General features: G+C 47.8%; 1 protein-coding gene and 1 long non-coding RNA gene across 2 annotated transcripts; one reads left to right on the forward strand and one right to left on the reverse strand.

Moving 5' to 3' along the window:
- Positions 1-22,104: 22,104 nt before the first annotated feature.
- Positions 22,105-22,858, forward strand: LOC109764138 (uncharacterized). The gene is made up of 2 exons (XR_002233099.4): positions 22,105-22,354; positions 22,480-22,858. It is a non-coding gene; the product is annotated as an uncharacterized lncRNA (long non-coding RNA).
- Positions 22,859-24,320: 1,462 nt separating this feature from the next.
- LOC109764137 (pentatricopeptide repeat-containing protein MRL1, chloroplastic) lies at positions 24,321-53,030 on the reverse strand. The gene is made up of 19 exons (XM_020322982.4): positions 52,554-53,030; positions 48,631-49,312; positions 48,318-48,540; positions 48,122-48,185; positions 47,904-48,048; positions 47,707-47,822; positions 31,946-32,074; positions 31,437-31,628; positions 31,176-31,340; positions 30,939-31,079; positions 30,639-30,738; positions 30,048-30,156; positions 29,882-29,973; positions 29,621-29,711; positions 28,027-28,258; positions 27,855-27,947; positions 25,744-25,792; positions 24,916-25,009; positions 24,321-24,695 (listed from the first exon to the last, which is right to left on the reverse strand). The coding sequence occupies exons 1-19, from the start codon at positions 52,869-52,871 to the stop codon at positions 24,467-24,469; spliced, it is 3,264 nt and encodes a 1,087-aa protein (XP_020178571.1). The 5' UTR covers positions 52,872-53,030; the 3' UTR covers positions 24,321-24,466.
- Positions 53,031-72,089: the final 19,059 nt, after the last annotated feature.

Below are 72,089 nucleotides of genomic sequence, written 5' to 3' on the forward strand. Positions count from 1 at the left end.
GAAGTGATACTAGTAGTAGTGGACAAATCCACCAAATATGCACATTTCCTTCCCTTATCTCATCCTTATTCGGTGCTGACAGTAGCTCAAGCAGTGGCGGACAATATAATCAAGTTACATGGTCCTCCTAAATTGATCATTTTAGACAGGGATATGATTTCTACAAGCAAGTTATGGAAAGACATATTTGCAGCTCTAAAAGTGGAGTTAAGATACAACTCAGCTTATCATCCACAAACTGATGGACAGACTGAGAGGGTTAACTGGTGTTTAGAAACCTATCTCAGGCGCATGACAACTCAAGAACCAAATAAATGGTGTCCTTGGTCACCTTTAGCTGAATACTGGTACAACTCTACTTACCACACAACTATCAAGATGTCTCCCTTCCAAGCATTGTATGGGTTTCCTGCTCCAATGATTGCTGAGCTAGCAAAACCTGGACCTGAGGAGGAAGTGGCTCAGGATTTCCTATCTACAAAGCAAAATATGTTGGAACAACTGAAAGCAAATCTATCTCAAGCCCAAAACAGGATGAAAAGATTTGCTGACATGAAAAGAGTGGAAAGAAGCTTTGAGATTGGGGATTTGGTATATCTCAAAATGGCACCCTACAGACTAGCTGCTTTTGGTTTCAGAGGAGCGCTCAAACTACACAACAAGTATTATGGACCTTTTCTGGTGATACAGAAAGTGGGAAGGGCTGCCTACAAACTACAGTTTCCTAGCCATGTTAAAATCCATCCAGTTTTTCATGTGAGCCAACTCAAGAAGCACATTTGAAGCAAAGCAATACCCAGTCCCCATCTGCCTATGGTCAATGGAGATGGCACTATCAAAACGGGACCAGCTGCAGTGTTACAGGCCAGGCAAGTGCCTCAGAGCAATCTTCCGGTTGTGCAGTGGTACATTCAATGGGAAAATCTGTCACCAACAGAAGCTACATGGGAAGATGCAGATTTTATCAAATATACATTTATGGAGTTCTTCAAGGCGACATCTCAAGCCTGGAGGGACGCAAACCAAACGCCATGAGGGCATGTCATTGCTTAGAAGGGGGCAATGTCAGGCCTGAACCTGCAAGTGTCAAGGAGATTTAGTTAACCAACGACTGGGATGCCTCCTCGCGTACCGCTTCATCGAGAGCCGTTGATCCCTTAAAGTAACGTCAGACGGTGGTTACTGTTACTTTTCACCTATTGTCGGTTACTTTTCGCCTATACAACCAGCCGGGTTTTGGCTGGCGTATTCAGCTATTCTTTCTTCCAGAATTCACCTCGATGGCTTATCAGATACTCTATAGATAAATCAATAGCAAATACATCTAGATCTGAGAGTTTCTCTGCCCCAAACTCTGTTGTTCTTGCGTATAAATCATATAGTGATAGATCGGGTCCTGACACCCGGCCACATCCCGCTCATCGCCACCGTGGCCGCAGACAAGACTAGGCAGGCCTACTGATGTAGGGTGGAACCCTAGATGGCCGATATTTCATGAAAGGAGCGGATCCCAACTAAGAACACGAAGAACACGAGGGGAAACACGAGGGGAAGACACGAGAGGATCGCTCAAACCAACAAGAACAATCACACATGTGCTAGATCCTCGAAACACAAAGAGATACACGATCCAAATCCAACAAGGGACGATACATAGGTAACCGGTTCTTCTCCGAAAGGAGGTCTTGAGGGGGGCCACCCAAGAGGGGGTCTTGAATCCAACGTGGATCGTCTCCGAAGAGGGGTCGCAGTCTCTCTCGAGGAGGAGATCCGTATGGATGAGCAATGCTCTATCTCACATATGAGCTAAACCAATGCTAACCCTAACTAGGAGGAGGTGGGGGAGTATATATAGTCTAAGGGACGAAGGGGTACATGGGCCTCGGCCCAGATGCGCTGCACACAGGCAGAGGGGGCCGGATGTCCGGGCGACGGGCCGGATGTCCAGGCCTTCCCAAGACGCCGGATGTCCGGGCGCTGGGGCCGGATGTCCGGGCTGGCAGGGTCCAGCTTCTGTGATGGGGCGCCGGATTTCCGGGAGCTGGGCCGGATGTCCGGCGGTTCGCGACGGGCCGGATGTCCGGGCCTGGGGGCCGGATGTCCGGGCTGACTTGGTTCAGCTTCGGGTGTCTTCTGTGATGGGCGCCGGATGTCCGGGCTTGCGGGAGGGGCCGGATGTCTGGGTCGGGGCCGGATGTCCGGGTCCTGTAGCCTTTCTCCGGTTCCTCTCGTCGTGCACCTTCATCCTTGTACTTGGGGACTTGTCCATCATTCTGAGCATCTCCGAGAGGGTCTCCTTGGTACCTAGGCATGTGTAGTGTCCTTGCATTAGGTAGCAACCATGTCTCACATGAATGGAAAGGAGAAGCATTTAGGAGCGGGTTCACCTTAGGTGTCGTTGTGCTTGTGGAGCATCTTCATGTTGATGGTGTCGTTGTCGCACTTGAGCTCGTAGTAGATGCCGTTCGTCGTCGTTGTGCACATGATGCTTGGAGGTGTCTTGCCCTTCATGACGATGTTGGCGATGGTCGCTATGGAGATGTGGACGTGGACGAATTGCGCTTGCATCGCGTGGGCGCTCCGAAGATGATCGACTTGCTCGCCGCCGCCTTGAGGATGATGAAGGGGAAGAAGACTTGTAGTCGGCCACCATGTCTCGTAGTTGATCCTTTAGCTCGCCCAACTTGGTGTCGATGTAGTCCCTTTTCCTTGCTTCGGAGTGGTGTATGTCGATGGCGAGGTTGTCAAGGCGCTCTCGCAAGGTAGATTGTGTGCCTTGCATTTGTCGTTGTAGATCGAAGATGGACTCATTGGTGATGTAGTTGTTCACGCCGTCATTGTTGTCGAAGACCGGAGATGAAATGCCTTGCCTATCCATCACAAGACTCGAGCAAATATGAGTGGGAGAAAGAGAAGAACTTATACCAAATGTACCTTGACCGATGTTGAAAATGGATCAATGATCACTCAATGTGTAACAAGGAAATAGCACAATTGGTACCAATTCTTGTCGGTTTCTCGCGCCTACACAAGTAAGGCTTATAGTGGAGCTCGGTGAGGATAGTGGCACAAAAATTTGATGCAAAATGTTAGCAAGAGTCAATAATGTTGAAAGAGATTCACAAATTCGCAAGTGAAACAAGTAGACCAATAGCAAAGAATGGTACACGGAAACACACACACGGATAGATAAATGGGGTCGTGCAACCAAGGAATGAGCACAAAATGTGGAGTCCACGGAAAACGCTCGTGTTGCACAACTCAAGAGAGACGCTAGCACGATTGCTCTATAGGCGGATACGACACTTGTGCACAACCTATGATATGCAAAATGGATAAACTTCTATCCCACGTATGCTATGTATGTATGGTTCCCGGTGTGTGATCCAAGATGATCGGATATGACAATCTTATATGCAATGTGGTATGATGCTATGGCACTTGCTTACAAGCTTCTTTGCTCTTCTCTTTTGCTTAAAAGCTTATTCTTCTTTTTTTATATATGTATGGCCACTTTTGTACAATGCACAAACCAAGATAGCAATTGTCTATATGCGGGAACAAACTTGAGGCACACGAGATGATATGATACCAATATGATATGGTATGTATGCAATGTATAGTGTAGATCACTAAAGTGCACAAGTACCATTGCCGGCAATACTCAAATGGCTAGTCTCGATAGGCAAGTGACGCAAAATGGGCTAGGGGTTAACAATGCAATGTGCAAGGGAATATACAATGGAGGGATACCACGATACCAACATGATGGAGACTCGTCCCTAAGTAGCCGAAACACCTTAGGAAACGGAAAAATCACAACTCAAAATCTCAAAGACAAAAGTCAAACGGTGGTAGTGTAAGCGATGGTGGTTTTGCGGAAGCTCAATGGGGTTGCGGAAATGCAATGATGGGTTTTGAGACGCAATGCGGAAGTCAAGGGTAAGGTGGATGGACTATACACGGTGACGGAGTTCGAAACACGGTCTCTAAGTAGCCGAAACACCTTAGGAGACACAACTCACAACACAAACAACCTCAAATGCTAAGGGGAACAAAATTGGTTAGGTTGCGGAAGTCGGTGGTGGTTATGCGGAAGTTATGGTGGAAGCCCTAGGCAAAGATGCCAAAGTGCCAAAACTTTGATGGAGTCAAATGGGGATGGGACCTATCTAGATGGATAGAGGATGTCAATAGCTACTCAACGAGCTAAAGAACGCGAAAATCGGACTCCGGATGTGGAAGTTATGCACAAAACGGTGAAAAGGAAAAGCTGAAATGTACAGGGGTCGGACATCCGGGGCTTTGGCCGGATTTCCGGGACCTGATGTCCAGAACCTTGCGCGAAAATGCGCTCCAGGAGCCGGATGTCCGGGCCACGGGCCGGATGTCCGGGGCTACGGGCCGGATGTCCGGGCTCCAAATCCGAGGATGAACTCGAGGAACTCGATTTTGGGGGCGGAAATTGATGATTTCGGGGGCAAAATTGGAGAGATTTCGTGGATGGAAAGTGGGGAAAATTGGGGGAAAGCTAGATCCACAAGTAACAAAGCAAATCCACGGATCAAAATCAACAAAACATCATCGAACCAACAAATCACAAAAAAAAATTGGGGCTATTTTTGGTGGGGATTTTCGAATTTTGGGACAAAATCAACAAAACTAGGCTAGAAAACACAACGGGGAGGCTTCGAAATCGTGATCAACGTGGCTCATGATACCAAGATGATATCATGAGACAAGCTGGCTCTGATCCAAGATGATGTAGGGTGGAACCCTAGATGGCCGATCTTTCACGAAAGGAGCGGATCCCAACTAAGAACACGAAGAACACGAGGGGAAACACGAGGGGAAGACACGAGAGGATCACTCAAACCAACAAGAACAATCACACATGTGCTAGATCCTCGAAACACAAAGAGATACACGATCCAAATCCAACAAGGGACGATACATAGGTAACCGGTTCTTCTCCGAAAGGAGGTCTTGAGGGGGGCCACCCAAGAGGGGGTCTTGAATCCAACGTGGATCGTCTCCGAAGAGGGGCCGCAGTCTCTCTCGAGGAGGAGATCCGTATGGATGAGCAATGCTCTATCTCACATATGAGCTAAACCAATGCTAACCCTAACTAGGAGGAGGTGGGGGAGTATATATAGTCTAAGGGACGAAGGGGTACATGGGCCTCGGCCCAGATGCGCTGCACACAGGCAGAGGGGGCCGGATGTCCGGGCGACGGGCCGGATGTCCGGGCCTTCCCGAGACGCCGGATGTCCGGGCGCTGGGGCCGGATGTCCAGGCTGGCAGGGTCCAGCTTCTGTGATGGGGCGCCGGATTTCCGGGAGCTGGGCCGGATGTCCAGCGGTTCGCGACGGGCCGGATGTCCGGGCCTGGGGGCCGGATGTCCGGGCTGACTTGGTTCAGCTTCGGGTGTCTTCTGTGATGGGCGCCGGATTTCCGGGCTGGTGCCGGATGTCCGGGCTTGCGGGAGGGGCCGGATGTCCGGGCCGGGGCCGGATGTCCGGGTCCTGTAGCCTTTCTCCGGTTCCTCTCGTCGTGCTCCTTCATCCTTGTACTTGGGGACTTATCCATCATTCCGAGCATCTCCGAGAGGGTCTCCTTGGTACCTAGGCATGTGTAGTGTCCTTGCATTAGGTAGCAACCATGTCTCACATGAATGGAAAGGAGAAGCATTTAGGAGCGGGTTCACCTTAGGTCCAATGGCGTAGGCTTGAGTGTACATGGGGATGATCGTAGGATGCTCCGCATCACCTACAACATCAACGCCGACACTGCAGCGGGGGAGATCGTGGCTGCCATTGGCGCTGAGAAGCTGTTGCTGAATACTGCCATTGGCGGCGGGATTAAGTCGGATTCTAATGGGATAATAGAGCTAGCCCACCTAATTTTCTTCTTGTCCAATGTGAGCCCATTAGAACAGTTTAAGTGGGATGGGATGGTAATCCCACTTAGACTAGCCAAAGTGGGAGTAACATAGGTAGTAACATCACACTTATCTAGACAAATATATGACATGACAAGTAATTAATGATGAAAGAGAGACATGTAGTAATATAGCTAGTTACTAGTACTATGAGGCTCGTCGTAATGAGAGTATCATAAGCGGTATCATGCATGTCAACTAGAATTTTTGGATGATGTGGTGTAACGCCCCAAGACCGACGCTCCAGATGGCTTCCATATTTTTCGTTATTGTTGTGTGTATTTATTTATTTGTTGCATTTCATCATGTCATCATGAGCATTGCATTCTCATGTTTTCATAAAACTTGCACCCGTTGATAGTTGCCGCTTCTTCCTCGTCTCTGTTGACCTTTCTCGAGACCGTCATTTGTTTGATACCCGACCGTTTGACCCTCTCTACACAATACTCAAACCCCTTCTCGCGCGCGTCCGAAACCTGTCCCAAACCCGACCCGCTCAGTCATCACCGTTGCATTCAGATCATCTCCTAACATCTATAAAACATCTCCGTTTTATTATTCGGGCTACCTAACCTATTTATTTACGACCGCCCAATTATAATCGGACGGACCGGATTAATCCCTACCCTAATCCCCTACCTATTTAAATAGACCAACCCTAAATTCTAGGGGATTTGTCCATGCCGCCGCCGTCGCACTCATCTCCCACCTCGGGATCCCCTCGCCCAATCTCCTTGGGTCCCCTCGCCCAGCCAACCACCAAGCGCCAGCCTCCTCGGATCCGAGGCCTCCCCAAGCCGCTGCCTTGCCTCCACTCTGTCAGCACGCGCCACCGGAGCCCCGAGCTGCTGCAGATCCAAGCGCCTCGCCTCTGCACCCGCCCCGATGGCCTCCTCTACCCCGGTCTCTTCTCCCATGGATCCCTCCTTCTCCTCACGTCGAGCACCAGCGCTCCAGGGCCGGCCTTCTGCTGTTCGTCCTCGTCGGTTCTCGCAACACTAGTGCCGCCGGTAGCCGCGCCGCCCGATCCTCCTCACCGACGGCAACTCCAGTAGGTCTCCGCCATGGATGCCAGGAGCGCCCGTGCGCCGCATGCCCGAACCCCTGTCTTGCTCCGCCTCGCGTGGCCGGTGACCGGCAGATGAGCACCTCCGCCCCTCTTCCTTCCCTTCCAACTCTGGTTCTTCCCCTCTCCCTCACCCCGCCTTTCTCTTTCTCGCAGGTGGAGGCCATGGCTGCCGCCGCCATTCTGACTACCCCGCAGGAGCTCCCTGCCGCCGGATCGGGTCGCCTCCGCCCGGTTCCCCTCGCGCCACGTCCGCCGCCAGCCACCGCCGTTGCCTCTGCTTCGCACCCCGTGCTGCGGCAGTCGCGCCTTGCTTCGTCTGAAGCCACAACAACAAGTCCCCTTCTCTGCATCGAGCTGCTCTGCCCCGAGCGGTCGCATTGACCCTCCTCTTGCCTCATCAAGGCCCAGCGCCAAGACACCGGCCTCTAGCGCGAGCCCTCCTCTTCCTCGGCCTTTAGGCCCAATATGAGCAGCCCCCGTGGCCTTTCCTCTGCTGGGCTGCCTGTTCCAGTTTCGGCCCGTAGTGTTTTTTTTCCTACTGCTGCGATTTTCGCATTTATCCAGAGAACTGCAGTTTTACAGAAAAACCCCTCATGTTCATGCATTAATAATTAATTAACCATGCATCATATTAAAATGGTTTATATATGAAAAATGCTTAGAATTTCATCTAGTTTCATAATATGCTACTCTCATCCATGTTTAAAATGTTTAAAATGTTGTTTAATTTTGCTCAAATGCCATTTTAAAATGATTTATTCCATAACTAAATAACCGTAGCTCCGAATTTAATAAACTTAATATGTGAATGGGGTGGAAAAATGCATAGATTAACATGTTGCACCTTATTTTCCTGTTTAACAACAATAAAATATGGTTTTAGGCAGAACAGTACCAAATCTAAAATATGGACATGAGGATTTTCCGGAATAGTTGTTTATTGTTTCCGGCCTCATTTAAATTGCCTAAAATGTGTAGTTTACTTATGCTTCACCTCTTGCCATGTTAATCAACATTTAACATTGTTGGGTACATAACCGAGAGAACTAAATAACTTGAATGTGGTGTTTCGTCAATAAATAACTCGTTGCATATTGAGCTCCACTTAATTTGTAGTATTGTTTGTGCATTTTGCCATGCCATGCCTCATTAAATCGGACATGCATCATACTTGTTTGTGCATCATGCCATGTGTATGTGGTGGTTGTTTACTATGTTGTTTGTTTCTTTCCGGTTGGCTTCTCTCGTTAGCTTCGGTTTCGTTCCGGAGTTGTGAGGATTCGTTCGACCATGTCCGTTTGTCTTCTTCATGGACTCGTTCTTGTTCCTAGCGGGATTTCAGCCAAGATGACCATACCCTCGAAACCACTTCTATCTTTGCTTGCTAGTTGTTCGCTCTATTGCTATGCTGCGCTACCTACCACTTGCTATATCATGCCTCCCATGTTACCATGTCAAGCCTCTAACCATCCTTTCCTAGCAAACCGTTGTTTGGCTAAGTTACCGCTCTTACTCAGCCCTTCTTATAGCGTTGCTAGTTGCAGGTGAAGATTCAGTTTGTTCCATGTTGGAGCATGGATATGTTGGGATATCACAATATCTCTTATATTATTAATGCATCTATATAATTGGTAAAGGGTGGAAGGCTCGGCCTTATGCCTGGTGTTTTGTTCCACTCTTGCCGCCCTAGTTTCTGTCATACCGGTGTTATGTTCCTTGATTTTGCGTTCCTTACGCGGTTGGGTGATTTATGGGACCCCCTTGACAGTTCGCTTTGAATAAAACTCCTCCAGCAAGGCCCAACCTTGGTTTTACCATTTGCCTACCTAAGCCTTTTTCCCTTGGGTTCTGCAGACTCAAGGGTCATCTTTATTTTAACCCCCGGGCCAGTGCTCCTCTGAGTGTTGGTCCAAACTAGAGCACCGTGCGGGACCATACCTTGGCAACTTGGGTTACGTCGGTACATGTACGCTTAGCTTATCCGGTGTGCCCTGAGAACGAGATATGTGCAGCTCCTATCGGGATTTGTCGGCACAGCGGGTGGTCTTGCTGGTCTTGTTTAACCATTGTCGAAATGTCTTGTAAACCGGGATTCCGAGACTGATCGGGTCTTCCCGGGAGAAGGTTTATCCTTCGTTGACCGTGAGAGCTTATAATGGGCTAAGTTGGGACACCCCTGCAGGGTATTATCTTTCGAAAGCCGTGCCCGCGGTTATGTGGCAGATGGGAATTTGTTAATGTCCGGTTGTAGAGAACTTGACACTCGACTTAACTAAAATGCATCAACCGCGTGTGTAGCCGTGATGGTTTCTTTTCGGCGGAGTCCGGGAAGTGAACACGGCTTTTGAGTTATGTTTGACGTAAGTAGGAGTTCAGGATCACTTCTTGATCATTGCTAGCTTCACGACCGTTCCGTTGCTTCTCTCCTCGCTCTTATTTGCGTATGTTAGCCACCATATATGCTTAGTGCTTGCTGCAGCTCAACCTCACTACCCTTTCCTTCCTATAAGCTTAAATAGTCTTGATCTCGCGGGTGTGAGATTGCTGAGTCCTCGTGACTCACCAGATCCTTCCAAAACAGTTGCAGGTGCCGATGATACCAGTGCAGGTGACGCAACTGAGCTCAAGTGGGAGCTCGATGAAGATCTTGTTCGTTGTGTTGTTTCGTTTCGTGTTGATGAATAGTGGAGCCCAGTTGGGACGATCAGGGATCTAGCAGTTGGGTTATCTTCTTTTCTTTTGGCTTTGACCGTAGTCGGTCTATGTGTGTACTCTGATTGATGTATGATTTATTTATGTATTGTGTGAAGTGGCGACTGTAAGCCAACTCTTTATCCCATTCTTGTTCATTACATGGGATTGTGTGAAGATGACCCTTCTTGCGACAAACCACAATGCGGTTATGCCTCTAAGTCGTGCCTCAACACGTGGGAGATATAGCCGCATCGTGGGCGTTACAAGTTGGTAATCAGAGCCATCCCCGACTTAGGAGCCCCCTGCTTGATCGAATCGCTGACGTTGTTGAGTCTAGAACAAAAATGTTTTGAGTCTTAGGATTATATATATCGAAGAGTAGGATTCTTTTTACTCCTCAGTCCCTTCGTCGCTCTGGTGAGGTCTCCTGACGTAGAAGTTTTGACTTTTCTCTCCTCAAATTTCACTAAAAAAATTTAGGATCACGCGGGTATCTTGGAATCGTTCTGATGGTTTTGTGACGAGAACACTGTTCTTGGTGCCTCCTGACATTTAGGGGTTGTGGCAGTGTCCCGGGGAGTTGAGCTCCGAGGTGTTGTCGTCACAATTTTATCGTTGCAGTTTTGGAATACCTGAGTTTCGCCGACATCGAAAATCTCTTTTATGCAGTTGTTGGTGAGATCACCTCGACGCCACCCAGTACTGGGGCGGGAGTTCGAGAGTATTGCCATAACTCGTATAACGGATGCTTTTCGAAGGTTGAGGTAAATGATTTCCGAAGGTTTCTTGGTTATGTGTTGAAGGATGGATACAGCTGGATCTAGGTGTTGTTAGTTTGGGTGAGATATATTGTGTCCCCTGTATCCCCAACACCTGATTGCATAACCAGAAAGTTTCGGGAGTTTATAAGTGGGAATTCAAGTAGCTCCTAGGATATCTTTCCGACAGATGCATGATATGAGATTGGGGTTCGACGTCTAGTGGTCCGCCTTTCCACGGTTGGTTTTACAGTGGTCTCGTAGTGTCTTAAAGAGTCCTTGGCTATGCCGACTCGGGGATGCTTCGTATGTCATGTGCACTGCCTTGTACATGATGGTGCTGTACGATCGAGCCCGTGTGGGCCCACCATGAAAACTTCGGACGAAATCTCTATCATATGTTTGTTCCGGCTTATTCTGCAAGCCAAATCCTTTGTTTTTGTTTGTTTTGTGGTATTCGAGTTGCTTCAATGCCAAGTGTTGATTCCATACCTTTTCCAAGTGGTGTTCTCATGTTTCTATGGGAGTGTTAATCCTTCTTGGTCATCAAGAGTGTCATCCCAATTCTATTTCCAACCGGTTTGTTTCTCTTCAAGTGGATCCGATCATTTTCAACATTCGCGAGATCAATTCTCAGTTCTTTGCAATGGTGTTTGCTTCATCCGTCCCAAGTTGTCTTTGTTTTCCCGCCCTCCCACCCTTTTTTTTTCAAGGACTCAGATTTCTTAATCAAGTATCCATTTTATTCATGTGAAGTCCCTTCATTCTTTTCAATCAATATTCTTACCCGGTGGTTCTCATGAAGATGTTCTTCAAGTTTATCATTCTTCATTCTCGTATTCTTTTCCGGTAGATTCAATTCAAGTTTTCAGTGTTAATCACATTCCTTTCCTTGTTTCAAATGTTTTCTCATGCCGGTGCACCTCTTAATCATCCACCTCTTGCTATTCATGTTTATCTGGAGTGTTGAAGATATCTCAAGAGATTCGTGTTTTCATTCAAGATCGGTTCAAGCTATCTTGAGGTTGTTATCTCATTCAAGCCATTTAATTCAACCAGTGCAATCTCCTTTTCAAGTAATCATTCAACGGTGTATCTTTTGAGTGGGCCCTAACCCACAGGTCTTTTCCAGGATCTTACCTGAATCTTCTAATTTTCTGGAGTTATTCTCAAATTCATTTCAAAGTTTGACGTAAGAATGAGTTTTCATCAGTCATATGTCTTTCTCCAAGATCTTTCATCGTTGGTTCAACCTTCTATTCTTCATTCCGGAGTGCCAACAATTCATGGTGGTGTTTCTCATCGTCATTCTCAACATTTGAAGACCGAAGAAGAGTTTCTCTCAAATCTTGCTCCATTCTTTTCAAGATTCATGGTTCTAGCTTGATGCCATCCTCTCATAATTGTTTTTGATTGTGAGAATTCTTTTCACCCATCCGGAGCATTTCAGGAGTCTTTTCAGTTTGATTCTCCGAAGGCCATCATTTCAGAAGATTTCTTCGTTCTAAGTTTTCAGCCTCGTTCTCCAATTATTCTAAATTGATGTCTCTTTGTTCATCTCCATATTATTCCGGTGCACCGTTCAAGTATTCTCTAGTCAGCTCGTGATCTCTTCGTTCACTTGTATCTAAATTCTCTCAAGTATCTTCGTTCATTTTCTAATTCTTCCCGATGTTTATTTATCTTATCTTCGTTGATTTTCATATTCTTACGGTGGTTCGTTCAAGAGTTCTCTTCCTTCGTTATCATATCAATTTATTCGTTGTTTCAATCCTACCGGTGGTTCGTTGAAGACTTTTCTCAAGTTTGCGCCATATCTATCTTAATCCTTTCTACGAGAATAAGTAGTATGCCAAATCCATTGCTTGTCATCAATTTAATTGGTGAAGGATGAGCATAATGTAATTCTTATTCTTGTTTCATCCAAGTGATTAATTCCTTATTCCGGAGATTCATCAAAATTCTTGATCTCATTTGTTCATCTTTCTTTTTCGGAGTTCCAAGCTTTCTGCATTATCTCGTCACGAAGCTCCACCTAAATTCATTGCAAGGCTTCACCTTGTGTTGTCAACTTCTCTTTCTTTCTATCATCCTTTTGTTTACCGGAGTTCTTCATGGAGGCTCTACATGGTGCTTCGTCAAGGATTCCTTTCATTCTTCAATTGTTCTTCAAGAATTCTCTCCAAGTTATGATCCTCCAAGCTATACTCAAAGATAAACGTGGTGTTCTACACATGTTTTGTTTTGAGGAGTTCAAGCATTCTTCATCTTGCATTCCGAAGTGCAATTATTTCTACCTTATCATTTGAGGTGGTGTTATGTCATTCTTGACAATTTGAGTTCGCGTTTCATGATTCACATGTTGTCAAGAATGAGATATTTTAAATCCACCAATCTCTTTGTTGGAGTTATCTTGGTATAGATTTCACCTAAAGCCTTCCCTAAGGAATGTTGCTATTATGGTGCTTATCAATGATCCAAGTTTTCTCCTATCCTCTTGGTGAAAGAAGTTTTTCATCGCCTTGGTGCTCTCACTCAAACCAATGGCTTCCTTTAGTGGCCATTTGTCACCTCATAATGTTGAGATGTTTCCATAACCCATTACAAGCTTATTCTTTTCGTTGTTGGTTTTCCAACAACTCCGTTCAATCCTACTTCGTAAGGATGCTCTTTAAAATTCATTTATGGTAGGAGATGTTGGTCTCATTCTTCGTTCTATTCATTCCAACTATCTTCTATTATTTCTTCCGGAGGCATTGTGATGTTGCTCGCTTCGACCCATCATCTTGTTTTGTCAAGATCATGTAATTTTTCCTTTCTTATCCGTTTAGCCGGAGTGTCGTGTTTTCATTCGAGTTCTCTTATCTTATCAAGTTTTGTCTCCTTCCTCAACCGGAGTGCTGTCTGAAGTCTTTCTTACCCCTTGTGCCATTCTTTCATTAGTTCCGGAGGCAATGTGTTGTTAATTTCATCGAGTATCCTCTCATCTTGTCAAGATCATGTTCAATTCCTTCCATTTACAGTCGGAGTGCTGTCCAAATTATATCATTCTTATTCCTTCTTTATCTTGTTTTAATCGGAGTGCTCGCATGTACTTCTCGTCCATTGTTCTCGTCATTCATAGCTTTGCAAACTCCAAGGTTCACATGGTGTTCCATGTTTCTCTTTTCTACCGGTGTGCTTTCATATTCCTTTTGATCCGTTAAGCTCTTGTTTCATATTCTTCAACCTACAAAGGTTCTCGCAATGTTACTTGTTCCTCTTTGATAACGGAGTGTTTTCAATCTCGTTCATCTCCCTTGTATTCTCTCTTTTCGTTCGTTCAATCTCTCAAGGTGTAACGCCCACGATGCGGCTATATCTCCCACGTGTCGAGGCACGACTTAGAGGCATAACCGCATAGTGGTTTTGTCGCAAGAAGGGTCATCTTCACACAATCCCATGTAATGAACAAGAATGGGATAAAGAGTTGGCTTACAATCGCCACTTCACACAATACATAAATATCATCATACATCATCCAAAATACAATCATATAGACCGACTACGGTCAAAATCCAGATGAAAATAAGACAACCCCAAATGCTAGATCCCCGATCGTCCCAACTGGGCTCCACTACTGATCATCAGGAAAAGACACATAGTAACGACCACGTTCCCCGTCGAACTCCCACTTGAGATCGACACCATCATCTGCACTGGCATCGTCGGCACCTGCAACTGTTTTGGAAGTATCTGTGAGTCACGGGGACTCAGCAATCTCACACCCGCGAGATCAAGACTATTTAAGCTTATAGGAAAAGGAGGTGCAAAGAGGTGGAGCTGCAGCGGCAAAAGCATATATGGTGGCTAACTTGCGCAAATGAGAGCGAATGGTAAAACAAGACCAGCAAAGCCGCCCGAATGTGCCGACAAATCCCGATAGGAGCTGCACATATCTCGTTCTCAGGGCACACCGGATGAGACATCCTACGAGTAAAACCAGACCTCGAGTTTCCAGGAGGGGGCCCCGCAGTCTGCTCAGTTCGGACCAACACTCGAAGGAGCACTGGCCCGGGGGGGGGGGGGGTTAAAATAAGATGAGCCTCGGGCTCGCGAAAACCCGGGGGAAAAGGCTTAGGTAGCAAATAGTAAAACCAAGGTTGGGCCTTGCTGGAGGAGTTTTATTCAAGGCGAACTGTCAAGGGGGTCCCATAAATCACCCGACTGCGTAAGGAACGCAAACTCAAGGAACATAATCCCGGTATAACAGTAATTAGGGCGGCAAGAGTGGAACAAAACACCAGGCATAAGGCTGAGCCTTCCACCCTTTACCAAAATATATAGATGCATTAATTAAATAAGAGATATTGTGATATCCCAACATATCCATGTTCCGACATGGAACAAACTTCAACTTCACCTGCAACTAGCAACGCTATAAGAAGGGCTGAGCAAAAGCGGTAACATAGCCAAACAACGGTTTGCTAGGAAAGGATGGTTAGGGCTGACATGGCTAAAATGGGAGACATGATATAGCAAAAGATAGGTAGCGAGCATGGCAATAGAGCGAACAACTAGCATAGCAAAGATAGAAGTGATTTCGAGGGGTGGTCATCTTGTCTGCAAGATTCTCAGAGTTGTCGACAGCTTGATCCTCGTAAGCGTACTCGACAGGTTCCTCGTTCACGAACTCGTCTCCCGGCTCTACCCAAGACAAGAACACAACAAACGGAACCACAATCAACAACGAGAAATGCGCAAGCAACAAGATGCAAAACATGTATGATATGCAAGATATGATATGCGATGCATATGCGTGCTTCGGAGGGAAAAAGATGAACATGGCAGTAACTTGGCAAACCAAGCATGCCACTGGAAAGATGAGATGATTTCGGTCAAAATCGATATAAAGATCACCGGAATCGGATGCACGGTTTGCAAATGGCAAGCAAAACAAGAATGACACTAAACTGCGATAAACAGCAAGATAGCACTTAAAATGCAACAAACAACAATGCTACAGCACCCCAACATAGCAACAAAGCACATGGCAGTAATCTACAGGAGATGCTTGACAAAAGATGAACAATGATCTACGGCTAGTTCACAACATATCAAGCTCAAACAAGCATGGAAAAAGTGCAAAAGATTACAGGTTCACAGACTTAGTGAAAAACTGGACATGGCAGAAATCATCATCAGGTAGCAATGTTCAGAGCACGAAATCAACATGCTACAGGAACTTAACATAGCAAAACAAGGTAGGGTAGTGTTCTACTAAATGCACATGACAAAAGTCCCTTACTGATGATAAGCCAAAAAGGACCAGAAGATATGATGGCAAGCATGTTAACATAGCAAGTTTCGTTATCAGGTTACAGACTTGGCAGAAAACAGAGCATGGCAGAAATATTAATATGTAGGCCTCTTTGTGAGCTTGATGCACTCACTACAGAGCAATTCATGACAAACTAATCATACCTACAGCAAGATGGCATGTTTATGAAGCTATCCATGGCAAGAACAAAAGCATAGCATGTATGGATCAACTACAATAAGCTTGGCAAAAATGCATATCATGTTAAGAATCTGCCAGAAATATTTTATAGCAAAAGTAGTGCAAGATTGAGTCATGCTATGGCACCCCATAATTGCAAAACATTGCAGGCATGGATCAATTATAACTATAGCTACAAAACATTCTTACTGAACATCTCCAAAATATGCATGGATCTCTCTGTAGCATCAAGTTTACATGGCAACAAAATTACAGCAGACAAAGACTTAGAGAAATCACTAAGTCCCTGAAATCAGAAATATTACGGGGCCTACTTTGCATGCTTGTGCTAGTCACCACAGAGATCACAAAAATACAAGGACTACACCAATGGAAAGATGGCATGGCATACTACAAAACACATGTAGAGCTCATGCTCAAAAGATGCACAGATTAAATGATACAAAAATGACAAATCTCCAAGTTCTGTCAAGAACCAGAGAATAACAGCAACTAGCCCTCTTCCAACGAAGATTTGGGCATCAAGATGACCTCTAATGAACAAGGTGCAATTTAACAAAATGAAGAGCATCACGAGACGAACAATTTGACATATTACACGCGCGAATCGGAGCTACATGCACAGAGTTATAGCATCGGGAACAGAAGCACATGCAGATAAAATTTCAACACTTAGAGAAATTTTTGAGGCGAGAAAAGTCAACGGGCTCATACGTTCAGATCGGATCGAGGCCGTGCTCCTGGCCGGCGACGGGGAAGGAGGCGAGGGAGATGGCCGGCGGGGGAGCGGCCGGAGGAGGGGCCGGAGCGGCGCCGGAGGTGGGGGTCGCCGGCGGGGGCGGCGAGCGCCGGCGGAGGCGCGGCGGCGGGGGCCGGCCGGCGCGGAGGCCGCGGCGGCGCGGGCCCGATGCGGCGGACGGGGCGCGGGGAGGCGGCGCGGTGGAGCGGGCCGAGGGGGCCGGGGACGGGCCTGCGGGCCGGCAGCGGCGGGAGGACCCGGCGGCGACACGTGGCGGCGGCGGGGCGGTTGGACGTGTCCGGCGGCGGAGTGGGACGAGGGCTAGGGTTAGACTGCGGTTGTATTTCGGGATGCCCACATATTTATAGGTAGAGGGAGCTAGGAGACTCCAAATGAGGTGCGGTTTTCGCCCACACGATCGTGATCGAACGACCTAGAGCATGGAAGAGAGTTTGGTGGGTTTTGGGCTGGTTTTGGAAGGGGGTTTTGCTGGACACTCAAATGGACTTTGCGGATGCCCGGTTAACCGTTGGAGTACCAAACGACCTCCGAATGGAACGAAACTTGACCGGTAGTCTCCGGGTGATATAAGAAGACCACTTGACAAGCCTCGGTCCATTCCGAAAAAGTTTGACACACGCACACGAAAGAAAACAAGAGGGGTGCACCGGAGGAGATAGGAGCGCCGGATTGGAAAACGGACAACGGGGAAAATGCTCGGATGCATGAGACGAACACGTATGCGAATGCAATGCACATGATGACATGATATGAAAATGCATGACATGACAAAATACAAAACGAAAGACAAAACCCGACAACGGAGGGAATATCATAACACATAGCCGAAAATGGCAAGAGTCGGAGTTACAAATATGGCAAGTTACATGCGGGGTGTTACACAAGGTTCGTGGTTTCACTCGTTTGTCAAAGAAGCAACTTAGCTTTACCTCTCCTCTTCCCCTTCCGTTTCTCTCCGGTGCCATCTTAGATCTCGGGACGAGATCCTCTTGTAGTGGTAGAGTGTTGTAACGCCCCGAGACCGACGCTCCAGACGGCTTCCATATTTTTCGTTATCGTTGTGTGTATTTATTTATTTGTTGCATTTCATCGTGTCATCATGAGCATTGCATTCTCATGTTTTCATAAAACTTGCACCCGTTGATAGTTGCCGCTTCTTCCTCGTCTCTGTTGACCTTTCTCGAGACCGTCATTCGTTTGATGCCCGACCGTTTGACCCTCTCTACACAATACTCAAACCCCTTCTCGCGCGCGTCCGAAACCTGTCCCGAACCCGACCCGCTCAGTCATCACCGTTGCATTCAGATCATCTCCTAACATCTATAAAACATCTCCGTTTTATTATTCGGGCTACCTAACCTATTTATTTACGACCGCCCGATTATAATCGGACGGACCGGATTAATCCCTACCCTAATCCCCTACCTATTTAAATAGACCAACCCTAAATTCTAGGGGATTTGTCCCTGCCGCCGTCGTCGCACTCATCTCCCACCTCGGGATCCCCTCGCCCAATCTCCTTGGATCCCCTCGCCCAGCCAACCACCAAGCGCCAGCCTCCTCGGATCCGAGGCCTCCCCAAGCCACTGCCTTGCCTCCACTCTGTCAGCACGCGCCACCGGAGCCCCGAGCTGCTGCAGATCCAAGCACCTCGCCTCTGCACCCGCCCCGATGGCCTCCTCTACCCCGGTCTCTTCTCCCATGGATCCCTCCTTCTCCTCACGTTGAGCACCAGCGCTCCAGGGCCGGCCTTCTGCTGTTCGTCCTCGTCGGTTCTCGCAACACTAGTGCCGTCGGTAGCCGCGCCGCCCGATCCTCCTCACCGACGGCAACTCCAGTAGGTCTCCGCCAGGAGCGCCCGTGCGCCGCATGCCCGAACCCCTGTCTTGCTCCGCCTCGCGTGGCCGGTGACCGGCAGATGAGCACCTCCGCCCCTCTTCCTTCCCTTCCAACTCTGGTTCTTCCCCTCTCCCTCACCCCGCCTTTCTCTTTCTCGCAGGTGGAGGCCATGGCCGCCGCCGCCGTTCTGACTACCCCGCAGGAGCTCCCTGCCGCCGGATCGGGTCGCCTCCGCCCGGTTCCCCTCGCGCCACGTCCGCCGCCAGCCACCGCCGTTGCCTCTGCTTCGCACCCCGTGCTGCGGCAGTCGCGCCTTGCTTCGTCTGAAGCCACAACACCAAGTCCCCTTCTCTGCATCGAGCTGCTCTGCCCCGAGCGGTCTCGTTGACCCTCCTCTTGCCTCATCAAGGCCCAGCGCCAAGACACCGGCCTCTAGCGCCAGCCTGCGCGAGCCCTCCTCTGCCTCGGCCTTTAGGCCCAATATGAGCAGCCCCCGTGGCCTTTCCTCTGTTGGGCTGCCTATTCCAGTTTCGGCCCGTAGTGTTTTTTTCCTACTGCTGCGATTTTCGCATTTATCCAGAGAACTGCAGTTTTACAGAAAAACCCCTCATGTTCATGCATTAATAATTAATTAACCATGCATCATATTAAAATGGTTTATATATGAAAAATGCTTAGAATTTCATCTAGTTTCATAATATGCTGCTCTCATCCATGTTTAAAATGTTTAAAATGTTGTTTGTTTAATTTTGCTCAAATGCCATGTTAAAATGATTTATTCCATAACTAAATAACCGTAGCTCCTAATTTAATAAACTTAATATGTGAATGGGGTGGAAAAATGCATAGATTAACATGTTGCACCTTATTTTCCTGTTTAACAACAATAAAATATGGTTTTAGGCAGAACAGTACCAAATCTAAAATATGGACATGAGGATTTTTCGGAATAGTTGTTTATTGTTTCCGGCCTCATTTAAATTGCCTAAAATGTGTAGTTTACTTATGCTTCACCTCTTGCCATGTTAATCAACATTTAACATTGTTGGGTACATAACCGAGAGAACTAAATAACTTGAATGTGGTGTTTCGTCAATAAGCAACTCGTTGCATATTGAGCTCCACTTAATTTGTAGTATTGTTTGTGCATTTTGCCATGCCATGCCTCATTAAATCGGACATGCATCATACTTGTTTGTGCATCATGCCATGTGTATGTGGTGGTTGTTTACTATGTTATTTGTTTCTTTCCGGTTGGCTTCTCTCGTTAGCTTCGGTTTCGTTCCGGAGTTGTGAGGATTCGTTCGACCATGTCCGTTTGTCTTCTTCATGGACTCGTTCTTCTTCCTAGCGGGATTTCAGCCAAGATGACCATACCCTCGAAACCACTTCTATCTTTGCTTGCTAGTTGTTCGTTCTATTGCTATGCTGCGCTACCTACCACTTGCTATATCATGCCTCCCATGTTACCATGTCAAGCCTCTAACCATCCTTTCCCAGCAAACCGTTGTTTGGCTAAGTTACCGCTCTTGCTCAGCCCTTCTTATAGCGTTGCTAGTTGCAGGTGAAGATTCAGTTTGTTCAATGTTGGAGCATGGATATGTTGGGATATCACAATATCTCTTATATTATTAATGCATCTATATAATTGGTAAAGGGTGGAAGGCTCGGCCTTATGCCTGGTGTTTTGTTCCACTCTTGCCGCCCTAGTTTCCGTCATACCGGTGTTATGTTCCTTGATTTTGCGTTCCTTACGCGGTTGGGTGATTTATGGGACCCCCTTGACAGTTCGCTTTGAATAAAACTCCTCCAGCAAGGCCCAACCTTGGTTTTACCATTTGCCTACCTAAGCCTTTTTCCCTTGGGTTCTGCAGACTCAAGGGTCATCTTTATTTTAACCCCCGGGCCAGTGCTCCTCTGAGTGTTGGTCCACACTAGAGCACCGTGCGGGACCATACCTTGGCAACTTGGGTTACGTCGGTACCTGTACGCTTAGCTTATCCGGTGTGCCCTGAGAACGAGATATGTGCAGCTCCTATCGGGATTTGTCGGCACAGCGGGTGGTCTTGCTGGTCTTGTTTAACCATTGTCGAAATGTCTTGTAAACCGGGATTCCGAGACTGATCGGGTCTTCCTGGGAGAAGGTTTATCCTTCGTTGACCGTGAGAGCTTATAATGGGCTAAGTTGGGACACCCCTGCAGGGTATTATCTTTCGAAAGCCGTGCCCGCGGTTATGTGGCAGATGGGAATTTGTTAATGTCCGGTTGTAGAGAACTTGACACTCGACTTAACTAAAATGCATCAACCGCGTGTGTAGCCGTGATGGTTTCTTTTCGGCGGAGTCCGGGAAGTGAACACGGCTTTTGAGTTATGTTTGACGTAAGTAGGAGTTCAGGATCACTTCTTGATCATTGCTAGCTTCACGACCGTTCCGTTGCTTCTCTCCTCGCTCTTATTTGCGTATGTTAGCCACCATATATGCTTAGTGCTTGCTGCAGCTCAACTTCACTACCCTTTCCTTCCTATAAGCTTAAATAGTCTTGATCTCGCGGGTGTGAGATTGCTGAGTCCTCGTGACTCACCAGATCCTTCCAAAACAGTTGCAGGTGCCGATGATACCAGTGCAGGTGACGCAACTGAGCTCAAGTGGGAGCTCGATGAAGATCTTGTTCGTTGTGTTGTTTCGTTTCCTGTTGATCAGTAGTGGAGCCCAGTTGGGACGATCAGGGATCTAGCAGTTGGGTTATCTTCTTTTCTTTTGGCTTTGACTGTAGTCGGTCTATGTGTGTACTCTGATTGATGTATGATTTATTTATGTATTGTGTGAAGTGGCGATTGTAAGCCAACTCTTTATCCCATTCTTGTTCATTACATGAGATTGTGTGAAGATGACCCTTTTTGCGACAAACCACAATGCGGTTATGCCTCTAAGTCGTGCCTCGACACGTGGGAGATATAGCCGCATCGTGGGCGTTACAAGTGGCACACAATTAAATGAGGAAAGAGAGGGTATGGTATCATATCATGGTACCGTATATGATACTCCCCATTACAACCAGCCTGAGTAACATCACACATACCAAGAAAGATGAGTCTACAACCTAATAAATGAAGAGTCGCATGACACCCATATATATACTCCCTCTATTCCAAATTACTCGTCGTGGTTTTAGTGGTTTTAGTTGAACTAAAACCACGACGAGTAATTTGGAACGGAGGAAGTAGTAACATAGAGTAGAGTAGTAACATATGCATGGGAAAATGCACTGGAGCACCTAGGTGCTCCACCCACCCACATCACCATCGTTCCCTTGCATATAGATTCGGATCACTTGGTTTAAATGCGCTGTATTTAGCTATATATCCCTAAAATACCTGGAACAAAACTGCTCGTATTAGTACAAAGTTGAGTCATTTATTTTGGAACGGAGGGAGTACAAGCTAGACCTATCAGGAGGGGAGACGCTGGTCCACCAAGCCCCACCTGCTCTCTCATTTACCACGCCGTAGTCTTTGATATTTCCTCCTACCTCGCACTGTTCCTCTTCCTCAAAGGTCATTCCGTTCCCCATTTTTCTGCTCGTTCCCAATCTAAACCAGGCGATCTACTAGATCCGGCGACATGTGTGCCTCCTCCTCCTTCCAGTCACTCGCACCCTACTTCCAGGAGCAGGCTCCTCTTCCTCTCATCCGCTGCCCGTGGTGCAACAATGGCGACGTGCAGTGCACTGGTGGGTCTCCCAGACCGAGAAGAACCCCGACAAACATTTCTACAAGTGCGAGCATCACCATGTGAGTCCAGCCCTTTACCCATTCTATTCAATCGAAGCACCTCCTTGAATCCACCGCTTGAGGTTTGCATCCAGTTCTTTCCTATAACAAAACTACTTGTTCCTGTTGTTCATCCACGCACCAAGTCAAACCAGCTACAGCCTGGGCGCCCTCAGATGGATCCTCGTAATCGGCATCCTCCACCTAGCAGGGGTTCTCCATCTCTACCTCAAGAACTAATGACGCGCTATCGCCCACCGCTGAAGTTACCTTTAATTATTAGTTAAGTAATCAATCAAGTTTCCTGGAATTTTCTTTTCTCGTTTTTTCTCTGAGAAAGTTTCTTTCCTCGATTTTTCTGTCCAGGTTTCCTGGAACTTTTTTTGTACGATATCAGATTGTTCCAGCGAGCTCTTCTCCAAGCCATTTTCTTTCCTCGTTTTTTCTCTCTGGAAAGTTTCCTGATTTTTTTTGTATGAGATCAGATCTGTTTTCAAATCTGTTCTTTTTTTCAATGGGGACAAATCCGGGAAATTAGTAGGTTTTCCTGGACTGTGAATCACAATTTCCACCTTCTAAAATTTTGGGTGATTAATTAGTGCATTTTTATCAATGAAATTCCACGGAGTGCTTTTTCGAGTAGTTATATTGCCCGATTGTTGAGTTCGTTGATGGATCTATAATTGTAATTATATTTTTATGCATCATAGAACAATGTCATCAAGTATTATCACTGTCAATGTTGTAAATTTGTTGATGGATCTACTCCCTTGGAATGTATTTGCTGACAAACCATGTTATCTGAAATGTATGTGATGATGGTTGAAATGTATGTGATGATGGTTGAAATGTATGTGATGATGGTTAATCAGTGCATCAAGATTCATTGTCAAATTATTTTTGTGAATCATGTATGATGGGGCAGTGATTTTTTTTTTTTTTTTTTGCGCATGGATGAGTCTGAGTTGTTTCTAGGTAATAAAAATTAGGCAGTGGATTTTTCTTGCTAGCGCCGACTTAGCTGCTCTTGCCTGTACTTGTCAGTACTCATTCGAAGCGTTAACTCCCAGTTTAATTAGTAGGTAACTAACTACCCAGGAAGCATGATCGCTAATGTAAGCTTCTTTTTCTAATTTTCACTTCCTCACTGAACCTATATTGTCTGTAGTTAGTTGTTAAGTAGCTGTCGATGTATTGTCAGTTTTAAGATCAGGTCATAGCTAATTAACGATCCTGTAAGATTGCCTCCTAAAATGTACTCCCTCTGTAAACTAATATAAGAGTATTTAGATCACTATTTTAGTGATCTAAACGTTTTTATATTAGTTTACGGAGGAAGTACTATGTATGAGACCTGATGAATTTCTTAGGCTTAAATGTGAAAATGTGTTGCTGACGCAATGTACTGTCAGTTCTATCTTATTGACCCATGTAATCTTTGGTTTACAGAAGTGTGTTGTAGACCAAATACACCGTCAGTGCTGACCTCTCTTTTGTTTTCAAATTTTATAATCTTTATTTCTGCCTGCACCAATCTCTTCAGAATTTCACGTGGAAGTACATTGCAATATTCAATGCCATGGCATTGATTGATTGGAAACCAGGTCATCTTATTTCCAGCAGTCTCTGCTCCGTACATAGGTCAATAAATCCATGGGCCCGCTTTCCTGTATTACCTCCTTGTATGTCCAACGTATCTATCCCGATAAAATGATTCGATCATTTAATGGCTTGATCTGGGGAGAGTAACGGCTGCCTAAGATTTTCGTTGGGTGGAGCACCTAGGTGCCACAAATCCGCGTCTCATATGCATGTTACTATGCATGTTACTAGTCTAAGTTACTCCCCACTGTGAGTAGTCTTAGTCCCACTCTCACCTGCAATGTGAGCCAACACTTTAATTTTCTGGCCCATGTACCAAGTCTTGTATAAACTCTGTTAGTCTTTGTATTTTTCATTCTGCCGCTCCGGGCTGTATCCGCAAGACTATGTAACTTTGTTGCTTAATTAATAAAGTGTCAACGTTCTCAAAAAAAAATAAGAGCCAAGACCGGCCCTGCTATCTGCTGATTGTACAGTAATTGCCTTCTTGGCATACACAACAATCGGGACACAGGAAAGGTAAGACCTGCACTATAGAGAAAGGCTTCTGATATCACGCTGCTGATCAGCAATCCCTTTGGCTAACCGCGAGGGCAGTGGAAGCAACTCAACTGGAGCTCCTGTGGAGGGTGCGCTTGTAAATTTTGGGTTAAACCACCTTCTTAATGTGAGGCCGTTGATCCTCATCCTCCCGTGGGACTCCTCGCCTTGATATTTAATTCCTAATCTTCTCAGCAGGGAGCCAACTGCTTGGCCGACTCTGCATGTCACAACCCAAACTAGTCTCTTCAGGTTTATTGGATAATGTGCAAGGCACAAAAGAGAAATTCTATTTGACTCAGCAGATTATGATATTTGTAGATGTTAGCACAGTAGCTTTTCAAGCAAATGAAATCATCAGAGCTGAGACTAACTTAATTATTAGACGAAAATTTCTGATATACAGGACAAGTATTCAAGGAATTAAATGTGATTTTCACCTTCCAGCAAGTTTAAGTGTTTTCTCCCTTTCATCAAGATCAACTTGTTTCTTTTCGGTGGGTAATAGAATTGTAACATTTGGTAACCTTGCACCTGCATGTCATAACGTGTAATTAGAACTAAGGGAGCAAGATGTGAATTACACTATATATTTTTAAGTCTTCTTCTATTTGCACATGGAAATCACACTACTACTCCCTCCGTTCCTAAATATAAGTCTTTTTAGAGATTCCAACAAGTGACTACATACGGAGCAAAATGAGTGAATCTACACTCTAAAATATGTCTACATACATCCGTATGTTCTAGTCCATTTGAAATGTCTAAAAAGACTTATATTTGGGAACGGAGGGAGTATTTGGTAGTTACTTGGAGGGTTCCTCCTAGAACTAGAAACTGGTGATTAATACTACCTCCATCCGAAATTAGTTATCGCTGAAATGGATGTATCTAGACGTATTTCAGTGCTAGATACATCCGTTTGAGTGACAAGTAATTCCGGACGGGGCGAGTACAAAGTTTATCAATAAGTTGCAAGTTCCTTATAATTCCCTAGATAGATTTGATTCAGCACAAGTCATCTAAGCCGCAGCAACTCGGAACCAGACAAAAAGATTGGGATAAATTGGACTATGTCAGAATAAATATCTTAGTTTACCAATAATGTTGTGTAAAACAGTTTCAGATTCTACATATCTGCTTTGGCCGATTTAACAACAAATATTAGAAATATAATGTGTATTTATTATTCTTCAAACAGTTCTACAACAAATTTATTGTAGACAAAGTAAACTATTTTAGGCATCAAGGAATACTTTCGGATTCACCTGCAGCTAGTCGATGCTTCAAAGACTTCAATGTCGATAGAAGAGAAACCTGACAAAAGTGAACTATAAGTATGTACTATATATTATATAGGTAAAATATCTGGGGCACTTAGGTGCCTGGGCACCCGGAGCGCCGGCCGTTGGATCAATCCATGATCCATCCAATTCATATTGGGTTGTTGGTTTCTATAACCCGTTAGCAAGCCTCTCCAGGCAACAATTGGCAACCTTCCAAATTATTGTTGCATGTGCATGCTTCAATAATGTCTAGGTGGCTGAATGACATGACACCAGCTAGATCGCTCCCAGCTTCTTCGAGATGCTGCGGCGCAAAAGCATCTCGGTTGCCTGGGTGCTTCAGGGTAGTAGGCAGGTTCATCCACTCGGGAGCATTTGCACGGCTCAGCAGGTTCACGAGTTTATCCATCTTTGGATGTTGACTCGGGAAGTCGGGATATACCCCTTTCACCTGAGGGTAAGGACGTGGTCACGTGGCAGTGGACAGAGGATGACACATACACGGCTAGCTCCGCATATGCCATCCAGTTTCAGGGCTCGTTTTCTCCGGTCCCAATATGTTTGGATGCCATCTTGAAGGCTGTCGGAGAATAAATGCAGGTTCTTTCTGTGGCTTCTCACCAGGAGGCGAATTCTCTTCATGGGCAGGCTGCCGGCGAGAGGTTGGCTTAGTCAAGAAAACCACTGTGCCAAGAGCCTCCCCTCCCTCCCCCCTCTCTTTCTCACCGTATACTCTCTCCCTCTCAAATAGAATGCGCAGAGCTCCTACCATATACTACTTCCATCCGGAATTAGATGACGCTCAAACGGATGTATCTAGACGTATTTCAGTGCTAGATACATCCGTTTGAGTGTCAACTAATTCCGGACGGAGGAAGTATAAAAAAAGGTTGTATTACATGTCACAATAATCCACCGCTTGTCGATTGCGCCTTCGACAAGCGATATGCGTCCAGAAGAACATATTGCTTAGTTTCCATCGTTTACTTGCTGAGACGTAATGTAATATGTAGAATGTATGAATATGAACTATGCATGATGCATTGGCTGACATCACGGCCATCTTTTTCCTGGCTATCTATAAGAATATTAACATATACTTCTCTCTGATACAGCAATTAAAAGTGCTTATATAGTTATATATACTCCTTACTAGCTTCGATTAGAAGTACATATACTCTCTATTTAATATCACAATTCAAAGTATATATACTTCATAAGCGTACTGCTATACACCGTACTAGTACCTTTTATAAGGATAGTACTACCTCTGTCCGGAGTTGGTTGTCGCTAAAATGGATGTATCTAGACATATTTCAGTGCTAGATACATCTGTTTGAGCGACAAGTAATTCCGGACAGAGGGAGTAGTATACTCCATATTGGTGAGCTACATGCAAACATCCATAGATCGATGATTGCTAACCCCCCTATGATGCATGTATGACATCACATATGCAGCACATACATATGTATTTATATTTGTCATACAAACATACTCCATGCATATGACGTTATCCATAATGTTTGCAAAAATCTCCATCCCAGAAATATCTGTATATTCTACATACTCTAGTGCCTAGAAAAAAGGATTATACTATGCTTCCGAAATCAACTACGTACGTACGATGCACTTAATATTTATGGTTGTTTCTACCACAAGCACTAAGTAGTAAGTATGTACACATAATCTCAGTGCTAAAATTATACACGCACACCACAGCTCAATATTTCAAAGGTTGGGTGTTGAGTCGAACAGGTGTAACACTGGCCTAATAATATATAAAGGCACCCTGGGGTAGCCAAAGTAAACTAGACAAAACTAGTAAGCTAGACACAAGATCATGAAGGGGATGGTCCGAGTGTCCATGGTAGGGGGACTGGACCGGCCGTGGTGGGATGGTCGAGATGCGTCTAATTGTTGTAGATTTAGCACATGCGTCTATTGTCCTGGGGATGTAAAAATTAATCGTTGAACCTCGTTATCAAAGATTGCTTCTCCGTCTACTTTCCACAATGGCCTAATTGCATAAATTCAAACAAGAGTGCTAAAGTAGTTTTCATGAAAGTAACATGTAATAAGAAAAAAGAAACCTCGGCTGTGTAGATGTTTGACTTTCTTGCATCAATGACAATTTGACTATATTTTGTAGAAGTGCTTGCAACTGCTCCTAACAAGCCACCTTCCTGTGACAATAAATGCTGCTTTAATACCTAAAGAATACTGAAATGGAATCATGGTTTCATAGAAAGATAGCATCTCTACCTCCAGTACTGAAAAAGCACGGATATCATATTCACCGAATCCTTCCAACAGTGAATTTGTATTGGGGTGATGTGGCATATCACAACTTATTCCCATATTATCAATGAAAGTGGTTTTCAATGAACTGTCATGAGGAAACCTCAAACAACCCAGCACTTGAGATAAAACATCGCTTGAGGGTAGCAGACCAGCGGTGATTGCCTGACGGAAAACCATAATTGCTGAGGAAGTCCTACAAAGGAATCAACAAATATAAGCTTCTGACAAAGAAAACTACAGAACTGATTATATACTCCCTCCGTCCCAACATAAGTGTCTCAATGAGTAACAATGAACTGAGTATATGGTACCAGTAATAATTGAAGTTTATATCTATTGATTCCATATTAGAACCCAATTGTACTCCATAGCATGATGCCTCTTTCCTGATTGGATATGGATTCAAGCCGTAGATTGTCCTCTATGTTCCCTCCATACCATAGCATGCATAGGCCTAACCAGTAGTAGAACAGCAGTCCAGTGACTGAGACTCGGCGGCAACCCATATATCTCCGTGTTCCTCTCCAGTATCTTGTCAATGGAGCAGAACTCCATGCTCGCAAACAGTTTCCCACATGCGGGGAAATATCTAGGGTGATAGTACGAGGGGACAATATGGCTTGGATGCGAGCTGGAGGTTAGCTATGGGATAGAGCAGACAATGAGCAGTTTGCTCAGATCAGGGACCTAAAAAAATTCGATCGGGAGCACGAGTTGCAGGTGCAGAAAAAATATCATAGGGCGGTAATACCATGTTAGGGAATAAGCAACTTGTTTTTCCAGGTGGCCTGATATAAACACATGTACAGGTGTGGACTATATGCAGAAAACCCCTTATACAGCTGGATATTACACAGAAAATATATACAACTCTAACAAATATGAACGAGGCTTTGATAAAGATTAGGGTAAACAGTGTGCCCTTAGGATCCCACACCGCTCATTTATAATGTCAACCACCAAGATTACAAGTTTAGAACTGTACCAACTCTGACTCCTTCTAAACAACAAACCAGACACTTAATGGGCTCGGGTAATACTAGTACCACTAACCAATAATAACTTCTCAACGCTTTACCTCATGGGTAAAGGTAGGAGATCAATATACTCAAACTAAAGCATGACTAACAAATTAATCTAAGATGTACCTTGCAATTCAGTTCACGTTTTAAAAAAATGCAGTCTTTCCTAGTAGTGGATTCCTATGGTAAAGCTTGCATCTATAAGATCTGAATGTATTGCCAAGTTGCAATTTTATGTGTATCTGTAAACATGAGCTATAGAATACTACTCCCTCCGTTCCTAAATGTTTGTCTTTTTAGAGATCTCAAATGGTTACCACATACGGATGTATATAGACATATTTTAGAGCATTGATTCACTCATTTTGCTCCGTATGTAGTCACTTGTTGAAATCTCTAGAAAGACAAATATTTAGGAACGGAGGGAGTACTACTTACATTGAATTGACTAAAGTTACAACATAAACTACATATTAACAAGAATCTTGACATGCAAATTTATTTGAATTTATAGAGTCCAGCAGTGCGTGTACCATTTATTGTCAATCTGTGGCTTCCCTTGGTTGAATCTGACAATGATGTTGCCAAGTGAAAGATCATAGGAAAACATTTGTAGACATAAACCTGAAGAAAAAGGTATTCCATTACGAAAGATTGCCACCAAAAGGAAAAACAGTACACAGATGAAAAATAACTGCTAGCAGCAGTAGACACAAGAAAAAGTAAAAACAGGTCAGTTCAGCACAAAATGAAAATTCCAGTTCTTCCATACAGTACCAACCAACAAAACTTACCAGTAAGACAACCGACAATGGTGGGATTGAGGCCAACACCATCTACTTTTAGTTGCTCAAATAAATCAAGAGCTAGTTGTGCTTCACCATTTCTGCAGGTCAACTGTTAGTATCTCAAGAATATCATGAGAATAGTCTGAAACGACCAGTGCTTGCTATACTTTACCTTTCGCAAGCCACACATAAGACCGAATAGGTTATCTCATTTGGACGGACACGTAGTTCCTTTATCTCATTAAGGACCTCCGCAGCTTTTAAAACTTGATCGCCGTCACCTGCAATTTCATCATGTAGTTAATTAAAGCCTGAAATCATTGTTCTTTCCAAGTTCAAAGATAGGAGTAACAAAATAAGAAGTTGGGGGAAATGAAATACATGCGTGTTCAAGGAAAGAATTGCATGAAGACCTATATTTGAAGTATAATACATTAGGTCCCTTAATTCGAAAATTAACTTGGCAGGTTTGCAAACTCATTGTGGAGTGCCACTAGCATGCCTAAATTTTCAAATTGAATCATTTAAGAAATTCTGATTCAGCTAAACTTGTGAATTGATCTTGTCACAGTTGACATATAACACTTAAATAAGATAGTGTATGTGACAGTTGACATATTTGGGACCATACCAAGTTCACATTCAAGTTTAGTGGTAACAAGCTGCTACAAGTGTAGGGTCATCTGGTGCAACTTTCTCTTTAAGAAAATAATAGGTAGTAAGTGAACAAATATTTTGCATTTCCTTCTAAGAGTACACATACAGAGGGAAGTAATTAAAGCATTCATCATCGGGACTGTTGGAATTAATTTGATAGCCTTGATCTCCTCAAATAGCTGCAGTGCCTTTTTCCAGTCCTTGGCCTGATACAATGGCGATCAGATCAGGATGAGCAAAAGAAAAACTCTGATAATAGAAATGGTTTCAGATCAAAAGTACATGGATGCAAGCTGAATACAGAGCTAAGTATGTTATGTACAACTTCTAGGACTACTATAGACACAAAAGTCAAAAGTCAATCCTTTAGGTAATTTTCCATCGAACAATTTGCCAAAGAACTTACATTGCAGCAAGCGCCCATACAGGAACTGTATGCCATGATTCCAACATGAAATCCCTTTGCTCTTACATCTTTGATTATTTCAAAAGCAGCATCAGCCCTCCTAGCGTGGCCGGCTACATCAACTAGAGCACTCAGAAACATCTGTAGTACATGGCATTAAGCAAAGAGAAAAGTCAAATAGGCTGTAGGGGGGGAGCACATTACATATCCCTTAATGTTTCCACTAAACATTAACACCTCATCAGGTTGAACTCCGATCTTGTTCATATCTTCATAGATCTTCAATGCAAACCCTAAATCGCCAGTCAAGCTACAGCTTCTCAGTGCAATTGTGTAAACTTCTGGAGTACCTTTTATACTGTACTCCTGAAGCATTTTGTAAACCTCACGAGCTCGATCAGCCTACACAACAGAATGGTTTCCAGAACTTGATTTTCAATATAGGAAGCATATTTTCTGCTTTGCATTTCTGAAAAGAAATTAGTCTGTAAAAAACACCTGGCCAGCCTGAATACATGTCTTCATGAGTGCTCCAACTGTGACATGATCAGGAAGAATTGGCTTGCATCCTTTCGATTCTGAGGATTCTGCTGTCATTTCTGATAAAACATCAAAAGCTCGAGCAACAGCTCCAGATTCACCACATGCACTGATCAAAGCATTGAAGACAACTCGATCTGGCTTCACCTTCTACTGCAAGTACGACCGAGTAAGTTCATCAAGCATGAAGATGCTTGCAGAGGCTTATTAATTGAACAATTTCTTCACATCTACAGCACAACGACTCGAAAAAAAAAACATCTACAGCACAAGTGAAATGAAGCACATCTAGCATAAAAATTCCTAAGTGAGCCACTTGGTTAGGAGAGTGAACCCAGCCACCCAGGTTCAAGTCCTCACAGATGGGAGTTCGGGCTCTTATTATTTCAAAAAAAAAAAACTGTATGGGCCTCCCTTACCACTTCCCTTCAAGAAAACATAAAAATTCATGAGATAGAACAATTCACCTTTGAACTCATGATCCCGTAAGCACCAAATGCTTTTGCTACTTGCCCAGCTTTAGCACAGCCATCAATTAGTGCACCGTATGTGTTAACATTTGGCTCTATTCCAGCACTAACCATCTCATGGAAGACCTAAAATATAAGTGCAGAAGAAGGGATAACATGAGGTACAGTATCAAGATATAAATGGAACCCCCACATATGAATTTGTTTTTTGTTATGAGCGAAAACTGTAGGGGAGGCCCCGACAGTAAAATTTCATGAAAATAGAGAATATTTACGAGGATGTATACACGGCAAGAAAATAACAGAGAGAGGCTCCCACCTCCCAGTGCTACATGCTACATTGAACAAGAGAGGCCAGAAGAAAAGCTTAAACCCGAGGGTTGTTGGATGGGCCCCTCTCCTCTCACCCCTCCAGCCCCAGCCCCCGCCCCATCGCCGGCGCCCTCCTGCCCGGCCCCTGCCATGGCCAAGCGCCCCCCCCCCCCCCCCCCCCCCCGCCCCCCCACGCACACACAGCTCATCAGCTCCGACGTCCATCATTGGTGCAACAACCCACCCCCCTCATGACTCAGACAAGCCACCACCAGCAACCTCCAACACCGCAACAACAGATAGTTGAAGGAGAAGGAGCGGACGAGGAGATGCCGGCAAACTCTAAGAAGAAGGCCTCTGAAGCCCCTGGAACTTCCAGCCCGAAGCAACACCAGAACATGCAAACTCTCTGGATAGTCCGGAACCTCCCCGGAACTTTGGGCCTGCCATGGAACTTCCGGCCTCGATGACCCCAAGGCGTGCCAACTCTCTGGATAGCCCGGAACTTCCGGCCTACCTATGCGCAGTGAGTAGGACCACGACCCATGTACCCCTTCCACCAACCTAGACTATAAATACTCGTCTTCTACGTCCGTTTTAGGGTTAGCAAAGCATAGATGAAGAACTAGAGAGAGCTTTGCTCATATCTACCTCTCTCCTTTGGAGAAGAATCCCTAGTGGATCATCAAGACCTCCTCTTGTGGAGAAGAATCCCCATCGTAGGATTGTCAAACCCTCATCTCGTCTTGGATTTGAGATGAACCATACTCTTGTTCCAAATTCCCTTTGTTGATTTGTACTCTTGTAGATCTTGTGTGATTGTTGATCTAGTGGATGTGTGATTTGGACTTGTCTTTGAGTATTCCTCGTGTGATTTGTGTGCTCCTATTGAGTCCCCCTCCAAGTTGTGAAAGATTAGGCCATCTAGGGTCCCTACCCTACATCATACCCCCTATGTATCTCCTTCTCCGCATCCAAAATACGACTGGACTCTGCCCCCATCGCTGCTCTTCTTCAAGCTTCATGCAGCGGTAAAGCTCATGACTTCTATGTTGCCCAGCTAAATGAGCTAGCCTTCCATTTCCACGCCGTCCTGGCCGAGTTTCTCCTCCAATAGGAAGAAATACACCACCGAAACTTCTACTCCTTCCAGCCAATCCCCACCACCGCCGAGCCGAGCCAACCACTCAACAGCCACACTCCTCCCAAACGCTATCTCAGCCATTGCAGATCCATCATGATCTAGGAGGAGGATTTATCCAACGCATCGCTTGACTTGCTACACGACCAGTGTTGGCACTGCCCCGTTCATCCCGTCGGCGGCCCCATTTGTCCGGCATTTGGGGTCGGTTGATGGTGTTCCACCGCCTCTTGGATTGACAGCTGTGACCGCCGCCGCCTCCCGTGCGAGTGGTTCAGGTCGTCAAGGTCCCGGTGGCAATAGACATCCTCGCTACATACCGCAGCACCACCACGATAGGGACCACCGTGAGAATGGGTTTCACACTGGCGGTAGAGTTCACAACGGTCATGACTAGGCCTCCGGCAACGGGGACATGCTGTGGGACCTCACCCGGTCTTCGAGCCGACCGGATGGCAATTTTGGTGGGCACAGTCAACGCCCATCTCCATCGCTGCCTCTCACGTCACACTCCCCTCTACCCGGGACCCCGCCTCTAACGCCGATGTTCAGGCACATGAAGCTGATGCGGCCAACCGTCTAGTTGTCACTGACACTGGCTTTCAGCAGGCAGTTGTGACTAGGCGCAGCGAGTTGCACACAAACCTGGACGTGGCTATCGTGCCTCTCCGGGAGGAATCCTCCACCATGCGAGAATGGATGTGTCAGGTGGCTGCTTTCATGGAGCGCACACAAGCTCTAGTCGCCGAGCTCGGCCTCTTCACACCGGCGTCACACATGGCAAGCTCGCCGCTGTCCGCAAAACTTGCACCCTCTCTGGTCTCGGCTGATGCTGACTCTTAGTGGGCCCCCAGCTTCCGCCTCTGTTGTTGGGCCGGACCTGCGCTTGGGCCTGCTGCCGCACCACCAGCCTCTCTTGGAGCCCATGGGCCATTTGGAGATGCTTAGATAGCCCATCAGGAATGAAGCCCCATGTAGGTGAAAGTAAAGTAGGCAATTTTAGGGCAAATCGACGGATCCCTACTCCAACACTTTTAGGCCTCCAATGCAGACCTCTACTTTGGGTCAGATGCGTCTGGACGTCCGCTCCAAGGCCGTCTCCAAATCAAGGGGCAAAGTAGGGACTCTGACAGCCTGGACCCACCCACTTTGACCGCGGACAACCGCATCGCCACCCAATGGGATTTACCGAAAAAGGCTTTCGCCCCGCTTTATAAATAAAGCAACCACCAAGCACAAAGTACCGAGGTAACAACAGAACACACCACACACCAACACACAACGCCACCGCAAGTCAGGTCCAACACTCACACGCACAAACAGACACAAACAGCCCCAAGTTCCGCTGTGGGCACAGCACAACAAGCCAACACAAATGCATGACGAAACAACCCAAGACGGCAGTGGCGGGGGCGACGACATGACGATCTAATCTGGTTCCGAAGGTGGTGGGGGAAGCGGTGGCGCCAACCGAAGAGCCATCGCGCGGAGCTGGGTGATGATGGAGGTGATGGCGTCTCTCTCCCTGGGACGGCTAAGCGGCCGCCAAAGCTGCAAGTAGCCAGACCATTTGAACAAAGCGTCAGTAGCACGACGGAGAGGGATATGCTGAATCACAAGTTTATTCCTAACAGTCCACAGCGTCCAGGCCAGGACCCCAATGGTCAGCCACCTAGTGTGGCGCAACGCGGGTGGGATCGCCTGGAGTTCGGCAAAGAGAGCGGGGAAGTTGTTATGGTCCCAGTTTCCACCCACAATCTCGCGGAAACAGCTCCAAAGGAACTGCGCGGACACGCAGGTGAAGAAGATATGGTTCGAATCTTCTTCAGGCCCACAGAGCGGGCAGCGCCCATCCCCAGGGCCATTGCGTTTCAAAACCTCAACGCCAGACGGGAGGCGGCCGCGAATCCATTGCCACAAGAAGATCCTAATTTTCAGGGGGGGGGCGGATCTCCCAAATGGAGGAGAGCGCCTCATGGCCAAGCGATGGGGCGATGGCCTGGTATAGAGATTTGGTGGAGAATTGCCCAGAAGGCTCTATCCGCCATCTGGCGCGGTCATCGTCCGTCGAGAGATCAGGCTCGTGGAGTGCAATACAGTCGAGCAGCTCCTGCCAGTCCGCGTTCTCAGCCGGGCCAAAAGGTCTCCGGAACGCTAGTTGCCCTAAGTCAATAAGGGCGGTCGCCACGGAGATCCGTGGCGCAACCGCGATGGAGAAGAGGTCCGGAAAGCGGGCCGCAAGGGGCGTGTCGCCAGCCCACCTATCGAACCAGAACAGCGTGGCGGTGCCGGAACCAATCTCGATCGAGGTCCCAATCCGAAGGACAGGGAGGAGCTGAATGATGGACTGCCAGAACTGGGAGCCCCCAGAACGCTGGCAGAAGGCGAGAGGCTGGCCGCGGAGGTATTTCTGCTGAATGATGCAGAGCCACAGTCCACCATCACCATTAGCAATCCGCCATAGCCACTTAGTCAGAAGGGCAATGTACATGCGTTTGGAGGACATGATACCCAGACCGCCCTGGTCGCGAGGTTTGCAGATCTCAGACCACCTGACCATGTGGTACTTCTGCTTATCCCCCTCGCCTGCCCAGAAGAAACGCCCCTGGACGGTGGCAATCTCGTGATGGAGGGTCTCGGGAAGGCTGTAGAAGCTCATGATGAATAATAGCAGGCTGGAGAGGGACGAGTTAATGAGCACCGTACGGGCCGCTTTCGAGAGCCACCTACCCTGCCAGGGCTCGATCCGGTGCTGAAGCTTTCCCACCGTGGGGCGCAGCTCGGCCACCGTAAGCCTGGAGTCGCTAATGGGGATCCCCAGATATGTCGTGGGGAAGCACCCGAGCTGGCAGTTAAGCCGATCCGCAATGCTCTTTCGCTCGTCTTGGGTGTAGCCCAAGACCATCACCTCACTCTTGTCGAAGTTGATCCTAAGGCCGGACATTTGCTGAAAGCACAACAGGAGGAAATTGAGGTTGGAGATATCACTCTCCGAGCCCTCCACCATGATAATGGTGTCATCCGCATATTGGAGGAGGGAAACTCCGTTCCCCCCAACCAGATGCGGAACTATCCCCTTAATGTGGCCCGCTGCCTTGGCCTTATCCAGGATGGCCGCCAGAGCATCGACCACCATGTTAAACAGGAACGGGGAGAAGGGGTCGCCCTGACGCACCCCACAAAATGTGGGGAAGAATGGGCCGATCTCCCCATTAATGTTCACCGTGGTGCGACCCGAGGAAACCATCTGCATCACCCTGGTCACCCACCGGTCGTCGAAGCCCTTACGGAGGAGACATTCCCGAAGGAAGCCCCAACTGACCGTGTCATAGGCCTTGTGGAAATCCAGTTTCAGGAAGACTGCCTTGAGGAGTCCCAGGATTTCCCGCCAGCCGCCTCGCCTTCCCAAAGATGTTCCCCACCAGCCCCTTCCCCTCTACTTTGATCCGATGCTGATCACCTCCCCTAGCCGCCTAATGCACTTTGGATCGAAATCAGCAATGGTGTGGAGCAACCATCGCGATGTCTATATCATCAGGTGTCCGTCATGCCGTCGCCAAGAGCAAGCCACCACTACCAAGGGAGAGAAGGCCACTGTAGCCCAAGCCAAGCAGGAGGAGGCGCTCGCCGCTCCACACCAGGCAGAGGTGCACTCCGCCAATCACGGCGCCCATGCAAAGGAGGAGGAGGTGCTCGTTGCCCGTCACTTTGCCAGAGCCAAGTACGAGAAGTGGAAGGCCCGTGATGCTCACGATCGAGCGGAGCAGCAGTAGGCAATCTCTAGGAAGAACCAACACGACACCTATTTTATGCTGCAGAGGAAGCCGTCGCCCCATCCGCACCAGCCGCACTAGTAGCCGCCTTCGAGGATGTCCTCTTTGATGTGTCCAAGGTAGGTATCCTCCAGGGCTCCGGCCGTGGTGATCACCGATTGGTTCTAGTCTATCTATTTGTCTGCCAAATGTAATGTTGAACATCTAATTTATATTGAAGATGTTGCACTCTGCGGCAATTTTGAGTGCTAGCGTGGATGGTCGGCGCCCGCCTAGCTGTCTACCCTTATTGTTCTACAAAAAAAAAACTGTCTACCCTTACATCGCAAAAAGCCTGCCTTGCGCATGCGCTGAGGTGGACCGCTCCCCTTTCGAGACGCGCACGAGGGCACCAATTTCTATCTCTCTCAACCCCTCTTTTCCTAGAGTGGGGCCCACACATTGTGGCTTTTTTCTTAACGTTTTCCCCTTGTGCATTGAAAGTTCTTTCCAAATTTGAAATTGGATGAGTTTTATTAAGTAGGTAAGCCCCCCAAATTCAAAAGTTAATGATTTCTGAATTTTGGAAGTTCAAAAATTCTGAAAATTCATTTTTTCAGAAGTTCAAATTTGAAATTTCTGAAAGTTTAAAATCCCAAAAGTTGAGTCCAGATCTTTCTGAACGGAAAATCTAAGGGCGGCATCAAGTTCAATTTTACTTATGCATCCTTGTCTTCCCATGCTGCCGCATCCCATTGGCATTTTTTCCTAATAGAGAGCAAAGGCATGCATGCATTAATCTCCCACCTAACACTTAGGCATTAATTGCTAAGTTTCAATTTTCAAGATCATCTCACAAACTGTTAATCTGGTTAGCCTTCTTCACCAGTGAGTTCGTCTCGACGGGGCCGCCAAAACAAGATCCCATGTTGTTGTTAAGCTTCATGCACTAGCCAACGCAACCAAAAGTCCGAACTGATGGAAAGGGCTAGTGCAATCCACATATACTGTAACACCCCCTCTCACGTGTGACGGGAAAGGCAAGTCAACACATGCAACCAGAAGAGAGCGACGGCGCGTGAAACTCATGTATGACTTAAGAGGCCTCTACATGGACACAAAGGGGGGCTACGGTGAAAACAAGGATGCTGGAATAAGCTCCCACGGATGGCCGAGGGCTCTGGCAACCGCGGTGACCCGCGGGGCGATGCGCCCGACATGTCCTCACCTGCGCCGTCTCCACCCTCCCCGCCCCCGTCCCTGGCCGCCGCCGACCTCGCTGGCGTCTCCCCCCGGCCCCTGCTCCCTCCCCCCGTCCCCTTTGACCCCTGCCCGGGTCGTCTGGGCAGACGTGGCGAAGGCCGACGACCTCGCCGCGGGCCGGCCGGTAGTCTGCCGCGACCGCGTGCCCCCTCCCGCTCCGGCGCGCCAGCCGCAGCCCCGTGCCGCCGGCGGCCTTACTCCCAGGGGTGGGAGTTCGGCTGCCCGCGCGCGTGCTCGGCACCTCCGCCGGCAGCCGGGTTCACCTCGGGTTGTCGCGGGGCAAGGCGACGCCTTGAGGGCTGGGGGTGCCCGTCGCCGCCGGCGCCCTGCTGGTTGGGGGGTCGCCGGCCGGGCCGAGCTCGGCCCCGCCCGCTCGTCGTGGAGGCTGCTCGGCGCCCACGCTCCGGCGGAACCGTCCACTTCGCCGCCGTCTGGGGCCGTTGGCACTCCGGTGATCTCCCGCCGATCGCCCTTCCGGCCCTTCATCGCGTTCTTCGGATCTTCCAGACTCTACTGCTCCCCTGTCCCTAGCCGCTGCCGGCCGTGGAGTCCCCCTCGCTGGCCGACGGCCACGCCGTCTCCGCCGGCGGCGGCTGGAGCAACCCTAGCTGGGTGCTGTTGGGCCTACCTCCCGCGCCACTATCAGTTGCAGGCCCATCTGGGATTCCTGTGATTGATGGGCCGGGATGGCCCACGGCGGACGGCAGCCTAGCGGCCTCCACCGGCAGCGCGTGGGAGGATATGGCTCTCGCGAGGGTTTCCCCTCCAGCCGCCACTCCTCCCCACTTCCACGTCTGTTCGTCGTGATCCTGCTCCCCTACTCCCGACACCTCACTCCGCGGCTCCCCTCCTCCCTCGCCGCCCCCCCCCCCCCCCCCGCCGCCTTCCCCCATGCCGCGCGACTGGGCGACGGCGCCAGCCGCCCCAAGCGCTCGCTGGATGACCGTCGGGCTCCTGCCCGCGCCTCCCTGGAGGGCCAGCGCCGAGAGGCCGACCTGCGTCGCCAACTATCCTCCCGGGATGCTTGCCGCTCTTCCCTCCCCCCCCCCGCCCCCCGTGAGGCCCGACGCTCGTCGGCCCGCGCCGACCGCCGCTCGTCGTCCCGCGACGACACCCGCCGCTCCCCTGCTCGGGAGGACCGTAGGGACCGGCCCCGCTCTCCCGTTGCGGACTCGCGGCGTTCGGACCGGCGCCGGTCCTCCTCCCCTGCTCGCCGCCGTGGCCACTCTCCGTCCCCTCCCCGCCCCCAAGCTCAGGCGCCCGACGCCTCCCTCCCCCCCCCCACACACACACGCCGGTACCAACCGTCTCAGAACCAGCCCAGCCTGCCGCCGGGCAATGGCGGCGGGGTGCGGGGGCGTCAAGGTGCCAAGAAGAAGAGAGGACCCGCCCGCGGCCCGAATGCCTCGGCCCCCATTCCCACGGCTTCGGCCGCGCCTGCCTCTGGTGCTCCCCGCGATCCGCCTCCGTGCTTCAACTATGGGATCGCGGGTCACTACCAAGTCGAGTGCCCCAACCCCCCGATGTGCTACCTATGCAAGGACTCGGGCCACCACGCGGCCATGTGCCCGGATCGACCGGTGTCGGAGGAGCTCATGATGTACGGACACGGCATCGAGGGTCTCGGCTTCTTCCACATCGAGGTGGAGGACATCCCCCCTCCCCGTCGTTCCTTGCGATCGTCACCACTGTGGGGGCGGGTGTCGCTTCCCCGGAGATGACCGAGGCCGAGCTCAACCACCTATGTCGGCGCGTCTGGGACTAGCATGTGACTCCGACCGCGGACAACTCCTTCACCGTGATCTTTCCGGATGCCATCACCATGGGCCTCTGCACCCGCAGCAACGACATCACTCTAGCCCTCGACAAGCTCGGCGTCAACATCTCCGAGCCTCTGGTGGACCCCAAGGCGGTGGCAGTCCTCGACACGGCTTGGATCCTCATATCGGGCCTCCCCGACATTGCCCGCTCTGAGAGGGTGATTCCCAGTATGTCCAAGATCCTCGGCAAGGTGGTGGTGGTGGATGAGCTCTCCCTCCGCAAAGAGGAGGAGGTCCGGGTCAAGGTCAAATGCCTAGACTCCTCCAAGCTCCGCGCCACCGTGCGGGTCTTCTTCAACGACCAGGGATTCGACCTCAAGATCTACCCCGAGCCTCCCAACCACGTCGGCCGCCCCCGGTACTCTGATGATGGACACTTTGGTGGGGGTGGTGCGGACAAGCGCAACGACTCCCACTACCGCCGCCCGCGTCCCTCCCGCCACCAGGACCCGGACGACGACGAGCGCTCGGGGCACAGTCGTTCCCCCTCGCGGGAGCCCTCCGACCCTCCTCCGAGCCGCAGGGGTGCGGGCGCCGGACAGTCGCGCGCACTGGCCCCCTCTGAAGGGACGGTGCCCGCCACGCTGCCGGCTGCCTCTCCCACCTCCTTTGCCGTGATGAGCGACATCTCCAGCGTCGGGCTCCTCGTTCTCCCGGCATCTTCGGCGCCCCCCCCTGCTCCATCCCTACGCCCGACGCTTCGCCTTCGGTCCCGGACGAGCAGGCCCCAATGTTGGCGCCTCCACGGACGGCCGAGCCCCCCCCCCCCATGGCGCCCCCTACCGGGGCCTCCTGGGGGCTGTTCGCCGCTGCCCTCCTCCATTCCCCCGGACTCCGCTCCCATGGTGATGCTGGAGGGCAGCTCGCCGGCCCCGGACCCGCCCTCCCCCGCTCAGTCGGGGCCCGTCGCCCCGCTGGAGACTCCTGCGCCCGCTTCACCGACTCGGCTGCTCCTAGGGGCCACCGACGATGTGGTCACCCCCGTCGCCTCCCACTCGCCCCGGACGGTGTCGTACGCCCGACGGACCCGAGCCTCCTCAACTCCGATGACTGCCTCCCGCCGCAGTGCCCGTCTCGATGCAGACCGCCCGTCCGGCTTCCCGGCGCCGTCCATCACCGAGCGTGCTGAGCTCCGGGCGGCGGCCCGGAACCTCGAGCCAGGTGCGACCGACATTCCCTCCAGTTCTTCCAGTTGTTCGTTTTCTCCACTTGAGGTTGTTCCGCTCGGCCACCTTGCCAAGGTGGTCGCAGACTCGTCCATCGTTTTCAGGGGGAATTAGCCCCCCCCCCCTTAAGAGCAGATTCCGGCGATTCGGCCCTGCGAGATCCTAGACGGGAAACTTGCGGAGACCCGGGCCCGACTCCTACGTACGCCGGCACCCCAGCCACCCGCAGTGGTGCCGGTCGAGGAAATCCGCAGCCGCACTCGCTCCCGCACTCTACCCTCAGGGCCCATAGCGCCTCCACCGTCTTGGGGTCAAGCAGCCCCCCAATGGCGCCTTGATGCGGACCCTATCTTGGAACATCCGCGGCTTCGGCCAAGACGGCCGGCGTCGCCAGTTAGTCGAGTACATGCGAGACGAACACATTGATATTGTAGCCATCCAAGAAACCATGCAAACGGACTTCTCCCTCCAAGAGCTTGAACGGCTGAGCTCTCACCTGTTTGCCTAGCACTGGCTCCCTTCTAGTGGGAGCGTCGGCCATTCAGGTGGCATTCTTTTAGGCGTAAAGGATGACACCTTTGAGGTGGGCGGAATGGACAGGGGGGGTTCTTCGTTAGAATGGAAGTGTTTGAGCGCTCGCTCAACTTCAAGTGGGAGATTGTGATTGTCTATGGCCCTGCCGATCACCGTCGCTCGGCGACTTTCCTTGACGGGCTTCGATGGAAGGTCACGGCAGCCAGCTGCCTGTAGTGGTCGGCGGGGACTTCAATCTCTTGCGATCCCCTGATGACAAGAATAACACCCTGGTGAACCTCCCCCGCATGCAGATGTTTAACGACTGTATTGTAGATCTGGGGCTCCGCGAGTTGGAACGGACTAGTGCCAGATTTACCTGGACCAATAGACAAGCTGACCCGACGCGATCCGTTCTGGATCGCGTCCTAGTATCTCCGGAGTGGGAGCTCCGCTGCCCACTCGCCTCACTTAGAGCGATTACCCGCATTGGGTCGGATCACGTCCCCCTGTTGCTCTCCATGTCTGACGAATGCCCGGCCATACCCCCCAGGTTTCGGTTTGAGCTATTCTGGCTATACCAACCGGGATTTGTGGACGCGGTGGCCGCTAGGTGGGTGGAGGCCCGGGGACGCCCGCACAGGTCCTATCCGCGATTGACACCTGGCAGTTTTGTGCTAAACTGGCCCGGCAGCTCATGAAGGGTTGGGGGGGCCAACCTTGGATGGGATCTTAGGGAGCGAAAATCTGCTCTGCTTACGTCCATACAAGCTCTAGACGCCCGGGCAGACTCCTCCGGGCTCTCTTCCGATGAATGGATGTTGCGTTATGATCTCGAAGACCAGCTTTCGGTCATATACACAGACGAGGAGGCTTATTGGCGCCAACGAGGCACCCAACAGTGGGTGCTCCGTGGGGACGCCAACACCATTTACTTCCAGGTTATCGCCAACGGTAGGCGCCGTCGCAACTCCATCCACTGCCTATGGATGGGGACACCATCCTCCTCCGTCCCGCTGAGATCTGCGCTCACGTCGACGGCTTCTATAGAGCCCTCTTTTCCCCCTCCCCTAGGGGTGGCGCCTCTAGCCATAGATACCTGGGTGGGCTATCAGCTGGTCTCAACTGCGGCCAATGAGGCCCTTATGGCCCCCTTCGGGGAGGAAGAGGTTCATACCGCGATTAAGGGCATGAACCCTCCTCCGCTCCGGGACCAGATGGCCTGCCGGTGAAATTCTTCCGAACCTTCTGGCAGGCTATCAAGCCCGAGGTTATGGCGCTCTTCAACGAGTTCTACGTGGGATCCATGGACCTTGGCCGCCTTAACTATGGGATCATCACTCTAATCCCTAAGGTCCCGGGTGCCTCGGATATCCGCCAGTTCCGTCCTATCACGGTGATTAACGTGATATTTCGGATTCTTGCGAAAGGGTACGCCAATAGGGTGACCCTCCTAGCTAACTCCATAACCCACCCCAACCAATCCGCCTTCATCCAAGGCCGGTTCATCATCGATGGGGTGTTGGTGTTCCATGAAGTCCACGCAAAGCGCCAGCGTGCGGTATTTCTGAAGCTAGACTTCCATAAAGCGTATGACATGGTTCGGTGGTCCTTACTTCGTGAAGTCCTCATCCGCAAGGGCTTCGACGATCGTTGGGTCACCCGCGTCATGCAGCTTGTCTCGTGCGGTCGGACCGCAATAAACATCAACGGCGAGATTGGACCCTACTTCCCCACCCTGTGTGGGGTTCGCCAGGGCGACCCCTTCTCCCGGTTCCTCTTCAACATGGTGGTTGATGCCCTGGCGGCTATTCTCGATAAGGCCAAGGCTGCTGGCCATATCCGTGGGGTGGTGCCCCATCTGGTGGGAGGGAGAGGGGTCTCCCTCCTTCAGTACGCGGATGACACCATCATCATGATCGAGGGTTGAGATGTGGACATCGCCAATCTTAAGTTCCTCCTCCTCTGCTTCCAGCAGATGTCGGGGCTCACGATCAACTTCGACAAGAGCGAAGTGATGATCCTTGGCTACTCCCAGGAGGAGTGTCAAGGGATGGCCGATCGTCTTAACTGTAGACTAGGCTCCTTCCCCACCACTTATTTGGGGATTCCCATTAGCGATTCCAGGCTCACGGTGGCGGACCTGCGGCCGACCGTAACCCGCCTGCAGCACCGGGTGGAACCTTGGAGGGGCAGGTGGCTATCCAAGGCTGCTCGGGTGATTCTCATCAACTCCTCCCTCTCCAGCATCCTCTAGTTCCTGATGAGCTTCTATAGCTTACATGAGACCTTGCATCAGGAGATTGCCAAGTACCAATCCAAATTCTTCTGGGCGGGCGAGGGGGACAAGCAGAAATACCACATGGTCAGCTGGCCAGACATCTACAAACCCAAAGACCAGGGAGGTCTTGGGATCATGGCCTCCAGGAGTATGAATATTGTTCTCCTGACCCGTTGGCTGTGGCGGATTGCCAATGGTGAGGGCGGCCTGTGGTTGGACATCATTCGTTCCAAATACCTTCGGGGCCAGCCCCTTGCCTTCTGCCAGCGCTCGGGAGGATCCCAGTTCTGGCAAGCCGTGGTCCAACTCATGCCAGTCCTCCGCATCGGCACGTCCATTACTGTGGGCTCTGGTGCCTCGACCTTGTTTTGGTTCGACCGTTGGGTTGGCGATCTCCCTCTTGCCGCCCGCTTCCCCGAGCTCTTCGCCATCACGGTCGACCCTCGGGTCTCCGTGGAGGTGGCCCTTATTGACTTAGGGCGCCTCGCGTTCTGTCGACCTTTTGGCCCTCTTGAGGTCGCAGCTTGGGACGCTCTCCTTCAGGTCATCGCCCTTCAGCCTCTCGACGTGGGCAACGCTGAGGACTCCTTCTCGTGGCGACTTGAGTCTTCGGGCCGCTTCTCGACCAAGTCCCTGTATCAAGCGATTGCCCCATCTACGGCTCCAGAGCCGTTTAGTTTGATATGGGATATCCGCCTCCCTTTGAAGATCAGGATCTTTCTCTGGCAGTGGATCCATGGTCGCTTGCCCTCTGGTGTTGAGGTACGAAAGCGCAACGGGCCTGGCGACGGCCTGTGCCCCCTCTGTGGCGTAGCCGAAGATGCTAACCACATCTTTTTCTCTTGCGTGACCGCCCAGTTCCTTTGGTCCTGCTTCCGCGACGTGGTTGGGGGAACTTGGTGTAACACCAACTTCCCCGACTTGCTGGCGGAGATTCAGGCCTCTGCCCCCCGTCACCGCCACCTTAGGTGGCTTTGTGTTGGGGTGCTAGCCTGGACCCTTTGGACCGTTCGCAATAGGCTTGTCATACAACGCTCTCCTCTTCGTCGTGTGACTGACGCCATTTTTAAAATGTGTGGTTTCTTGCAGCTCTGGCGGCCGCTTAGCCGCATCCAGGATCGGAACGCCATCAACACTCTCATCTCTGACCTTCGAGCGATGGCCTTCCGTGTGGCGCCTCCGCTTCCGCCGCCTCCTCCAGAGCCAGATTAGGCGTCCAGATGTCTCCGGTGTGCCGGCCTCCTTTTTCTTTTCTTTCTTTGGGCTTGTTGAGCTGTGCCCTCAGCATTAACCCTGTACCTTGTGCCGTGCTTGTGTGTGTGTGTGTGTTGGACCTCCGCGCCTTGGGCGTGCTGTGGCTGAACTCGTTTGTCTGTTTGTGGCTTGGGCGGTTTGCTTTATATATAAAGCGGGGCGAAAGCCTTTTTCGGTAAAGGGGGGCTACCAGCAATTTTTAATAAATTGCGGAAGCCAGGACTTGAACTCAAGACCTTAGCTCTGATACCATGTTAAGCTTCATGCACTAGCCAACGCAACCAAAAGTCCGAACTGATGGAAAGGGCTAGTGCAATCCACATATATTGTAACAGTTATCATGTTTCGGTGAAAAAAAATAGTCGACGCTAGTTCTCAGGGTATGTCAACATAGCTGGCATGTTAGTGGTGAACAGTTGTCACGATAATTATGTACAATTACCAGGCAATAGTTGTGTGTGTTTTTATACAATGCAACATTTACGCATAGCAAGAGAGTTTGTTTTCAGGTGTTACCAACAAAAGAGGGCGGCATCAACCCACACAAGTACCATGAAGCAATATCTATACATGTGTATATTGAAGTTTTACTAACCTGGCAAGTACTTGCAACTAAGTGGCAATAACCTGGCAAGTACCTAAGTGACAAGAATCTGGCAAGTACTAACGAAAAAAAGTTGTCAAAACATGCTGACATGGGAGGATCATCAATCGGCTTAATGGTTTAAGAGATAACTTTTCTGAAAGGTTAAACATGCATTTTCTGGAAGTTACCAGAACAAGAAAGTTGCAATATACAGAAAGTGCCAAATGTAGAAAGTTGCTAAAACGGGAAAAAATTGTGTCTGAAACCGACCACACTTCTTCTGGTGGGCGGTTGACCGACAATTAGTTGCCCCCTTTACAGAAAATCAGCCCAGCTAAATTGGCTAATTTATCCTCCGGAATTGATGTGAAGGATGAATGACTTGTGAAAGTTAACCCGAAGCCAACAGATCGACCAAAGCTTTCCAGAAGGCATTTGAGACATAGAAGTTGAACAGAACATGCTTGCATCACAAAACAATAGGGAAGTCCTCACCAGCCATAGGGATCGGGAAATGCAGAAGATCGAGGTACAAAACCTTGCTGGTAATTGCTTGCAGAAGATCAGCAGCACACGAAGACGAGGGGAGAAAGAGGTCCCCCCTTACCTAAAGCCATGCTGGCAGAATTTCTTGCCGGCAACACCATTAAGAAGCACAGCAAAAGTGCAAGAGCCGAGGAGAGAGTTGATCCATCCAATCCTCAAAGCCATAGTTGTTAAGCATGGAGATGATCCTATAGTGTTCCACCGTGTCAAAAGATTTTTCAAAGTCGAGCTTAAAAACGACAATGTTGTTGACGTGTATATGTGGATTGCCTAGCCTTTCCATCAGTTCGGACTGTTGTGTTGGCTAGTGCATGAAGCTTGACATGGTATCAGAGCTAAGGTCTTGAGTTCAAGTCCTGGCTTTCGCAATTTATCTAAAAATTGCTGCTGCCCCCCTTTGTGTCCACGTATAGGCCTCTTGAGCCATACCTCTTGAATCTATCCATGTGTTGACTTCCCGCGTCACACGTGAGAGGGGGTGTTGACGTGTATATGTGGATTGCCTAGCCCTTTCTATCAGTTCGGACTTTTGGTTGCGTTGGCTAGTGCATGAAGCTTAACAAATGTATGTCTTAGACTGATGACACTTGTGAAGGAATTCGAAGCTCCCCGCGAGGCAGTCTTTGATCATGCAACATTTAATGAAACCAGAGAGAGAATGACTTTCTAAAGGCAATTGGAACAAATTTTGGTGATAAGCTTAATACAAGAATTCAGGAGGGAGATAGGGAGATAAACACCACGACCCTCAGAGTTGGAATTTTTGAACAAGGGTGATGAAGGAATCATCAATACTTTGCAGGTTGACCGACCCATCAAAGAAGTCTTGGACTAGTTTATTAAAGTCATTTTTTATAATATCCCAATATTTTTTGGTGAAGAGACCGTTACAACCATCAACTGGATTGCTAGCAAACCGTACAATAAGTTTCCTCAAACGAGAAAGAGACAGAGAGAGCCTCAAGATCATCAATCTGCTGAACAATGGTGCTAAGATCAAAATAATAGTAATCCCCATGAGGTTGGAAAAGGTAGAGCAAATGATGGCCGCCTTCCCCTCATGGTCACAAACAGGAGCTGGCACTGTTAATAAGGGTGAGAATTTGATTGTCTTATGTGCTTACCTCAAACATCGCATCAACTTTTCCACACTTTGCACAAGTTGATATCAATGTGGTGTAAAGTTTACAATCAGGTTTTAGCCCAGCCTCCTTTAGGAGCACCATAACTAGGAGGGCCCCTGTAAAGGTAAAACCATTTGGTCATACTCAATTCTCATCTTCTACTCGAGCACATCTGACAAGAAAAGCTGATGAGTTACCTTCAAAATCTTTTGAATTAGCACAAACCGATAAAAGCATATTGAAGGTGCTCATTTTCGGATTTTCAATCAATCGGCAGAAGCGAACAGCTTCCATAACAGCCCTTTGTTTTTTACATGCACTCAAAAAGCTGGCATGGTGGATCTAAGAAACAGATGTAAATGAGAAATTTGAAGAGTACATTACAAAAGCTAAACCGTAACTGGTAATTAATCACCTTCTTCGTATCAAGCAATCCCTTCTGCTCCATGCTTTCCAACAAATCCACACAGTCCTTCAACCTGACAATACCAAATTGATGTGTCAACTGAAAAACTGATATGTGGAAAGATTACATTTGAATGGATATAACATACAGTAACTTAAGGCCTGCTCTGGGACAATATGTTAAAATCATCTACCAAATATTATACCTTCCATCTGTTAAAGAACTCTTGTACCGCCTCATGTAATCTGATGAATCCACTGTGCCGTTTAATCCAGCTGTTGTCGCTGGAATGAATTTATCTAGATTCTCTTTGTTCAGTATATCAGAAATACTCCAGCCAATAGTTTTTGCATCATCATGGTCTTTCACTGCTTTCTGTTGTTTGCTGGCAGGACCCTCCCTTAAGCATGCAAATAGAGCTAATTTCCCTGAATATAGAGTATGCTCATAAGGAAAGGGAAGAAATCACGGATATCAGCAGAAGTGCCAAGAAGAGTGCTTAAATTCCAAAGTCAAACCTGGTGTCAGATGAGAGCCCCCTACATATGAATCAGCAAACTCAATTCCTTTTCTTGGTCTGAACAAATTTCCAATACTGACTTGCGGAACAAAATTGAGAGGGCATTCCACTGTTCTTTTGAAGGATGAAAGAGATGTCAAATCAATATTTTCATCATCATTACTCTGATGGCATCGAAGTAAATGAGCATTGTTGCTGTTTGTTTGGCTGTCACCAAGACCATTGCCATTTTGAGCATCTTTCTGTAGTTCTGAAAGGGATAAAAATTGGTATGAGAGCCCACCTTGCCAGCCAATTCTGTTAGAGACATACTTGCTTTTATGTTGTCCTGGTGGACCGGAATAAGGCGTTGCAAGAACATCCATAACATTTTCTGTAGAATTTCTTTTTTCTGCTGAAGTTGAGCAACCAACTTCTTCTTGCCGAGATACATCAACTAATGTGTGTAACATTGCCCCTGGATTAGTTACAGAAACCGCCTGCGTTGTCTTATTTACAGGGTATATGCATGAAATACTAGCCCGGCACTCCAATTCATTAATAGTCATTCCTTCAGAAATAGATAGCTCTGAAAAGCTATTTTCATGAGTTGCACAACATGCATCATTACTATCATGTACGGATTGTGTTGTTGTTCCGAGGGCCTTGTTTACATTGCTTTTGACCTGTGTATGTAAAACCTGACAAATATTGAAGATGACTGCAAGTTAGAAAACAACTACCAGACATAGTGAATCACATTTCATTCGTCAAATTAAGACTAACTACAACAACAACAACAACAACAACAACAACAACAAGATCTTGAAACCTAGTTATGGTTCTGGCACGTGGATAGCTAACTTTTACGCACCACTGTCCATGGCTAGTTCTTTGGTGATATTCCAGTCCTTTAGATCACTCTTTATGGACTCCTCCCATGTCAAGTCTGGTCTAACCTGACCTCTCTTGACATTATCATCACGCTTTAGCCGTCCGCTATGCACTGGAGCTTCTGGAGGCCTAGGTTGAATATGCCCAAACCATCTCAGACGATGTTGGAAGCTTCTCTTCAATCGGTGCTACCCCAACTCTATCCTGTATATCATCATTCCGGACCCAATCCTTTCTTGTGTGGCCACACATCCATCTCAGCATGCGCATCTCCGCTACACCTAACTGTTGAACATGTCGCCTTTTAGTCGACCAACACTCAGTGCCATACAACATGGCGGGTTGAATCGCCCAGAGGCTTGGCACCACTTCATCCACTCGGCTTTCATTTGATGGCTCACATCTTTATCGATATCACCATCCTTCTGCAGCATTGACCCCAAATATCGAAAGGTATCCTCCTGAAGTACCACCTGCCCATCAAGGTTAACCTCCTCCTCATGCCTAGCAGTACTGAAACCGCACCTCATGTACTCAGTTTTAGTTCTACTAAGCCTAAAACCTTTCCATTCCAAGGTTTGTCTCCATAGCTCTAACTTTCTATTAACCCCCGTCCGACTATCATCGACTAGCACCACATCATCCGCAAAGAGCATACACCATGGGATATCTCCTTGTATATCCCTTGTGAGCCATCCATCACCAAAGCAAAAAAGATAAGGGCTCAAAGCTGACCTCATCCAATCAATGAACACAATTTCATTTTATTTGTGAGAAATAGCAAGCAATGCTTAATTTTCAAGGATACGTCTATGGTAGACGTATCAGTAACATAGAAGAGAAATGCCAAGATGGCTACATCGTCATTTTGCAAGCAACACGACGACCACACCACGGCCCAAAACTCCTCATGCTGATTACTCGCTATCCGACAACGCTGAATGATGGATAATGCAAGTGATTAGGCTTCCAGTAATTTTATAAGCCTATGCCGATTCGAGAAGCGTGATGAGGATAGTCTTGCCAATTGTAAATCTTACCAATGACTCTAATATCCCTAAGCTTAACTAACGGACTCTCGTTATGGAAGGGCTTAATGGGAGTAAAAGACACTTCTATACAACTGGGCTCGTTTAGTGTGGAGAATAGTGAATAATTGAGATTGGGGAGGATAAACGTATCGGGGACATGCAGTTTTCAGATATGTACCCACAGCTATTCCGCACAGTTGCCTCTGTCATTGGAGTGCCTAATCCGCTGATTGATTTCCGTCAGGCTCTCATTCGCCAAAATTTAATAAACTGAAATGAGATCGTACTGAGAGTTCTAGGGATGCTACTAACTCTGGAACAGGACCCTTTAGGTGGGATCTTCTTCAGACAGCCAAGGGTGTTTTCTGTATACTCCATGTATGCGGCACTAATGGATATGTGGGTCAGGTTCCGATGAAAACGGAAATCAAAGTATTCATCTGGTTTCTTTGCAGACAAGTAGTCCTTATGAAGGACAAATTGGTTAAGCGCAAATGACAAGGGGGCACTCATTGTAGTTTTTATTACAAGCAGAAAAGTATACAACATTTTTTACTTGATCGCAGTTTGGCACAAATTGCACGGCATGCTATGTAGTGAGCCTTTAATATCACACCACATTGTAGTATTTCTAATATATTTGGCTCTTGGTTACAGGGGGGTGACAAATCTCTAGGAACACTAATTGTGGCGGGGGGTTGCAATGGTGTTTTGGTCTATTTGGCTATGCAGAATTGATTTTATTTTTGACAAAAAGAAAGTTCAATGTTGTATGCAGGTGCTACTCTCGTGTACCAGTTGGCTACAGTCATGGGTGTTGTTATAGAAGGTGCAACATAAGGAGCTGATGTGGCTTCACGTCAAGCAGCTCACATAGATTACCAGGGAGTTTATGTCCCGGTTCGGATGGCATGCGACTGATAGGCTCCTTAGTCTTTAGAGTTGTCTTGATTTACATGTTTCTACCAACTGTAGTTGGGATGTTTCGTTGTCTTGGTTTTACCGTTTCTGGTGAGGCCATTGTTTGGTAAATTTATAATAAACGTGTAATAATTGGGTTGTATGCATATCGGATGTAGAGGTCGGGGTAATAAAGCTTCCATTATCTCCAAAAATATCCCTAAGTCTTCAATCAAGGGATAGCAACTGGTCTAATGCCTTAACCTCAGAATTACCAATATCTATAGAAAAAGGAATCAGCACTGGCAAATTTGGATCCAACCTTTGGACTTAAGACATTACCGATAGCATTGACATCACCAACACTTATCCCCAATAAACTTTCCTGTCTTCGAGGAGTAAACATCGGAAAACTAAAATTTCTCGAATTGTACTTAGATGGCCCAGAACTGGCATCTTTCTAATATGGATGTAATTGGTTTTAAAGTCAAGAAAATTCTATTTATTCTGTTAAAAAATACGACCACTTGTGTACTGTACAGAAAACACACATATTAGAAAAAATGGGTACAATCTTTTCTCTTTCTTGTATGATCGTGTCTTTGTACAAAAATTTACATGCACTTTGATGCTCTAGTACTCTGAATGTTTTGGAGAATTAGCAAATCCGTTTTATTTAATGTGCATGCGCGATAATCTAAGTTACTCCCTCCATTTTTATATACAAGGCCACTATGAAATATACATTTTGCATCTATACAAGACCACCAACAGTAATCGAGACACAATTAATGATATTTTCTCGTATTAACAACCTGTTTAACACTTGCATGCATGCAGTCATAATGACAGTCAGCTACTTCCTCCACTCAGTTTCTTTGCATGCATGCGAAGTATTAATGATCCCAATAAACAAGAAAAAAAGTTGACTTGTAAAGCAGGCATTAAATTTTACATTGGTACCTGTAATCCGAGTTTGTGGCCTTATATACAAAAATGGAGGGAGTACCGTGCATATGCATATATACTAAAGAGGAGCCTGAGTTCAATTCAAATCATTCTTCAACGAGCAGAACTAAGGTAAGAGGGAGAAAACCAGTATCAAGAAGAAGCACACCTCCGGAGATTCCCTATGCATTGCGCCGCGCCACCTGAGCCAAACCAGCTGTAACGCGGCGAGGAGAGCGGCCGCGGCGACCACCGAGCCGCCTAACACGTCCAGCGCAGTGGAGGACGAGCCGCTGAGAGAGCATGCCACCGGGCGGCGGGCACGGTACCCCAGCTCCAGCCTCCGTTGAGGCGGAGGCCGCAGCAGGAGCCCTCCCCCGCCGGCGCGGCCGTGCCGGCGGGCGGAAGGGTAAAGAGAGAGGAAGCAAGGGGGGCAAGTGAGTAGGGTGAGAGCTTGAGGCGTAGAGGCGGAGGCGGAGACCTCCATGGGGAATGGGGAAGGAGCAGAGGAGAACGGCGGGGTTTAGGATCGAGGATGATGATGAGATGATGAGTTTTATCCGGAGTTTGCGAGGCGCTCCGCGTCTGTGGTGCGGAGGAAGTCCTTCAAATTAGTCCAAGGCGACCCATTTTTCTTTTTAACAACGATATTCTTTGTTGAATTTGTTGGTTTAATAGCCTTCATGAGTGTGAAGGCCCCACTCAGTATTCCGCCGTCCACAAAATATATTACTGTTGTTATAAAGGCTAAAATATCAAGGTAATTAGAGGTGTCAATAAAAGCCTCAATTCCACCTCTTTGTAATTAATAGGAGAATAATAAAGAACTCTCGGCGATGCCGCGTCCACCGTAGTGAACACTGGCTTTGTAATTAATAGGAGGACTTCCTCTTTCCCCTTTCCTCTCTCTCGCCCGTGCCGCTCTCGCGGGCGGCAAGGCGAACCCTAGCCGCCGCCAGCCAACGACCCTCCCCCATCCCTCCCTCCCACCTGCCGCCACCGGCGTGCGTCGCCGGGCGAAGCCCGGCTGGCGTGGGCGGCGGCGGGGCCTTCTTCCCCTTCTCCCATGGCTTCCGGCGGCGCGGGACGCAGGGCCGCGGTGAGGAGCGCGTCGTTCGCGCGGGACGGCGCGGCGGCGACCCGGGCGGCGTGCCGGTGGCGCGGTTGTGCGGCGGAGCGGCGGCGGTTGCGTGGTTCTGGAGGCGCGGGCTTGGGCGTGGGGCGGGCGAGGTGGCTGGCTGCTTCGAGGCTTCCTCGTCAGATCCCGGCGACAAGGGTCGCGGGCTGGGGGCGGTGTCCGGCTAGGCTGGGCCGGCCTCTAGCATGGTGAGGCGTGTCGGCTGGTGCGCTGGTGGCGGGGCATAGCTGTATGGGCGCGGAGGCTGCAGATCTGGTGGTGGCTGCGGCATCGCCCGTGCGGTCGATGCGGGTGGTGGTGGCGGTGGTCTCCGGGAGGGGCGGCGGCGGTTGTTGAGGGAGACCTGGACTAAGGGGTCCTCGGGCGTCCGGCCTGTTAGCCATGGGCCGGACTGATGGGCTGTGAAGATACGAAGACCGAAGACTACACCCGTGTCCGGATGGGACTCTCCTTGGCGTGAAAAGCAAGCTTGGCGACCAAATATGTAGATTTCCTTCTTTGTAATCGACCTTGTGTAACCCTAGATCCCCCCGGTGTCTATATAAACTGGAGGACTTAGTCTGGAGGGGAGAGGGACATTACCATAGTCATACATGCTAGGCCTCTAGGGTTTTAGCCATTACGATCTCGTGGTAGATCAACTCTTGTAATACTCATATTCATCAAGATCAATCAAACAGGAAGTAGGGTATTACCTTCATAGAGAGGGCCCGAACCTGGGTAAAACATAGTGTCCCCTGTCTCCTGTTACCATCGACCTTAGACGTACAGTTCGGGACCCCCTACCCGAGATCCGCCGGTTTTGACACCGACATTGGTGCTTTCATTGAGAGTTCCACTGTGCCGTCCCTTAAAGGTTTGATGGCCCCTTCAATCATCAGCGACGATGCTATCCAAGGCGAGACCTTCCTCCCTGGACAAATCTTCGTGTTTGGCGGCTTCGCACTGCGGGCCAACTCGCTTGGCCATCTGGAGCAGATCGGTAGCTACGCCCCTGACCACCAGGTCAGATTTGGGAGCTTGAACTATGTTGCGGACATCCGTGGAGATTTGATCTTCGCTGGATTCGAGACCGCGGCAACCACTCCTGGTCACCCCGATGAACATGACCTAAATCTGTCATCGGGTCGCATCCAGGAGACAGCTCCTATAACCGTTCTGGCTTTAGATCCAGAGCAGACTACGCCATCCAAGGACGGGAGGCTCAACCCCAACACGGAGGCCACAGACTCCTCGGCGTTGGAGCCGCACATGGACTTAACCTCACATGATATCTGTGTTACCGGAACTCCGGACTCATCTCCGGTTATAACTTCCGAACCATGTGAGTCCGCGGACGCCGACCTCGATCGTTTATCGATCTTTGAGTTCAGCGCCGCAGACATCTTCCAACACTTGCCCTTCGGCGACGTGCTAAACTCATTAAAGAACCTGTCCTTGGCGGAGGACTCACAGTCGAATTGTATCCGGTTTGAACTCGAGGCTGATAATGGAGAATCTCGTTTCCCACCCACCGCCCACTTCATAGCCACTGTCGAAGACCTAACCGACACGCTCGACTATGACTCCGAAGACATTGACGGTATGGACGACGATGCCGGAGAAGAGGAGGCCCAAAACCCGCCGTTCACGGGACGATGGACAGCCACTTCCTCATATGACCTATACATGGTAGATACACCAAAAGATAATAGCGGTGACGACAAGGAAAACTGTGACGCCCGGATAATTAAGCTACAGTAACCCTCTGCTAATGATGCCATGTCACTTCGATTACTGTTGCTAATCTCGCGTTAGTTCGAAACCGCTCCAAATTCAAATTCAAAATCAAGCAACAATAAACGTTTTCAAATATTAAAACTATAATGTTCGGAGTGAACCAAATATTACATAGCTAATTATGGAGGAGAAACCACACCTTTATAAAATGTTTTAATACTATAAGATAAATAAAACTTCAGTAAAAACAATTATTTAAATACCGTTTGTAATTAATAAAATGTCAAACTAATTTATTTGAGGACTAGTCTTTTTGTGACTATGGACTAAGTTGAAATGTGAATTTAGATGCTACGTGTATATTTTACTAAAACTAAAAGTAATAGGAAGTTAAACTAAAACAATACAAAGCAAATAAATAAAAATAACAAACAAAACATAAAACAAAAGAAAAGAACCCTTCCCCCACTGGGCCATCCGGCCCAGCTGGCAACCAGGCCAGCCCACCGGCCCAACCGGCGCCCACACCCTCCTCCATATCCCCCCACTCGGGGGAAACCTAACCGACACCCCCACTCTCCCTCGCTCCCTCCCCGCGCCGTCACCCACATACACACGCTGACGCACGGAGGAGGGGCACCCCTGTTCGTTCCCCTCCTCTCGGCGCGCCCGCGCCCGAGGACGGCCGCCGCCTCCCCGGCCTCCTCCTCGCAGCTCCCTTCCTCCTGCGCCTTCCTCGTCGGCTCCGTCCCCGCGGCTCCTCTTCCTCCGCATGACGGCCTCCCTCAACCCGCACCTCTACTTCGCCCTCGCGCCTGCCAGCCCGTCCGGCCGCCGGACCTCGCCGGCAGGGTCCCTCCGGCTCCCCTGGGCCCCCTACACGTTGCGATGTGAGCCTCCCCTTCGCCTTGCCTCCACCGTGCGTGCTATTGCAGATCGACCTCCGCCGAGTTCGGACCCCGCTGCTGGCCACCTTTCCCCGCGTCTCCCCGCTCGCATGCCTCACCGTGGTCGCCCCTGCCCGCCCGCGACCTGTGCCTCGCCCCCGCGCATCCTACTCCGCGCCACCGCACCGCCCGCAACCCCCTGCGCCCGCGCGCACGCCGCCGCGCCTCCCTTCGCTCCGGCTGGCCTTGCCGCGCCGCCTCGCTCCGGCCACGGTCGCCGACGCTGGGCCTCGCGCCGGCCCCCTTCACCGCTGGCCGCAGCGCCCTATCGGGTGGGCTGGCGCCCACGCCCGCTAGCAATCAAACCCGCCAAGGCCCCTCGGGCCTATGACAAACGGGGCCCACTGCCCAGAACATTTTTATAAAAATAATAATAAAAAATTTAAAAAACATAATAACAATAATAAAAATATTAATTAATTAATTAAAGAATTAATTAACTTAATTAATCATAATTAGAATAACCTAATCACTGGTTAACTTAATTAAACCCTGTTTAGCCTAATCTGTCAATGACACGGGGGCCCCACCTCCTGTTGACCAGTCAAACATTGACTGGTCAACTGGGTCCTCCTGGCCCACATGTCAGCCCCTGTGTAAACTGCTGTGTACACAGGACTGGGTACATTTAGCAATTTCTCTTTTATTTTCGAATTAAAATAAATTCTGGAAATTTAGAAAATCATTTAAACTTATAAAAATCATATAAAATAATCCGTAACTCGGATGAAAATACTTTGTACATGAAAGTTGCTCAGAACGACGAGACGAATCCGAATACGCAACCTGTTCGCCAGCCACGCGTCCGTAGCATAGCGAACCTGCAACATTTCACCTCCGGTTCATCTGTCCGAAAACGCGAAACACCGGAGATATTTTCCCGGATGTTTCCCCTTTCGCAGGTATCACCTATCCCTACGTTAGGTCACCCCTAGCACAACGTATCGCCGCGTCTTGCTTTGTGTTACATTTGATTGCTCTATTATTTATTGTGTTCCCCCTCCGTTACTTCTTTTCGGTAGACTTCGAGACCGCTGCCGATGTTCGTGTGTTCGACTACATCCAAGACGACCCCTCCTACTTGCCACAGCAACCAGGCAAGCCCCCCCTGATCACCAGATATCGCATATTCTTCTCTATACTGCTTGCATTAAAGTAGTGTAGCATGTTACTGCTTTTGGTTAATCCTATTCTGTTACATAGCCTGTCATTGTTGCTACAGTTGTTACCCTTACCTGCTATCCTACTGCTTAGTATAGGATGCTAGTGTTCCATCAGTGGCCCTAAACTCTTGTCCGTCTGCCATGCTATACTGCTGGGCCGTGATCACTTCGGGAGGTGATCACGGGTATATACTATATACTTTATATACATGACACATGTGGTGACTAAAGTCGGGTCGGCTCGTTGAGTATCCGCAAGTGATTCTGATGAGGGGGCTGAAAGGACAGGTGGCTCCATCCTGGTAGAGGTGGGCCTGGGATTCCTGACGGCCCCCGACTGTTACTTTGTGGCGGAGCGACAGGGCAGGTTGAGACCACCTAGGAGAGAGGTGGGCCTGGCCCTGGTCGGCGTCCGCGGTTACTTCAAAATAACACGCTTAACGAGTTCTTGGTATTTGATCTGAGTCTGGCCATTTGGTCTATACGCACTAACCAGCTACGCGGGAACAGTTATGGGCACTCGACGTCGTGGTATCAGCCGAAGCTCTTTTTGACGTCAGCAACTGAGTGGCGCGCGCCGCATTGGACCGTAAGCTCGCGCTTGTATTAAGGGGGCTAGGTCTGCTTCCGGCCGCGTACGCAACGTGCAGGTGTGCAATGGGCGATGGGCCCAGACCCCTGCGCGCATAGGGTTTAGACCGGCGTGCTGACCTCTCTGTTGAGCCTAGGTGGGGCTGTGACGTGTTGATCTTACGAGGCCGGGCATGACCCAGGAAAGTGTGTCCGGCCAAATGGGATCGAGCGTGTTGGGTTATGTGGTGCACCCCTGCAGGGAAGTTTATCTATTCGAATAGCCGTGTCCCTCGGTAAAAGGACGACCCGGAGTTGTACCTTGACCTTATGACAACTAGAACCGGATACTTAATAAAACACACCCTTCCAAGTGCCAGATACAACCCGGTGATCGCTCTCTAACAGGGCGACGAGGAGGGGATCGCCGGGTAGGATTATGCTATGCGATGCTACTTGGTGAACTTACCATCTACTCTCTTCTACATGCTGCAAGATGGAGGTGGCCAGAAGCGTAGTCTTCGACAGGATTAGCTATCCCCCTCTTATTCTGGCATTCTGCAGTTCAGTCCACTGATATGGCCCTTTACACATATACCCATGCATATGTAGTGTAGCTCCTTGCTTGCGAGTACTTTGGATGAGTACTCACGGTTGCTTCTCTCCCTCTTTTCCCCCTTTCCTTTCTACCTGGTTGTCGCAACCAGATGCTGGAGTCCAGGAGTCAGACGCCACCGTCGACGACGACTCCTACGGCACTGGAGGTGCCTACTATTACGTGCAGCCCGCTGACGACGACGAGGAGTAGTTAGGAGGATCCCAGGCAGGAGGCCTGCGCCTCGTTCGATCTGTATCCTAGTTTGTGCTAGCCTTCTTAAGGCAAACTTGTTTAACTTATGTCTGTACTCAGTTATTGTTGCTTCCACTGACTCGTCTATGATCGAGCACTTGTATTCGAGCCCTTGAGGCCCCTGGCTTGTATTATGATGCTTGTATGACTTATTTATGTTGTAGAGTTGTGTTGTGATATCTTCCCGTGAGTCCCTGATCTTGATCGTACACATTTGCGTGCATGATTAGTGTACGGTCAAATCGGGGGCGTCACAAGTTGGTATCAGAGCCGACTGCCTGTAGGAATCCCCCTTTCCAACTCCTTGGCCGAAGTCGAGTCTAGTCATTGGAAAAGTTTTTACTAACATGGCTGTGTGTCTTACGGGCCCACGTCGCCAATGGGTGGTACTAGGATCTTTTACTCCTCGACCTTTACTCTGGGACTCTGATCTCTCTCCTATTCGGGTTAAATGAATTTTGCTAAATCTAACATTAGGATCTCGTTATCACTTTCACCCGGAGAGCCCCTTATTACTGATGATCGTCTGCTGCACGTGAAGACCCTGAAGATACTCTCCGCTGATAACCCGAGAACTTGTGTTCATCGCTTTTGCAATTCCCTTTCATCGATAAACTCCTATGGATAACCACGTATACTCGCCATTCATACATTGTTTCCCAGTTGATCTTGTTATTACAAGATACCCCAAAATTCTCTCTGTTATTCCGAGAATCCTTTGAGCTTACTGCCTTGCTGTTCTTTGTCACCTGAATACCCATACGGATAATTCTCGCACTTACCGAGTATCCGCTCATCCCCAGTTGATTCAAGTATTTCACAAAAGTGTTCAAAATACCATTCGATCTTCCGAAAATCCTCAGGAGCCTTTTTGCTCTTGAAATTCTTGCTTACTTGCATTATGATTAATCTTAAGGCTCGTAATCTTATTGGCATCTCTTGTCATTATCATTTTGAGTCCGTTGATTCAATTTGTTGTGAATGCTGCAATCCTCAATCAGATCCTAGAATTCATCCTTCTGGCTCAGACGTCATTTTAAACGTGAGCTGGATCTCGGCCAATCAATTTGCCATCGATTGTACCCCTAAGCCTACTTAACTTATCCATCCTTGATCAAAGCGTTGCTCCTGATCCCCTCATTTGGAAATCATGATTCTTTTGCATTTGAACTTTGAATTAGACAGTTGTTTCTATAATCAGATCTCCTTGCATTCTTCTTCCTCTGGTTGAGTACCGATGCTCACATGAGATCCCTTGTGGACCATCGGTTCCTTTGTTGGATTTTATCCGACAGTGTCCTTCATATTGAATAACCTTGTGAGCCTTTCCATGGGTATATAATGCCTTTGGTAAATTGTATCATCTGCTTTTGAACAATGCTCTACTTTCGAGCTTGTAATATTTACTCCGAAGTTTGTGGTATATGTTCCTAAGATGCCCTGATGGGTTGAACCTATACCTTCCCTAAAAACCGTATGAACCCGAAGGTTTTCACAAGTCATACTCTTCTGGTATTTTGCCAGATAAAATTTCAACACTACAACTTCTTTGAAAAATGAGAAGTGAATGAAAGGTTATGCATTGGAGAAGTGGGAGTCGACCTTGAACCTTTGTGTTCATGCCCATGGACACGATGTAGATCCTATCATGGAAGCTTCTTGTAATAATAAGTATTTCCTTGATAAATATCATCTGGTATCTGTGAATTGATCCTTTGCAACCGTGGTTCCGACCATGATTGTTCTCCTTTGATTCTATTTCTCGGACAAGTTAAAGTACTTGCCTTCTGCAGATCAGTACGCCTTCCCAACCTCTATTTTGTTCTACCTTCGAGTATTACCCCCTGGTATCTCGAGGATATCAACCCATTGCACTTCATCTTATGAGTTTCTGATGAAGTAGTACCTTTCCCCATCATAGTCACTCCACGGGTTCTGGGTTGTCGTCAACCGAGAACTCCGATTTGTGAATCAAATCAACACTGAGATTCGGTACTCCCAGTACTTTGTTGTTGAGAAGTTTAATACTCCATCACGTCACTCCTAGCCTGATCGGCTACATCATTATCGTGCTAATTTTAACTGTGCTACCGGGTCCTTAGTTCCGGAGCGCAACCTTAGATGATGAGCTAAGCTTACGCCGATTTCCTCGTCTTATCGTTCCACCTTGAACGACAAGCTTGAATTCGAGTTTGTGTCGTACTCATGGTCCCAAGAACATTTCGCTTCATCATTCCTTTGACTTGATGTCATCGCCGACCGATTACATCTCCATGAAACCTCTCGACAAAATTTGTCATGATCATCATCAACATTCTGAGTTCCTCCAGGATATCAATTGAATTCATGATGAGAAATACCATCCTTGCCCCTCGATGATTTGTGTTATCATCGGCAACATTCTTGCTTTCCCTTCAATACAAACTTGTTCATGTTTTGTGTTGTACCTTGAGATCCTTGCTATCCAACTTATGTTATGTTCTACCTTGGAGTATTGCTATCTTTTATGTCAAGAATGTCATGGGAAATTCAGCACCCTTAAGAATTCTTGATACAAGTGATACTTATTTAACATCACCATTCTTTTCTTGGTCCCCGTGTTGTTTCTAACCGGAATACCGACAAATGGTTTGTGATGTGTAAATTCTAAACTTCTAGCAACCCTATTGCTTTGAAGTTATTGGTCTATAGTTTCATTCTACGTCTATGGCTTGTTGAATTATCATTCGAACATTAATTGTGCCGCCTAGCCCATATTTCGGGTGCACCGTCAACCAATGTTCAATCGCGTATGTTTCCTCGAGCATACCTCATTATATCATTTGAACTGACAAAAGCTATCTCCTTGTTCACATAGTTGTGGAAATCCATCTTTTGTTAATCTCGATGAATTGTCGCTGATTCCATCAGCCACCTCCTCATCCTCTCGTTGGTATACTGATGGACTCTTGTTTCGGAACTCGCTTCCATAGTTCATTTCCCGAGAATCTTACAATGTCATCTCGTCAAATTGTGCCGCACCTTTTCTTCTCAGGCATCCTAAGTCTGAGGTATTGTGACACCAATCAGATCTGAATCTCTGTCAGATGTGATGGTTGGAACATATTTCCAAGAGTTATAATGTTGGTCTTTATATGACCCGGTAAGGTTATGTCATGCCTAGCACACCTGGCCGGAGGACCTATTATTATAGTTTCCTCTTTAGCAAGGTTAACCATTCTTCCATGAGGAAATTGTAAGACTTATTCTATAAGTTGTTCCTAATAAGTCCTTTGTGTATCCATAGCCTGATCTTACCTAATGACCATGTCAATGCTATCTCGAAGCATGTCTGTGTTACTCCGATCTTCAATAAAAACATTTGAAGCACAATGCTAAATGTTTCTTGCTCAATTATCCAAACACCGCTGTATGGGTAACGTCATGAAATGTCCCTCCCCTTACCTAAAGGATTTTCTACATTATATCCTGTCATGGATATCATGTTGTGCTTGTCCTTGGGAAGGATTGAAGGGGAATGTAGTAATTTCAAAAAATTTCCTACGCACACGCAAGATCATGGTGATGCATAGCAACGAGAGGGGAGAGTGTTGTCCACGTACCCTCGTAGACCGACAGCGGAAGCGTTATTACAACGCGGTTGATGTAGTCGTACGTCTTCACGATCCAACCGATCAAGTACCGAACGCACGGCACCTCCGAGTTCAGCACACGTTCAGCTCGATGACGTCCCTCGAACTCTGATCCAGCCGAGTGTTGAGGGAGAGTTTCGCCAGCACGACGGTGTGGTGACGATGATGATGTTCCACCGACGCAGGGCTTTGCCTAAGCTCCACAATGGTATTATCGAGGTGTAATATGGTGGAGGGGGGCACCGCACACGGCTAAAATATCGTATATCAAGTGTGTTTAGAGGTGCCCCCCTACCCTCGTATATAAAGGAGCAAGGGGGAGGCCGGCTGCCCTAGGCGTGCCAAGGAGAGGGGGGGAGTCCTCCTCCTAGTAGGAGTAGGACTCCCCTTTCCTATACCAACTAGGAAGAGAAGGGGGAAGGAAAGAGAGGGAGAGGGAGAGGGAAAGAGGGGCTGCGCCCCCCTCTCCTAGTCCTAATAGGACTCCACATGGGAGGGGGCACGCCACCTCCTGGCTGCTGCCCTCTCTCTCCCCTCAAGGCCCACTAAGGCCCAATACTTCCCCGGGGGGTTCCGGTAACCCCTCCGGCACTCCGGTTTTATCCGAAACTTCTCCGGAACACTTCTGGTGTCCGAATATAGTCGTCCAATATATCAATATTTATGTCTCGACCATTTCGAGACTCCTCGTCATGTCCGTGATCACATCCGGGACTCCGAACAACCTTCGGTACATCAAAACATATAAACTCATAATATAACTGTCATCGTAACGTTAAGCGTGCGGACCCTACGGGTTCGAGAACTATGTAGACATGACCGAGACACCTCTCCGGTCAATAACCAATAGCGGAACCTGGATTCTCATATTGGCTCCCACATATTCTACGAAGATCTTTATCGGTCAAACCGCATAACAACATACGTTGTTCCCTTTGTCATCGGTATGTTACTTGCCCGAGATTCGATCGTCGGTATCTCGATACCTAGTTCAATCTCGTTACTGGCAAGTCTCTTTACTCGTTCCGTAATACATTATCTCGCAACAAACTCATTAGTTGCAATGCTTGCAAGGCTTAAGTGATGTGCATTACCGAGAGGGCCCAGAGATACCTCTCCGACAATCGGAGTGACAAATCCTAATCTCGAAATACGCCAACCCAACAAGTACCTTTTGAGACACCTGTAGAGCACCTTTATAATCACCCATTTACGTTGTGACGTTTGGTAGCACACAAAGTGTTCCTCCGGTAAACGGGAGTTGCATATTCTCATAGTCATAGGAACATGTATAAGTCATGAAGAAAGCAATAGCAACATACTAAACGATCGGGTGCTAAGCTAACGGAATGGGTCAGGTCAATCACGTCATTCTCCTAATGAGGTGATCCCGTTAATCAAATGACAACTCATGTCTATGGCTAGGAAACATAACCATCTTTGATTAACGAGCTAGTCAAGTAGAGGCATACTAGTGACACACTGTTTGTCTATGTATTCACACATGTATTATGTTTCCGGTTAATACAATTCTAGCATGAATAATAAACATTTATCATGATATAAGGAAATAAATAACACTTTATTATTGCCTCTAGGGCATATTTCCTTCAGTCTCCCACTTGCACTAGTCAATAATCTAGATTACATAGTAATGATTCTTACACCCATGGAGTCTTGGTGCTGATCATGTTTTGCTCGTGGAAGAGGCTTAGTCAACGGGTCTGCAACATTCAGATCCGTATGTATCTTGCAAATTTCTATGTCTCCCACCTGGACTAAATCCCGGATGGAATTGAAGCGTCTTTTGATGTGCTTGGTTCTCTTGTGAAATCTGGATTCCTTTGCTAAGGCAATTGCACCAGTATTGTCACAAAAGATTTTCATTGGTCCCGATGCACTAGGTATGACACCTAGATCGGATATGAACTCCTTCATCCAGACTCCTTCATTTGCTGCTTCCGAAGCAGCTATGTATTCCGCTTCACACGTAGATCCTGCCACGACACTTTGCTTAGAACTGCACCAACTGACAGCTCCACCGTTCAATGTAAATACGTATCCGGTTTGCGATTTAGAATCGTCCGGATCAGTGTCAAAGCTTGCATCAACGTAACCACTTACGATGAGCTCTTTGTCACCTCCATAACCGAGAAACATATCCTTAGTCCTTTTCAGGTATTTCAGGATGTTCTTGACCGCTGTCCAGTGATCCACTCCTGGATTACTTTGGTACCTCCCTGCTAAACTTATAGCAAGGCACACATCAGGTCTGGTACACAGCATTGCATACATGATAGAGCCTATGGCTGAAGCATAGGGAACATCTTTCATCTTCTCTCTATCTTCTGCAGTGGTCGGGCATTGAGTCTTACTCAATCTCACACCTTGTAGTACAGGCAAGAACCCTTTCTTTGCTTGGTCCATTTTGAACTTCTTCAAAACTTTGTCAAGGTATGTGCTTTGTGAAAGTCCTATTAAGCGTCTTGATCTATCTCTATAGATCTTAATGCCTAATATATATGCAGCTTCACCGAGGTCTTTCATTGAAAAACTCTTATTCAAGTATCCCTTTATGCTATCCAGAAATTCTATATCATTTCCAATCAGTAATATGTCATCCACATATAATATCAGAAATGCTACTGAGCTCCCACTCACTTTCTTGTAAATACAGGCTTCTCCAAAAGTCTGTATAAAACCAAATGCTTTGATCACACTATCAAAGCGTCTATTCCAACTCCGAGAGGCTTGCACTAGTCCATAAATGGATCGCTGGAGCTTGCACACTTTGTTAGTTCCCTTTGGATCGACAAAACCTTCCGGTTGCATCATATACAACTCTTCTTCCAAAAATCCATTCAGGAATGCAGTTTTGACATCCATTTGCCAAATTCCATAATCATAAAATGCGGCAATTGCTAACATGATTCGGACAGACTTAAGCATCGCTATGGGTGAGAAGGTCTCATCGTAGTCAATCCCTTGAACTTGTCGAAAACCTTTTGCAACAAGTCGAGCTTTATAGACAGTAACATTACCATCAGCGTCAGTCTTCTTCTTGAAGATCCATTTATTTTCAATGGCTTGCCGACCATCGGGCAAGTCAACCAAAGTCCATACTTTGTTCTCATACATGGATCCGATCTCGGATTTCATGGCTTCAAGCCATTTTGCGGAATTTGGGCTCACCATCGCTTCTTCATAGTTCATAGGTTCGTCATGGTCTAGTAACATAACCTCCAGAACAGGATTACCGTACCACTCTGGTGCGGATCTTGATCTAGTTGACCTACGAGGTTCAGTAATAACTTGATCTGAAGTTTCATGATCATTATCCTTAACTTCCTCACTGATTGGTGTAGGTGTCGCAGAAACTGATTTCTGTGATGATCTACTTTCCAATAAGGGAGCAGGTACAGTTACCTCATCAAGTTCTACTTTCCTCCCACTCACTTCTTTCGAGAGAAACTCCTTCTCTAGAAAGGATCCATTCTTAGCAACGAATATCTTGCCTTCGGATCTGTGATAGAAGGTGTACCCAACAGTCTCCTTTGGGTATCCTATGAAGACACATTTCTCCGATTTAGGTTCGAGCTTATCAGGTTGAAGTTTCTTCACATAAGCATCACAACCCCAAACTTTAAGATATGACAACTTTGGTTTCTTGCCAAACCATAGTTCATAAGGTGTCGTTTCAACGGATTTCGATGGTGCCCTATTTAGAGTGAATGCAGCCGTCTCTAAAGCATAACCCCAAAACGATAGCGGTAAATCAGTAAGAGACATCATAGATCGCACCATATCTAATAAAGTACGATTACGACGTTCGGACACACCATTACGCTGTGGTGTTCCGGGTGGCGTGAGTTGCGAAACTATTCCGCATTGTTTCAAATGTAGGCCAAACTCGTAACTCAAATATTCTCCTCCACGATCAGATCGTAGGAATTTTATTTTCTTGTTACGATGATTTTCAACTTCACTCTGAAATTCTTTGAACTTTTCAAATGTTTCAGACTTATGTTTCATTAAGTAGATATACCCATATCTGCTCAAATCATCTGTGAAGGTGAGAAAATAACGATATCCGCCATGAGCCTCAATATTCATCGGACCACATACATCTGTATGTATGATTTCCAACAAATCTGTTGCTCTCTCCATAGTTCCGGAGAACGGTGTTTTTGTCATCTTGCCCATGAGGCACGGCTCACAAGTACCAAGTGATTCATAATCAAGTGATTCCAAAAGTCCATCAGCATGGAGTTTCTTCATGCGCTTTACACCGATATGACCTAAACGGCAGTGCCACAAATAAGTTGCACTGTCATTATCAACTCTGCATCTTTTGGCTTCGACATTATGAATATGTGTGTCACTACTATCGAGATTCATTAAAAATAGACCACTCTTCAAGGGTGCATGACCATAAAAGATATTATTCATATAAATAGAACAACCATTATTCTCTGATTTAAATGAATAACCGTCTCGCATTAAACAAGATCCAGATATAATGTTCATGCTCAACGCTGGCACCAAATAACAATTATTTAGGTCTAAAACTAATCCCGAAGGTAGATGTAGAGGTAGCGTGCCGACGGCGATCACATCGACTTTGGAACCATTTCCCACACGCATCGTCACCTCGTCCTTAGCCAATCTTCGCTTAATCCGTAGCCCCTATTTCGAGTTGCAAATATTAGCAACAGAACCAGTATCAAATACCCAGGTGCTACTGCGAGCATTAGTAAGGTACACATCAATAACATGTATATCACATATACCTTTGTTAACCTTGCCATCCTTCTTATCCGCCAAATACTTGGGGCAGTTCCGCTTCCAGTGACCAGTCTGCTTGCAGTAGAAGCACTCAGTTTCAGGCTTAGGTCCAGACTTGGGTTTCTTCTCCTGAACAACAACTTGCTTGCTGTTCTTCTTGAAGTTCCCCTTCTTCTTCCCTTTGCCCTTTTTCTTGAAACTAGTGGTTTTACTGACCATCAACACTTGATGCTCCTTTTTGATTTCTACCTCCGCTGCTTTCAGCATTGCGAAGAGCTCGGGAATTGTCTTATTCATCCCTTGCATGTTATAGTTCATCACGAAGCTCTTGTAGCTTGGTGGCAGTGATTGAAGAATTCTGTCAATGACGCTATCATCCGGAAGATTAACTCCCAGTTGAATCAAGTGATTATTATACCCAGACATTTTGAGTATATGCTCACTGACAGAACTATTCTCTTCCATCTTGCAACTGTAGAACTTATTGGAGACTTCATATCTCTCAATCCGGGCATTTGCTTGAAATATTAACTTCAACGCCTGGAACATCTCATATGCTCCATGACGTTCAAAACGTCGTTGAAGACCCGGTTCTAAGCCGTAAAGCATGGCACACTGAACTATCGAGTAGTCATCAGCTTTGCTCTGCCAGACGTTCATAACTTCTGGTGTTGCTCTTGCAGGAGGCCTGGCACCTAGCGGTGCTTCCAGGACGTAATTCTTCCGTGCAGCAATGAGGATAATCCTCAAGTTACGGACCCAGTCCGTGTAATTGCTACCATCATCTTTCAACTTAGCTTTCTCAAGGAACGCATTAAAATTCAACGGAACAACAGCACGGGCCATTTATCTACAATTAACATAGACAAGCAAGATACTATCAGGTACTAAGTTCATGATAAATTTAAGTTCAATTAATCATATTACTTAAGAACTCCCACTTAGATAGATATCCCTCTAATCATCTAAGTGATTATGTGATCCAAATCAACTAAACCATGTCCGATCATCACGTGAGATGGAGTAGTTTCAATGGTGAATCATCACTATGTTGATCATATCTACTATATGATTCACGCTTGACCTTTCGGTCTCCGTGTTCCGAGGCCATATCTGCATATGCTAGGCTCGTCAAGTTTAACCTGAGTATTCCGCGTGTGCAACTGTTTTGCACCCGTTGTATTTGAACGTAGAGCCTATCACACCCGATCATCACGTGGCGTCTCAGCACGAAGAACTTTCGCAACGGTGCATACTCAGGGAGAACACTTTTATCTTGAAATTTTAGTGAGAGATCATCTTATAATGCTACCATCAATCAAAGCAAGATAAGATGCATAAAGGATTAACATCACATGCAATCAATATAAGTGATATGATATGGCCATCATCATCTTGTGCTTGTGATCTCCATCTTCGAAGCACCGTGCTCGTGATCTCCATCTCCGAAGCACCGTCATGATCACCATCGTCACCGGCGCGACACCTTGATCTCCATCGTAGTATCGTTGTCGTCTCGCCAACTTATTGCTTTTATGACTATCGCTACCGCTTAGTGATAAAGTAAAACTATTACATGGCGATTGCATTTCATACAATAAAGCGACAACCATATGGCTCCTGCCAGTTGCCGATAACTCGGTTACAAAACATGATCATCTCATACAACAAATTATATCACATCATGTCTTGACCATATCACATCACAACATGCCCTGCAAAAACAAGTTAGACGTCCTCTACTTTGTTGTTGCAAGTTTTACGTGGCTGCTACGGGCTTAGCAAGAACCGTTCTTACCTACGCATCAAAACCACAACGATAGTTTGTCAAGTTGGTGCTGTTTTAACCTTCGCAAGGACCGGGCGTAGCCACACTCGGTTCAACTAAAGTGAGAGATACAGACACTCGCCAGTCACCTTTAAGCAACGAGTGCTCGCAACGGTGAAACCAGTCTCGCGTAAGCGTACACGTAATGTCGGTCCGGGCCGCTTCATCTCACAATACCGCTGAACCAAAGTATGACATGCTGGTAAGCAGTATGACTTATATCGCCCACAACTCACTTGTGTTCTACTCATGCATAGCATCAACGCGTAAAACCAGGCTCGGATGCCACTGAAGGGGAACGTAGTAATTTCAAAAAAAATCCTACGCACACGCAAGATCATGGTGATGCATAGCAACGAGAGGGGAGAGTGTTGTCCACGTACCCTCGTAGACCGACAGCGGAAGCGTTATTACAACGCGGTTGATGTAGTCGTACGTCTTCACGATCCGACCGATCAAGTACCGAACGCACGGCACCTCCGAGTTCAGCACACGTTCAGCTCGATGACGTCCCTCGAACTCTGATCCAGCCGAGTGTTGAGGGAGAGTTTCGCCAGCATGACGGCGTGGTGACGATGATGATGTTCCACCGACGCAGGGCTTCGCCTAAGCTCCGCAACGGTATTATCGAGGTGTAATATGGTGGAGGGGGGCACCGCACACGGCTAAAATATCGTATATCAAGTGTGTTTAGAGGTGCCCCCTGCCCCCGTATATAAAGGAGCAAGGGGGAGGCCGGCTGCCCTAGGCGCGCCAAGGAGAGGGGGGGGAGTCCTCCTCCTAGTAGGAGTAGGACTCCCCTTTCCTAGTCCAACTAGGAAGAGAAGGGGGGAAGGAAAGAGAGGGAGAGGGAGAGGGAAAGAGGGGCTGCGCCCCCCTCTCCTAGTCCTAATAGGACTCCTCATGGGAGGGGGCGCGCCACCTCCTGGCCGCTGCCCTCTCTCTCCCCTCAAGGCCCACTAAGGCCCAATACTTCCCCGGGGGGTTCCGGTAACCCCTCCGGCACTCCGGTTTTATCCGAAACTTCTCCGGAACACTTCCGGTGTCCGAATATAGTCGTCTAATATATCAATCTTTATGTCTCGACCATTTCGAGACTCCTCGTCATGTCCGTGATCACATCCGGGACTCCGAACAACCTTCGGTACATCAAAACATATAAACTCATAATATAACTGTCATCGTAACGTTAAGCATGCGGACCCTATGGGTTCGAGAACTATGTAGACATGACCGAGACACCTCTCCGGTCAATAACCAATAGCGGAACCTGGATGCTCATATTGGCTCCCACATATTCTACGAAGATCTTTATCGGTCAAACCGCATAACAACATACGTTGTTCCCTTTGTCATCGGTATGTTACTTGCCCGAGATTCGATCGTCGGTATCTCGATACCTAGTTCAATCTCGTTACTGGCAAGTCTCTTTACTCGTTCCGTAATACATCATCTCGCAACAAACTCATTAGTTGCAATGCTTGCAAGGCTTAAGTGATGTGCATTACCGAGAGGGCCCAGAGATACCTCTCCGACAATCGGAGTGACAAATCCTAATCTCGAAATACGCCAACCCAACAAGTACCTTTTGAGACACCTGTAGAGCACCTTTATAATCACCCATTTACGTTGTGACGTTTGGTAGCACACAAAGTGTTCCTCCGGTAAACGGGAGTTGCATATTCTCATAGTCATAGGAACATGTATAAGTCATGAAGAAAGCAATAGCAACATACTAAACGATCGGGTGCTAAGCTAACGGAATGGGTCAGGTCAATCACGTCATTCTCCTAATGAGGTGATCCCGTTAATCAAATGACAACTCATGTCTATGGCTAGGAAACATAACCATCTTTGATTAACGAGCTAGTCAAGTAGAGGCATGCTAGTGACACACTGTTTGTCTATGTATTCACACATGTATTATGTTTCCGGTTAATACAATTCTAGCATGAATAATAAACATTTATCATGATATAAGGAAATAAATAATACTTTATTATTGCCTCTAGGGCATATTTCCTTCAAGGATATACCCTTGAAATATGTGTTTAAGCACATTTTCCTTTCCATTGTTCTGTTTACTCTGATAATCATATTTTCCTTTCCATTGTTTTGTTTAACCTTTCTTGTAATCTGACTTAGCTGAGTAGAGATAATTCCCTGCTTAGTTGAGCACCTCGTTGTACCACTCTCTCAGTAGACCATGTTACTTTTGTTGATGACATTTCGGTAGCCACCGATGGATGAGAACTTTGCCTATTGGCCCGCCTCGTTTCAACGAGCAGGAAAATGGTTCTCTTCATCCCTCGCCCTTGGTACCAACGTGTTGCCGACATAACTGACAGGGTACTCTCTGACATGCCTTGCTATCATGACCGTGCAAGATGTCACTGCTCCTATAAAAAAACCACATGGTGGGCCCATAACCCACAGTTCCACAGGATCGAAACCTGACTCTCTTGTACACCCCTGTTCCCAAGGTTATTCCTCACGCTTGGCTTCGTATGTAATTCACGTGCCACCTTTCGTGAGATCATCAATTTTGGTATCAGACACAATACTTATTCCCATTACTCTGAACCCTTCAGGCATCGAACGATTGCCTGCCCGCTCGAAACTTCCCCACGATACCTCCTTACTTTGCTCTCGATATTGTCTTAAATTTCCATTCGAGAGTTACTTTCCGCCACCTTCCCCGATGTTATCAACCAGATAGTCAACCGTTCAGAGGTCTGTTATTCCGAAGTTACCCCTTGTCCTTCGTAAGTACGATGGAGTTCCCAAAGAAAGGATGCCAGCTTCATCATGATGACCTTGAGCAGGAAAAATGAAGACATCAACGTAACGGATGAACTTCTTCGAGAAGAGCAACCAAGACCGAGAAGATTCGTTAGAATTCCGTAACCAGAACTTTCCCCCGTACTCCCCTCTTAAATCTCGGGACGAGATTTCTTGTAGTGGAGGAGAATTGTGACGCCCGGATAATTAAGCTACAGTAACCCTCTGCTAATGATGCCATGTCACTTCGATTACTGTTGCTAATCTCGCGTTAGTTCGAAACCGCTCCAAA

The sequence above is a fragment of the Aegilops tauschii genome, chromosome 1, assembly GCF_002575655.3.
Source record: "Aegilops tauschii subsp. strangulata cultivar AL8/78 chromosome 1, Aet v6.0, whole genome shotgun sequence".
Lineage (NCBI taxonomy): Eukaryota > Viridiplantae > Streptophyta > Magnoliopsida > Poales > Poaceae > Aegilops > Aegilops tauschii.

Excerpts from the sequence above, each read along its gene's own strand:
- LOC109764137 (XM_020322982.4), bottom strand. The coding sequence starts at position 52,871 with ATGGAGGTCTCCGCCTCCGCCTCTACGCCTCAAGCTCTCACCCTACTC. Across the intron at positions 48,186-48,317 it reads AGTTCTTTAACAGATGGAAG|GTTGAAGGACTGTGTGGATT; the intron begins GTATAATATTTG and ends TGGTATTGTCAG. Across the intron at positions 30,157-30,638 it reads TGCTTTAATTACTTCCCTCT|GTGACGGCGATCAAGTTTTA; the intron begins GTATGTGTACTC and ends ATGAAATTGCAG.